Raw genomic sequence first — 72,089 nt, forward strand, 5'->3', positions numbered from 1 at the left:
TAGGAATGACTCGTGAGATTTTTCCTTCCATGGCTGAGTCTAGCTTTGTTAGGGTGTTGGTCCAGAAATTCTCTGTTCTAGGAATCTGACTGATAGTGCAGCTCCAGAATCTTTCTATTAGTTTTCTTACCTTGGCCAAGGAAGCCAATTTAGCCTCGTATTCGGTGGAGATATGATTTAGCACCAACTGAGAAGCACATTGCACTTAGAGAGACTGGACCCCCAGACTGGCCGCCAGTTTGAGTCTAGCCAACAGAGCCTCATATTCCGCCTCATTGTTAGAGGCCTTGAAGCCAAGTCTTATCGTATACTGGATGGGTGTAGAATTGGGCATGACCAGGACGATTCCCGCCCCGGCATGCTTGGTATTGGATGACCCGTCAACATACAAAACCCACCCTGATTCTGATATCGTCTTTTGGTCAGGCAAAGGAGTCATCTCGACTTCGTCACTGATCCCTTCTTCGTTTGGGGTGGTGAATTTCGCAATGAAGTCGACCACAGCTTGGCCCTTAATTGCTGTCCTTGGTTGGAACTGGATATCAAACTCCCTGAGTTCAATGGCCCACTTGGTTAACCAACCCGACACTTCGGGCCTCTAGAGGATTTGCTTGAGGAGAGATTCGGTCAAGACAGCAATGGAATGGGCCTGTAAATATGGACGCAACCTCTAAGCTGAGACAACGAGACAAAGCACTAACTTTTCCATGACAGGATATCTTGTCTCGGTGGGCACCATGGTCTTGCTCACATAATAAATGGGATGCTGCTTGTCTCCTACCTCTCTAATCAGTGTTGAGCTGACCGCTGAGGCTGAGACTGCGATATAAAAGAATAAGGGTTTGCCTTCTTCGGGTTTAGACAATAGGGGTGGCGAACCCAAATACTGTTTTAGCTGTTGAAAAGCTTGTTCACATTTCGATGTCCATTATGCCTTCTTATAACCCTTTAACTGCTGAAGGAAGGGGAGGCACTTGTCTGTGGCTCTGGATATGAATCGTCTGAGCGCTGCTACTCGTCCGGTGAGGAATTGTATCTCCTTGATAGTCCGAGGTAAACTCATATCGAAGAGTGTTTTGATCTTGTCGGGGTTCTCTTCAATGTCCCTCTGGCTAACTTGAAACCTGAGAAATTTACTGAAGCCAACTCTGAAGGTGCACTTCGTGGGATTCAGCTTCATCTGCTATTCTCGGAGGATGGTGAAAGTTTCTTCGAGATCTATCAAGTGGTTGGACGCTTTGATGCTCTTCACAAGCATGTTATTGACGTAAACTTCCATAGTGTGTCCAATATGCTTAGCGAATATCTGATTCACTAGCCTTTGATATGTGGTCCCAGCATTTTTCAGGCTAAACGGCATGACCCAATAACAGTAGAGTCCCTTGTCAGTGATGAATGTAGTCTTCTACCTGTCTGAGGAATGCATCGCAATCTGGTTATACCCGGAGTAAGCGTCCAGGAAGAATAGTAGTTCATGCCTTGCTGTGTAATCCACTAGTTGATTAATCTGAGGCAATAGGAAGCTATCCTTCGGACACGCCTTATTAAGATCCGAGTAATTTACGCAGACCCATCATTTTCTATTGGCTTTCTTGACGAGGACCACGTTTGCGATCCAGTCGGGATAAAGTGCCTCCTTTATGAAGCCGACATTCAGTAGAATGGAGACCTCATCGGCTATGGCTTCATACCGCTTGGCATCTAACGGTCTCCTCTTCTGTTTCATGGGTTTGTGATCCGGGTTCACATTCAGCCTGTGGACCATGACATTCAGGGAGATCCCGGGCATGTCTCCATGCGACCATGTAAAGACATCTCTATGTCGTCATAGGAAAGTCAGCATTTCAAACCGCTGCTTAGAACTTAATGACGTTCTGAGCTGAACTGTCTTGCTCAGGTCTGCCTCATCGAGCGGTACTTTCTCCAGGTCTTCCACAGATGAGTCCTTTGAGGGTCCTCTAAGATCTAGGACGTTGACAGTGAGTGCTTGCTTTACGAAGCCTTTCTTTACTGCTATTGCGTAACATCTCTGAGCCTCGCGCTGATCACCTTGGAGGTAACTTGTTCCACCCTCGGCGAGAACTTCATCATCAGGTGGTAGGTGGAGACGACTGCCCTCATTACATTGAGAGAAGGTTTGCCCAGAATGACATTATGCACTGATGATATATTAACAACGAGGAAGTCCATCATGAGGGTGGCTTGATGTTGTCCTTCTCCCGCAGTCACAGGGAGGGAGATGGCTCCCTCGGAGATCATCCTTTCTCCGGCAAAGCCGTGGAGGGGGGTCTTCACAGGTCTGAGGCGTGACCTTGGAATCTCCATTCTTTCAAAAGCCTCATAGTAGATTACATCTGCTTAGCTTCCGGTGTCGATCAGGATGCGGTACACCTTGTGGTTAGTTATGGTCATTGTAACCACTAGGGTGTCATCGTGCAGATGTTGGATTCCTCATGTGTCGTCTTCCGAGAAGGTCACACTGCATGAGTTAACCCAGAGTTCTTTGCTTGGCCGCTCGGCCAAGTGGATGTAGTGTTTCGGATCAGACTTTCGAAAATGGGCTTTTCAAGCCCTGTTTGAATCTCCTCCACTAGATGAGCCCCCGAAGATGGTGTGGATTTCGGCTGGCTCCTCCGTGGTGTTATTCGTCTGTTCTCGCTCTTCTTTCCGAACGATTCTCTCTTCCTTAGTATACCGGCGTAAATGACCCTTGCGAATGAGGGTTTCAATCTCATCTTTGAGATTCATGCAGTTAGCCGTGTTGTGGCCATGATCTCGATGAAAACGGCAATACTTGCGTTTGTCTCGATGATCCGGGTCGGCCTTCATGTAAACAGGCCAGTTTAGAAACTTGTGCCTTTTGATGTCCAACAGAATTTGCTTGGCAGATTGTTGAGGGGGGTATAGGAATGGAATTTTTCCTCTGGTTTTATGTTCAGACGACGATCGCGAGGAGCACGGTCATCTGGTCCTTTGTTGGATGGCTGGGGTTCTTCGTTCCTTGGCCTATTCCCCTTGCCAGTCGGTTTTGTCACCTTAACATTCTTGCAGGCGTTGGAGAATTCCTCGGCATTAGTATACTTCTGAGCTCTGACGACGAGGTTAGCTAACATCTTTGGTGGATTCTTCCCAATTGAGAAGGTGAACCTTCCCTCTTTCAGGCCACCAAACAAGGCAGAGAGTGTCATCTTGTCATTGTAGTCCTCCACTTGTAACGCTTCCTCATTGAAGCGAGTGATGTAGTCCTTTAATGACTCATTAGGCTCTTGCTTGATGGTGAACAGATGATATTCAACTTCCGACTCTTCTTACCACTTATGAATTAGGTAAGGAATAATCGGCTAAGTTCTACGAATGAACCAATGGAATTGGATTTGAGTTGACGGTACCAACTCTGAGGGGATCTTGTGAACTTGATCGAGAACCCCCTACACATCATCGTGTCCATTGCTGTCTAGATTTGTATCTACGAACGATAAGCCTCCACATGCTCGGATGGATCACCAGACCCAGAGTATTAGATGACGGGAGGTATCCGGAACCTTTATGGCATCACCTCTCTCATGATCGCCGAGGTAAAGGGAGGATCGGTCCCTTCCATCATTACCTGAAAAGCGGCAGGAACTGACGATGGCTGCTATTTCTTTTCTAGTGTTAGAATCTTGTTGTTGAGCTCTGCAAATTGTGTCTCCCATGGGTCTTTGTTTTCTGCCACCATCTCTTGGGTGTTTTCTACTTTGGGAGTTTTCCTTCCCCTCCTCCTTTCTAACTCATGTTGGAGATCTGTTGGTGGCAGGGCCGAGGTGACCGAGGCATTCGTCGGAGCTCGAGTCACTGCGCTCCGAGTCAGAACTCGAATTCGGGTCAGGGGAGGATTCTGAACTGAAGCTGGCACCTGAGTGGGTTGATATTGAGATCCTTTGGGTCTCATACTCCTTGGTGTGGAGTGGGCCTACACAACCGGACTGACCGGCTCTGGAATACGGTTTTCCTGAGTAAGATGTGGCTGAGGCTCCTATTTCTGCTTTCATCTGGTTAATTTCATCGCGTAGAGCTTGTATCTCACCTGCATAGCTCAATACTTACTAGCTCGATTGCGAGAATGCTGAGAAGGCCCTGGGGCCGATTCGGTGTGAAGTAGCGAAGAGGAACGGGTCTGATCAATTTGCTTGGATTCCACAGCTACCACTTTCTTCTTTCCTCTTGTCATTATGCTTAAGAATAGGAACTTGACCTTCAATATCAGATTCCCACAGACGGCGCCAAAAAATGTTGATGTCAAAATCTAGACTCCCCTCCACTCGGTACGACAAACCTCTAGAGAACCCTGGTCCTGCACAGAGAGTAAGCAAAGGAGACCCTGGCTAAGCCAGGGGACCCTCTAATGCCTAAGTCAGGTCAAGCTTTCCTTTTATTTCTGTAGATTTTTCGAGAGGTTCGCCCCTCCTTACTTCGAACTAGAAGAATCGGGTTGCCAAGGCTACAGCACGATCAGGAGACCTCCGCTCCTGGTCAGATTTGATCACGGCTGCCAACCTTCATTGGTCTGGACTTTGCAAGTCTAAGCCCCTCCCCAAGTTCGCCATTGTCGCACTCGACTACTTCACCAAGTGGGCTGAGGCTGAGCTCGTTGCAAAGATCATAGAATATAAGGTGGTTGATTTTGTATGGAAAAATATCATCTGTCAGTTCAGGATCCCACGCACCATTGTATCTAATAACGGAAGACAGTTTGATAACGACAAGTTCCAAAGTATGTGTCAAGGGCTCGGCATCACGAACGTGTATTCTTTGCCTTGGTACTCACAATCCAATAGACAGGTGGAGGCAGTTAACAAGGTCATCAAATACCATCTCAAAATAAAATTAGAGAAAGCAAAAGGTAACTGAGCCGAGGAGCTCACATTCGTCCTCTGGGCTTACAGGACTACGGCTCAATCATCTACTGGGGAAACCCCATTCTCACTTTCCTATAGTTCAGAGGCAATGGTGCTAGTCGAGATTGGACTCCCCACAGCTCAGGTCAGAAATTTTCAGGAGAATCAAAACACTGAGCAAATCGCAACCAACTTGGATCTACTTGAAGAAGCTAGAGACACCTCTAGACTCCAGGTCGCTGCTCGACATCAACAGGTGGTAAGATTCTACAATTCTAAAGTCAAGACCAGGCAGTTCCGTCCAGGGGACTTAGTCATTCATCGAGTCTTCCAGAACACCGTAGAGCCAGGGGCTGGGGCACTCGGGCTTAACTGGGAAGGGCCTTACCATGTGGTCCGATCGACCAAACCAGGCTCTTACTACTTAGAAGATCTCGAGGGTTGTCAGCTCCCCCACCCCTAGAACGCTGAGCACCTAAAAGTTTACTATTCTTGATGAAATGGCCTTTAAGGCCCCCAATAAATGTATGGCTCCGAGCGACCAGCGTATGTGCTAAGGGCTCGGCATCACGAATGTGTATTCTTCGCCTCGGTACCCACAATCCAATGGACAGATGGAGGCAGTTAACAAGGTCATCAAACACCATCTCAAAATAAAATTAGAGAAAGCGAAAGGTAACTAGGCCGAGGAGCTCTTATTCATCCTCTAGGCTTACAGGACTACGCCTCAGTCATCTACTGGGGAAACCCTATTCTCACTTTCCTACGGTTTGGAGGCAATGGTGCCGTTCGATATTTGACTCCCCACAGCTCGGGTCAGAAATTATCAGGAGAATTAAAACACCGATCAAATCGCAGCCAACCTGGATCTACTTGAAGAAGCCAGAAATACCTCTAGACTCCGGGTCGTTACTCGACATCAATAAGTGGCAAGATTCTACAATTCTAAAGTCAAGACGAGGTGGTTCCGTCCAGGGGACTTAGTCTTTCATCGAGTCTTCCAAAACACTGCAGAGCCGGGGGCTGGGCACTCGGGCCTAACTGGGAAGGGCCTTACCGTGTGGTCCAATCGACCAAACCGAGCTCCTACCACTTAGAAAATATCGAGGGTCGTCAACTCCCCCACCCCTAGAACGCCGAGCACATAAAAGTTTACTATTCTTGATGAAATGGCCTTTAAGGCCCCCAATAAATATACGCCTCCGAGCGACCAGCGTATGTGCTAAGGGCTCGGCATCACGAATGTGTATTCTTCGCCTCGGTACCCACAATCCAATGGACAGATGGAGGCAGTTAACAAGGTCATCAAACACCATCTCAAAATAAAATTAGAGAAAGCGAAAGGTAACTAGGCCGAGGAGCTCTTATTCATCCTCTAGGCTTACAGGACTACGCCTCAGTCATCTACTGGGGAAACCCTATTCTCACTTTCCTACGGTTTGGAGGCAATGGTGCCGTTCGATATTTGACTCCCCACAGCTCGGGTCAGAAATTATCAGGAGAATTAAAACACCGAGCAAATCGCAGCCAACCTGGATCTACTTGAAGAAGCCAGAAATACCTCTAGACTCCGGGTCGTTGCTCGACATCAATAAGTGGCAAGATTCTACAATTCTAAAGTCAAGACGAGGTGGTTCCGTCCAGGGGACTTAGTCTTTCATCGAGTCTTCCAAAACACTGCAGAGCCGGGGGCTGGGCACTCGGGCCTAACTGGGAAGGGCCTTACCGTGTGGTCCAATCGACCAAACCGAGCTCCTACCACTTAGAAAATATCGAGGGTCGTCAACTCCCCCACCCCTAGAACGCCGAGCACATAAAAGTTTACTATTCTTGATGAAATGGCCTTTAAGGCCCCCAATAAATATACGCCTCCGAGCGACCAGCCTTTAAGGCTCTTAATGAAATTCACATTTCTTCGTATTTACTTGAGCGGACTATCTACTATAAATAAGTTGCCTCTCGTTAGCAAGGGCCGACTCAACGGACTGATCCCTTAAAGAAGGGGTTAGTACGTTATCCCACGAAAATTCTATGGGCATCCCCTCATGATCAAGGGAAAAGCCAATAAATGACCCGACTCCCTGACGGAGACGTCGGTTCGTTACACGACTAACAAGTTTACCACACGTCGCTCGCCAATCGTGAGAGGAACCGATCCCCTAGGGGTCAGGTCCTAATAATTACAATACTACAAAGTTCAAAGTCCTATGAGACGGTATTAAAATGGGCCGACCCGTCAAGGAGTCGGCTCGGCAATGCCCCGAAATGACTGACCTGTTAAGCAAATCAGTTCGGCAACCAACAATCATCATCCAAGAACCAGCTATGGATTAACATATAAAAAAGCATCATCCATGCCCTCTCCAGAGGGTCAAAAAATATCATCCACCAAACCGTTCATCAAAAAACTTAAGTTCAGAAAAGTTATAAAAAGAGAAATATTGGAAACTATTCAGTCGGAGGAGGAGGAGCTTGGGAGCCAGGGGCTTGATCCGGATGAGCATCTTCTGAGGGCTTCTCTCCCGCGTCTTTGGGCAGTAGAGGCTCAAGGTTAAGGTCCAAATGCAAATCCTGGACCACTTCAATGTAAGCGTCGAAGCCACAGTTGTAAAACCTGGTAGCTTCGGTAGCCCTCTCCTCTGAAGTCTTGAAGGCTTCCACTGCAATAGCCACCGCCAAGGCCAGGGAGGCCTCATCCTCAGTCCGTTGAGCCTCCTTCGTCTGAGAGACAGCTCGACTCTGTTCTTCTGCTGCCTCGCCTCTCCTCCGTTATAGCACTTCCCCCAATCGGGCGTTCTCCTTTGCGAGCGAGTCTGCATGGGCTCTGGCTCAGGTCAGCTCGACTGCAGTAGCACCTCATCGGGCTTCGAGCTCTAGAGCCTCCCGTCATCAAGCTGCCAACGTAGTTCCGCCTGCTCCATCCGGAGGAAGGCGGCCTCATCTCGCAAGGTCCCAACCTCACCCCTGAGGGTTTCCACCTAGGCTTCTTTCTTTGCAAGCTCCCTCAACCTCTCCCAAGTCAGAAGGAGCCTTAGAATGGATTGAATAAAAATAAGAGAATAAGCATTTAAAAGCAGTAAAAACTGAAGGCAAGAAAAGTCAATAGAAGTACCCGGTAAAGGACGGAAGATATGTCATTGACGAAAGACTTGTCCAATTTGGTGAAAAGGCCGACAATCTCCTCCTACGGGGCATGCTTGGAAGCCCAGTGGACCCAAAAAGACATGTGATAGCCCGGATGGAACCTCTCTCCGCTCGTTCCCACCTGAACCAACTCGACCGCATCCCCGGCCCCAGTCCTGCTGCCTGCTGAGGCCTGGGCCTTAGCCGTGAGATCATTCCCGACTTCGAGAGGGGAGAGCATAGCGTCAACTATCCGAACGGTCTCCTCCCATTCGGATGAGGATGGGATAGCTATGCAGGGCTCGGGGGCTGCAGGAGGCACTTCAGCTACCTAAGAGGCGATGGCGGGGGGAAGGATTGGAGCCAGAATAGTGACAGCAGTGACCTCGGCCGCAACAGGCACTGTAGTCGAAGCTGCAGCAATAGAAACTGAAGCTACAGCGACAGAAATTGGGGCCCTCGCCGCGAGGAGCCGCCAGCCTCTTCCGAACAGTTGTCTTTGTTCGGGGTTCGGTTCTCAACATCTCGTCGACAGTCGGGGCGACTTTCCTCCTCCGGGACCTAGAAGCCTCAGCCATGCCTGCGTATAAAGTAATAAATTAACAACCAAGATTAAGGGACCTAGCCCTTTCAAAGTAAGGAACGAAGGAGAAACTTACTGAAAGAAATATGGAGGAGCTTAGACTTACAAAGTCCGGACCAATGAAGGTTGGTAGCCGTGATTAGATCTGACTAGGAGCGGAGGTCTCCTGATTGTGCCTTAGCCTTGGTGACCCAATTCTTCTGGTCCAAAGTAAGGAGGGGCAAACCTCTCGGAAAATCTACAGAAATAAAAGGAAAGCTTCAGTCCAACCATAACTGAAGGGAGAGGGATGTAAAAGGAAATATGTGCGAAATCCGACCTCGTGTAGTAAATCGGGTGGGGACTCGAGTCGTTAAGTCCCCGAATTCTACCGTCGACACTTCTCATTCGCGCGAAGCCCAGAACCATTTGTTCTTCTAATCCTTGTTAGAGGATGAAAGATTCATGACCAGCCCTAACCCTTTGCTGTCGTGAGTTGCGAAGTAGTACCACGGCTCATGGCTATCATGCTTGACTAAATACAAGCTTATTAATTATTCTGGAGTCAGCTCGAGGTTCCCAACTTGGCGCCAGATGATGTAAGAAGAGATCAAAACCCTCCAAGCATTGGGGGTAAATTGACCGGGAGCAAGTCCCAAGTAGGCTGTCAGGGCTCGGACGAAAGGGTGCATAAAGAGTCGGATCCCGCACTGTAGAGCGCAAAGAAAAATTGCGGCTTCCCCATTAACAGGAGAACCGGCGGTGTCGAGGGGCTCTGACGCCCTTATATGCATGGAGTCCGGGATCTCGAACTCCGATCGGATCTATCCCATCTAGGACTCCGCCAACACGGAGCCTCCAGGGATGACCTCTAAGGCTCGCTCAGTTGCGGGCATCTCAGCACCGCCCGTCGCAGAGTGTCGGGGGGCTCGGGTGGCCCTCTTCTTGTCTTTGCGGCACGTCCGAGCCCCACTTCTTTGCCCCTTCTAGGTTGAGAAAAGCGAGGCACACTTCCAAGGGGCCTTCAGATGCCCCTCTCCTATCATCTGAGCTTCCCGACCCGGAATCGTCATAATCTTCTTGGACCATATCCAAATCGGATGACATCTCACAGGGAAGAGAGAGAAAAACACTAGAAGAAGGGCGGACTCACCGGACGGTCACCGAGAATTGCATCCACCGTAAAACCCCTGATCGGTCGAAATCGCCTCTCCGGAAGCCTCAAATCGGCCGGAATCGCCTTCACCGGAAATCGCCTCCTCAGGGAACATAAATTCAAAATGCAGAAGTGAGAAGCGTTTCCAAAAATGCTATGAATTTTATAGCCTGGGAAGGATCTCCGCATTAATAACGAGGCATAATGGCCGCAGCCAAATCGTCACGAGCCGACTCCGGGGCATTCGTGGCTGCAGATCATTGTTTAAGTTCTGCCAGACCACGTGCGTCTGACAATGGGTGGCGAACTCCGAGTAGCGGAAACGGCACCCAGGTAAGGGAAACGTCTCTCAAACGCCTCCCAGGGCATACGTGGCGGTGAGCCATAGGCCAAGCAGTTATTCGAAATCTTAACCGTCACCACGCGTCTGATAGAGGTTAACCCGCGGACGTAAAACACCGAGGACGCGTCTCTTCCACATAGAAATCATAATAACAACTGCATGCGTGGAAGAAATGACAGAGGAAGCGGTTGATCTTCCATATATGTTTACTCTCCGAGTTCAAGTCCGAACTCAAAGAGTAGGGGGCTTCTGTTATGGGAAGATCCGAGCCCCTTCAACTCTGAGGTCTGACGCCACACTAATCGGATCAGATACATAAGAGTAAAACGAGATTGATCTGAAAGATGATGCTCAGCTCAGTCTCAGCGAGCTTTAGCACTAAGGTTGTCAGTTCAGAGTAATCCAATACCGAGGTAGTCGGTACGAAGATCATACCAGAATCTACCTGTGAGATCTTGAACCGCTCCGTGACTACCCGACCAAAGACGAGTCGTTCAACCATTCACATCTGTGTCATCTGTTGCAAGGGAACTCAACTCGACAGGTCAAGTCCACCGCCCACCTCGGAATCCGGAGGGAAGATCTCTGGAACACCTTACAGATATGTAAGGCCGAGCCCGCCATAAGGCCAGGTTGGAGCTCGGCTCGGACTCAGCCGACTCCTCCATAGGGCCGAGCCGAAGCTCGGCTCGGACTCAGGACGTGATCCTCACCTAACAACCTGACACTGAGAGCTCGTGCACACGCTAGCCTATGGCCGAGGCTGAGGGTCAGGGTCTCTTTAGCCAGAAGTTTCGAGCTGAGACCGAGGCGGGACATGGACTCTACATGCACTAAACTAAGAAACTACCTTAAGCAGACACAACCGATTGTTTCGCTTGCAGATACGCATGATACGCTACACAATTCTCAGATTACGGATAATATCTCCACATTCATAGTATCTCACTGATTGAGTGAATCGTGCCGAAATTAATGGACTTAGACCGTCCGATAGTCAGGTATAAATACAATGTGACTCCATCGCTACAGGTACGCAAGATCTCACATCCTCTCTCTACAATAAACTTAGACCCAGATTCCCTTTACCTGACTTAGGCATCGGAGGGTCCCCTGGCTTAGCCAGGGTCTCCTTTGCTTACTCTCTGTGCAGGACCAGGGTTCTCTAGAGGTTCGCCGTACCGAGTGGAGGGGATTTCATATTTTGACATCAGCATAGTCCATTTGATGTCAACCAAACAAATACTTCATATAATCTGATCAATGTGATTTTTGATATGAATTGGACCAACAAAATGCCTATGTTTCAGATAGATTAAATTGGCTTGCACTTGTGTTTCTTGTACCCTGAATAAGCGACCACAAATTGATTGAATTGATTAACTGTGCCAAACTTAGAAAAGTGTGTGTGTGTGTGTATATATATATATATAGAGAGAGAGAGAGAGAGAGAGAGAGAGAGAGAGAGAGAGAGAGAGTATTGAAATGAAAAAGGTACAAATTAGTTAAAGGTAGCTGCCAACTTCCTACTCAGTCGTAGCCTCCACGGCTTTCTTTTTGCTTCCCATGTGTAGGTGAGCCCTTACTGTCTACTCCACGCCAAGCCTTCAACACTAAGCACCCCATCTTCTTGGATATAGAGCATTTAACTGTACTCTTTTTGGACCCCTCAACCAAATCCTCTTTTTCCTTCTCAACGAAAATAATAGTTCATGAATTTATACGTCTCTCTCTCTCTCTCTCTCTCTCTATATATATATATATGTGTGTGTGCGCGCGCGCGCGCGCGTGTTGGGGCTACTTGGTACGCGCATGACATCCACTCATCCAAAAAGATTTACCCATCATAATGTGCACCAAGTTCAAAAACAAGGCGTGCATAATTATCAGGAGGTTTAGAGTATTTTTTTTACAAATTTTCTAACGGTCAGATTAGCCTTATTTTTGGGACATCTTAACTAAAACCACCTGCTAGACTGGATGGGTGTCATATACACAGCCCGCGCGGGAGCGTCACGGTAGCCTGGTACCACCACTAAAAAAGGGTCACCAGTTTTTTTTTTTTAAAAAAAATTAAAAAAAAAAAAAATATATATATATATATATATATACACACACACACACCGCAGCTTAGTGGCACGGTTTGGGTTACATACACACGAAATCGGATTGCCGGCTGGGTATACCAGTAAACTTTATCATACAGGGTAAACCCCATTACGCCCACCATGGGTGTATGTAGCTTTTTTTTTTTTTTTTTACACGCACGTAACACCACCACACACTTACGCCTCAGTGGAATTTCACCACCTATGGGTACTTGAACCCTTGACCAAGGGTTGAAACTCCTGAGTCTACCACCGGAACCAAGAGTACGTAGCTTATCCATGCTGTCGATCCATATTTTTCAACTTATTTTAGGGGCTGATACCAAAATTAAAGCATATACAAAGTTCAAGTGAGCCCCAACACACGAAACAGTGGGGACAGTGATCTCCACCGTGGAAACCTTCCTAGGGTCCACAGTGATTATTTGTCATCCAACTGGTTGATAAGGTCACACGGACATGAATGAAGGGAAAAACACATGAGATATTAGCTTAATCCAAAACCTTTGTGGGCTCGGTTAAGATTTCAAGGATAGGTGTTTAATTCATAGTCTCGGATGGTGTGGTCCACTTGATCTTCAGATATTTTTCGATTTTAGTTCATATTTTAAAATAAGCTCGTAAAACGGATGGACCAGGTGGATAAGACACATAACTGATAGTGGACCCGCAGAGTTTACGCATACTGAATTACATAGTACCCAATTACACACCTTTGGTCTGCCCCCAAAGAAAACCTGAGGCTATTCTACTGTGGGCATCCTTAGCCATTGTTTAACATGGTGCGGCCCACCTAATGCTTACCTCGGTTTTGAGGTCCCTAATAAAATGACTGTTAGTGAAAGCCGTTTTCGACCGTTACACCCTTACTTTACCACGATACCATTTCTCACATCTACCCGATTTCACCGCTCACACAGTGGATGAATTCAAACATGTCACTTGTCCAATATGTTTGTCCAACCACGATGATGGCTTTATGTAAAGATCAGTCCCGTCCACTCCTCAGGTGGCCACACATGGATGGAAGGCTGATTTTGCACTAGATGATCCTTATGGTAGGGCCAACCCACTGGACAGAGTGGATATCACATTGCGTGTAATAGATGAGTTGGGACTTATAAAATGTGTGGACAACGGGCAACTTCTGATCCAACCGTTGGGATGTGAGCATTTACACACACATGTATGTATATACACAAACCCTGCCCGCATGGGCACACAAACACCCATGCTTATACCATAAACCTAGCATCCGTACCATGATCCATAAAAATAATTCAATAGAGACGATCCTAACTAACTAGAAAGTGATATCTAGAAAAATTACAAAATCCAGCCATTGACTTTCTTATGGAATCCTTTATGTGGTTAAGATCATAAGATCATTGTGATTTTTTGAGCAAATTGTTCTAATATATCACAACATGCAACATGGGCCAAAAAATGGGTGGACTAGATATCATCCCATGGATCTTATATCTACATGTATTTGATATACTTATTGAGGAAATAGCTAGAGGAGCAACCACAGCAATTAGATGAAATGGGCAGGATACCAACTTAGGAAAATAACTGGTCTACCAAAAAAATCCCATAAAAAATCATTTCTCAAATAATAAAAGAAAAAGATGAAAAATCTTATAAACAAGAAAATAAAAACGTATTTTTGTATTTCTAAAATTACAAATTTAACTTTCCAATGTAAAATCCAAAGGGTATTTTAATTGGTATTATAAGTAATGCTGATTTTTTTAAATTATTTATTTATTTTTATTTTTTTAAAATGTGTTTCTTGGACGGTCCACAAAAGATCAGACGTGGTAGATAACCAAATTAGAACAAAAGCATTAGAAAAATAAACAGTGCTATCAGATGCATCTAACTTAGTAATCATGCACTCCATTTCCGCACATGTAGCATCCATGTACAGGATCTAGACCGTTCATCTATTTCGCCCTAAAATGGATGGGTTATCTTGCAAGAATCGTGATGATTAAAAACCAAAAATGTTTCCAACAAACGGTTAACACTCGATTGGTTAAATTCGTCCGATCTGCTACTAGGATCATTTGATATTTTGGTGTGGCCCACTTATTATGACCCAAATAGATGGAAAGCGCAGATCATGTACTTGCCAACTAAGCGCTTTGCACCGGATTCTTTCCGAATAGTATTATATATGAGAAGATCACAAGTCCAATTGGTTGGACCATAAGTTACCATCCACCTCGCAGATAAATTCCAACCCTTACTGTGCATGACACATCCAACCTTCCAAACAAGTTATACCATCATGAGGATCGCCTAATGAAAAAATAGCCACATCTTCTGATTGAATTTTTCCAATTTATTTTGTATTTTTATGAATGAATATAAATTATTTACTATTATGTGTCGTACCAAATGAGTGGATGATGGTGATTTTTTCCATAACATGATTCCATCCTGGAAAAAATCTATTGGAAGGGTTGGATTTCTTACAAACATGATTTTTTGTCAGTAACTATGTGGATGCACCTAAACCTTTGGTCCAACCGGTTGGACCTGAAACCTCGTTGTTATCATCATGATGCGAGCACAAAATAGAGGGTATTTTGGTAATAACATGAAAGTTATTAATTTTGGTGACTTTGCTTGATACCCTTAAAGCCTGGCATGTTTATAAGCACATGTAACAGGAGAAAGAAGGCCATCATCCTTCTAACAAACAAAAGAAGAAAAGAAAAAGAAAAAAGCAGAGAGAGAGAGAGAGAGAGAGAGAAGGAAACGAAAATGCAAATGCAGATGCAAATGCAGAAGCAGCAAGCATGGGAACAGCAACAACAGATTGTGAGGGTAAAGGCAACAGGCAACAGCTACAGAGAGAACACTCCTGCTAAGGAAGGAGGGGAGAAAGAAGATGAAGAGATGTCGATGTCAGCTCTTTCTGCTTTTCGGGCAAAAGAAGAGCAGATTGAGAAGAAGAAGATGGAAGTGAGGGAGAAGATGCAGGCCCAGCTCGGCCGGGTTGAGGAAGAAACCAAGCGCCTTTCCGAGATCCGAGACGTAAGTTCCTTTTTGCCCTTCGGCTCACGTTAGCGCCGGCAAGACTGTTTTCTGTTAACGTCCGCCAGGTTTTTCAGTTCTGATTAGTGGGGCCCATGGTTCATCAATCCAGACCATTTGTCGTATGGGACTCACCGTTGATGGACTACTCCTTGAAGATCTTCATCATATGAATTTCCTAACCATTCGATCTGGGCCATTAAAAAATAGACGGTTAGTAGTCCACGTTAAATGATTAAACCCATTAAACAGGTTGTGCTCAGGTTCATCGATCCCAATCCAACCCAACTGGCCCATAGAGTTATTATGGGCATGGCAAGATGATCTGGCCGACCTGACCTAAGTTGACCCGACACGACCCTAACGGCAATGGCTACAACAATTATTGTAGCTTTTAAAACTCAAAATCTTGAAAGATTTACAGGACTTAAGCGTGCTTTGATAAACTGAAAAATAAGCTCTGAAAATTAAATTAAGTGCTGAATTATAATTTTCTAATAATTTTAGGGATACTTTAATCAAACTGATAAATAAATAAATAAATAAAAGACATTTTTAGTGAAAATTAATGTAAGCACTTGATTAATTGGATTTATTAAATGAGTAAGTGAAAATCATTTAAAATATCAAATTTCAATAATAAGTTCCAAAAATATGTAAGTTTTATCAAATGGTTCCTTAGGGTCACAAAAGCCAGGCGGGCCCCTAAACTTGGTGTGAGGGCTGAACCTAGACTTAAAATCCATGTATGTTAATAAAAATAAGCCTGGGCTAATGATGAATGGTCCACTTGGACCCATTGGTCCTAAAGCAAATGCAGTTTTAGTTTTGAAAAGTGGGATTTATGGTTCAATAATCTATTATATAATTCCTCCATTGGTCCCACATGGATGGTCCATGCGCCAAAGTTTCGAGATCACAGGATCAAAAAAATGAAAAAGAAAGAAAAAGAAGGAAAAAGAAAAAAGCAAGCTTGGACTTCTTTTCTTGGTTGGACTACCGACTGCTACTCTCTTTAACCATAGTTTAGGCCATTAGTTTAAAAAAGTAGTTTTAAAGGGACAAGGCAAGGGCCGGGGTCCTTTTCATTCCAAAGAAGTCCAGAACCAAGCAAGGATCAAGGGACTTGGGCTGGGCTTGGGCCCATCCCAATCCGGCCGATTGCATCTTTATATAATATTTAAGGATTATAATTAATAGAGTGTGCTTGGCAAGTTGAGTCCACTTTCAGTTTGTTTTTGTTGTTGTTGTTGTTGTTATTATTATTATTATTATTATTAGCTAAATCGCCTGAGTCAAGTGAGTCTTGAATGAGTTCTTACTGAGTCAGTTGAGTCGAGTTTTTCTTGAGGCTCAACGAAATTGACGTACAAAGGAGTGGCAGAGGAGGATCTTTTAAAGTTGGTAAACAGTGCTATATACAACCCTTTCAACGTCCACTGCAAAAAAATAATTTCTTTTGCACGGATATTTTATTGCGTACAACACAAGTTTTCAACACAGCTGAAACTTCAACGTCAATAGGGTTTTTCGCAAGAAAAAAAAGAGATGATATTTTGTAACTTATACATAACTCCAGCCGTACATTTCACGACCTCTTGTGGTTGAGATTTTGCCTACTTCCCAAGAAATTAAATGATGGCCCAAAGCTCCTAACTCGTTACCTTTTTACAAAGAAAATGGTAGCACGACTTGCCTGGGCATAAAGGGGCGTATTTTCACTAGCTAATTAAGAGGGAATTGCATGATTTTGCTAGGCACGTTTGCTAGTTTTTAAATGGAGATAAATGAGAATGGACTAAATGAATTGTGAGTAAATGGATTATCCAATTGTGTTTGGATGGGAGTAAATGAAATGCATTTAAAATTCAAATATTGTGTTTGGATGGGAGTAAATGGGAGGAATTGGGATGCATTGAATTTTTAAACATATTTAATATCCCAGATCAACTTTAATATCTCAAATTAATGTGTGTGTGTGTGTGTGTGTGTGTGTCTACACACACACATACACACACCCCAATGTGTTTTATCCGTATAATTAAATGTCCAACCTTTGGATAGTATGGATCATTCTATTGGTGTGATTTTTGTGATATATAAGATAATTGAAATGTTTTAAAGTATCATCAATGTGCCATGTATATGGCAAACATGTATATAGTGGCAACTTTGTTTACTCATGTAACTCTCTAAGATAACTCAAAAAGGTATTTCACCTCATTTACTTTCAATTCCTCTATTAAAGAAATGATTTTATTTACAAGCTCATATACTCCCATTTTATTTTATTTTTATTCATGTATTTTCATCTAAACACACCTAAAATGTCATCTACCTTCGTTTACTGATAATCCCTCCAAATCACATTTACACTGGAATCAAGGTGATTTTGAATCCCCAGTTGTGTTTGGCAGTTTGCTTGCAATTAGAATGCACTAGAATCTAAACAGTTTCTTCGAGAGCTTCTATTTGGAGTGTATGTAGATCTTTTTCTATATTTATAGGTCTTGAATTAAATTCAGCAAATCAACTTTAATATCCCAAATTGGACCACATATGTAATATTTGATAGAATGATTGTAATAAGCCCATTAGAATATATACTTTAGCCAAAAACAATGAAATTTTAATGCCTAGGCAAGCTACAAACAAGCAATTCACCAACTTGTTTTAATATTTCATTTAGATGGCCAACGTTTGGACAATTTAAATCATTCTATTAATGTGATCTTATTATTACAACCGATGATTGGGTTATTTTGGGTATCACTGGCATGCCATGTGTATAGTGCATTAGTAGCCTAGTGACACTTTTTGTTATGCAGGTGATTTTTCTGCATTTAAAAATAGAGCCAAAAAAGTATTTCACTCCCAAAACACTTAAATCTTAGTGAAAATTTAGATTTCGAAACACACCAAGAGCATATTCCAAATACCTCGAATTCCATTTATTTCAAAGTACACAGTGCCAAACACACAATTTGAATCCGTTTATATTCAAATTCCCTAAGATACACTCAAATACAAGGTGTCACATGAGCCCTTGAATGCATGAGATCCAACTCATCCATCAAGTTCGTCACCTTGTATTCAGCCCTCATGATCCCAAAATTTAGGCTGGTCCAAAATCAGATAGGTCACACTATTAATTTATAGGTTTTAGGCATGATCTTACATTGATCCCAATGGTGTGGCCCACTTCAGTTTTGCATGGGCTTGAATTTTGGATCAAGAGTGAAAATGAGGCGGCACACCTGATGGGCAAAGTAGATCTCATCCCTATGTGGTGTGGCACCCAATCTGCATGACTTATACATCCTACGCCTATGTGAGTGATTCTAGTGAAAGTAGTTTACACCAATCTCGGTCTTTCCTAATTATGAAATATAAAGAATTCAATAAACTCTCAATCGATATGATGAAACTTATTATAGATCATTCATGCACCAAATTGCCTTAGATTGGAAGATCCTAGCCATATATTATTTAACCCAGTGGATCCTAATAATATCAATGGTTTGGATCATTGAACAATGGCCCCACTGTGACTAAACTTAAAAGCCAAATAGTGTTGTAGAATATTGCTTGGTCCCCTCACTGATAATACCTCACAACTAATCATACTCAATAAACCAACGCCATTTAAAAAATGGTAATCTTCATATATTATTTTGCAGGCCCGCACATGCACCTCCAAACACTGATGCATCTGCTAATCAGACTGGGCACATGTTTAGGACATCCAAGCCATCTATTAAATGGGACCACAATGTAAATCAAGCCTGACCACTACTAGATTATTAACTCCAAAACAATAGATTTCTAGAAAAACTTACATAGTTTTCAGCACTTCATTATTTTGAAACATGTTTTGCCTACCAAATCATCAAATAACTTGATATCTTTAATCAAATTGATTACATGATGGGCCCGACCTGATTCTCTCCCATACTAAAATTTTTACAATAAAAAAATCAAAACTCAAATTGCGCCAACAACACATAAATAAAGGATCAAATCAATGCCATCCATATTGATCAAATCCAATGATTAGGTCCATGCAAAAAGTGAGATATCTATAGATACACGGCTCATATGTCTATACATGTTCCATGTTGGTATGTGCAAGTGTAAAATAGTAATTATGATGATGATGATGATGATAATATTGATATTTTGACCTTAATTTATGTTATAAATCTTAGCAATGACATGTTATTATTTTCTTTCAATGGGAAAAAAATGTAAATCAAAAGGAACTCGAAGGGCTGACCGATCCGATGAGGAAGGAAGTAGCGGCGGTGCGTAAGAAGATCGACACGGTTAACCGGGACTTAAAGCCACTTGGAAACACTTGCCAGAGGAAGGTGAAACTTTTCAAATTATAAATTTTTTTAATCTCAATCTCAATTGTTTCTATTTCCATAATTTGAATTTGGAAAAAAAAAATTCAAAGAAATCTCATAAAATTGCAATTCCTGACTGATCACAGGAGAAGGAATACAGAGAAGCACTTGAAGCATTCAATGAAAAAAACAAAGAGAAAGCTCAGCTAATCGCCAAATTAATGGAGGTGAATTTCAACCATAACAAGAAACAAAAATGCTATAATGGATTTCTATCAAATTCCCACCATAAACATCACTTTTCATGTATGAAACTTTTGTATAGTGATAGGGACCGTTGATTTGGTTGGCCATGAATTGGATGGTCTATAGCCCAAATAGTAAGGTGATTGGGTCGCAGTGACCATCCAATCATTGTTGTGAAAAATAGACAGTTGACCTAAAAAATGAGCAATGGTGTGACAATCAGATAGTTGGATCTGTCCAATCACTATAAATTTTGACCGATGGTTCATCATGGTGGACCATTAAACAACGGTCTTGATGACCATTCAATCGATCACATATATAATGGGGATAGCACTTGAATGAAGCGATGGTTGTAATAGTATCGATGAAAAGAAACAAACATACATAGGAAAAAACTTCTGAAAGAAACCCCCAAAAATCACTTGGGTCACGTGATCCTAGTCACTGGTTGGAAGATATTGGAAAACTCTTGAGGATTAAAAATGAGGTATTAGGAAAAGAAAAGAGGAGGGAGGAAGGAGAACCACATTAGTGTAAGGGAAAAGGTAAAAAGAAAAGAAAACAATAGTGAGATGTTTAATGGGTACAAATCCTCCAATCAATGGTTAGGATCATCTGACTAGTGTTATTTTTTAGTGCATGGTTTGCCCATCACAATAGCATATTCTCCAAGTCTTTTACATGTGTCACATATATGGAGATAAGGTGCTTGATAACTTAAATATTAACATTTAGCATTGGGAGAATGATCGCATGCATTAGAATGGTTAATTACCATATGATTGATTTATGTGGGGCACACCTTAATGTGTGAGTACCATCCAACTCACATATTAGATGCCCCTCATGTTAGGTTTAGATCTCAAATCTCAGCTTAGAATATAGTAGGTATGTGAATAAAATAGGAGATTATCATCTTTTTCTCAAGAATAGACATTAAATCCATAAGGAAGGAAAATTTTCTAAAAATAAGAAATAAAAGTGATATTATTGTTAAACATGCTACTTACAATGTATCAAATGGCCTTATATAAACAAAAAGAAACCATAAACCCTAATTTGATTTGAAATAAGATACTCGAAATAGTAAATGGATGTTTAATCCTACTAAAACTCACGAATAACCCTTAGATGACTAAACAATAACTCCATAGCACAATCAAACTTTTAAAACCTTAAAATTGAAAAATGAAACTTACTAAAAATAGTAAGTTTTAACTTAAAATTTTAATTTGATCCCTAAAATGATTGAATTTTATGAATCCATATAAGGGCCAAAGAACCTTTTGTTGTTAGTTAAACTATAAAGCTCATTGATAGCTTTTGTCACATCCCAAAATTTGAGCATAGAGTGTACACTCTCATACCCGAGTTTTGGTTCGTAACTTATACACTAAGTGTACTTAAGATGGTCATTTTAATCAAAGGCAATAATTATGTTCTTTCTAAGTTCTATCTCGGTCCATCGATTGTCATTCACATATAGCACTTAACATCAATCAACCATACACTTATAAACATTTACAACTATTTCAGTAGCATTAATCTTAAATATCATTCATCTATCATAATGGTCTACCAATGGATTCAATTAAATAAAGTCACTTAATCGCATAAAATCTTACAATCACTACCAATACCCATTGGCAGACCATGGTTCAAGTACATATATCAATTAAAATAGTACAAATATAAAATGTGAAATAACATGAATGCATATGATATATGAATATATCAGATGAGGTGATCATTCATCTGCTTGGGTTGGATAATCGTCAACTCGCATCCACTCGTTAGGTAGGCTTCCACCTTTTGTTAGGCATGAATATATCCCGCATCTAATAATGATTATACTAGGATCAACATTCTTTCAGAAAAGTTCCCCAAGATTGACAATGCAATACATATGTAATGGATGATGTATGGTTTCATCATTTCATAGTTGATCTTAAATAATTGTCTTAATCGAAATGTACGTATGAGAATTCATCATACTAATTACCATAATTATAGCAATTAAATGTGAAAGCATATGTTAGTATGTGACATATATTATCATCAGTTAAATCAACAAACAATATATCATCAAATCGACACATACATCAACCAACACACCAATCAATCAACCACACAACCAATTCTATTTCAATTTCCACAAACATGAGGCATGTTGGGATTACTCACTTGGGTTTAGTAATGCAGAATCCATAAGATGATTTGATTGATATGAATTCAGAAATCCCAACAATCATATAAACAATATTATTATTGATCCAGTTATATCACATAATGAGGCCACACCTTTAATTAATCACCTTAGGTGGCTAATCACTATTCAGTAAACCCTAAATGATCAAATGAATATAGTTTTCATATATAACATGTTCATTAAATTTAAATGTCAAAGTTTAAATTTTAAAATTTTTTGTCAAGTTGTCTATCGATCGATGTTGTCAATCGATCGACTCCAATCAAAGGCACTTTGATCGAATTGATCTTTAATCGATCGAATCGAGAAAACCCAAATTAAGGCAATCAGGTCTCTAGAGCAATTTTAATATTTTTGATTGAATCAATTGATTGATCGACTCTGATCGAAGACTTATCAATCGAATCGATCACCAATCAATTGAAACGAAAAAACTAGAAATACCATGATTTAAGTCTCTGGACAAAATTCAACTCTTTCTATCGAATCGAGGTCTGATCGAGGGTCAATCGAAAGTTATCTGTCTGATTTTTTTTCATCAGTTTAAAATAAAACAATTGAGGATGTCCTTTTGATTAGAGGTCTTAGGTCTATTTAATAATTTGGATAGATCTATACCCATCAATTATCCCTTCTTAATCAATCACCAAAGAAGGCTCACTTATTGGTTGATCCAAGCCACTTATATGCTCATTTACATCTAAATTTCTAAAATGAAAGGTGATGATAGATATAATTATTGCAATCCATCAATCGATCAATTCGATTAGATATTTGGGGATCTTAATGATTGTTTAGACCATCTGATTTGATTAATCTCACATGTTCAAGGTTTTTGACATGACATAAGATTGATAATAGATCTAACATAATTGATGCGACCCACCGAATGATTAGATCATCCAGATTCTCGAGGTGCTAGTATATTTTTCCTTTAGAATTTGGATGAACGGTATGGATCTAACCAAACATATTATAATGACCCATCTCAATCCCCTGTGCCAAGTGAGACCAATAGTTGCGCAGAAATTCGGATGGTTCTAATTACACACTTCAAATCTGATAATGCCGTAAATGTACGACCAATCTAGTTCGTCTATTATATTGCTCAGATAGGTTTAATCCTAATTATAAAAAAATAATATCTTCGTCTACTTTAAAACCATAAATTAAGTTACCAATTATTATAAGGGGATGGTAAATCTCTGCACAAGAAGTCATAGGCTAATTATGCAAGAAATTGATTCTTCTCATTTAAACATGTACAATGGTTATAGGGTAATCCAGACTGTCCATTACATTGTTATGGTTATTAATATAAAAGAAATCAAGAAAACAAGTGATGTATTAACCTTTAGCAAAAATTTCCACGTCCCAAAATTCCTCTCACTCTTTATCTCTCTTTTTCTCTCCTTGTTTAACGTAAAGAGTGTTGATAATAATAGAATATGCTTACATTTGAGGGGGAGTAAAACTCTTGCTACCCTCCTTAAAAGGAATGACTTGTTAAGAAGTTGAGAAATTTAGGGAGAGATGAGAGAGGGATGTTACGATAATAGGTATGAGGGAGAGATACGATCCTCTCTTGAAATTTAAATTTAAAAATTCTACAAGGATTATAGCTTTCCAAAAGTATATTATATGCATGAAATGGACAACCGATTGCAAAGTTATTGTCGTTAAAAGCTATAGTGTATGTAGGCTATATTTTGCTATAATTTGAGCCTTTCGGATTGATTTCTTTCAATCTCAATCCTTCATTGAATTGTCTCTTACTCATCTTACATCAGGTCCCTCTACTTGAAGAGAACTTGTCCTCGAGTTAATTAGTGGCCGCATATAATTTGTTAGTGCACGATAATTGAACAAGGCTACAACAAAAAATGTCAAAGATATCATCATGCCCTTAGGAAGTTCAATAAATACTTATGGTTATTGATCTTCTTGTTGATTTTTGTATCCTATGTAATTTGATTTTCTTGTCCTCTACTTGTTGTGCACTTTTATTGGCAAATGCTCCTTTCTTAGGTACAACTATCATTAGATCGCCTTCTTAGAATATTTTAAAATGCTTGAAACACCTACCCTTATCAAGTAATAATCTATATAGGAGGTTGTCTGGAATAATTTGCTTGAGCTCTCTTTTTAATGGCATTTTTTAAAATTAACTATAAGCTCTATCTCATTTTTTAATAGAAAAGACTATTCCTCCACTTGAGAACTCTTAGGTAGCTTTTCTTCATTTATAAGGATAATGGTAATCTCTTTTTCATCTATGAAAAAGATATAGATATTATATATACCTCTATGGGTAGAGTCAACATCATATTGTCATGGCTGCGTAAGTATTATATACAACATCGTCTTGATAATGATCATCGACCAAAAATGGAACTAATCATTACTGAATTACCTTTGTGATGCTTACCTTCTTAATCTAACTGATTTTATATGAAAAAAGTGGTGATTTTTTTTTATTTCCAACTATAACTTGTCAATCTTTATCTTGGACACCATGTTCTTATTATTACCTTCATCTCTGACCACATCACAAGTATTCTAGTTGATTGTGCATATAGTATAGAAAATATTATATGTCTATAAGTCTTCATCTTACTTCAAAGTGTATCTATCATGAAGAGAAACACTCCTTGATTTTCATAAGTTCTCTCTTCCTTTTCATCATCCCCCCAACACACACACACACACACACACACACACACACACACACACACACAATTTGATTTATTCTCACTTGCCTTCCCTAAGCTAGTAACTAGGTTAACCATCTATCTATGAGGGTGTTAGTTAGATCGATGTCCAAGTTGACTACACCCGTAATACTTGACCGGATGGGTTGGAGCATAGTGGTTCTGGGATGTATTTCTAGTATTGGGTGCTCCTCCGTACTACTTAACTTATTTATTTCTTGAATCTTTGTTCGTAATAGTAGGAGGTCGCAAGAATTTTTCCTCGAATCTACATCATAGCCCATAAGGTTTGTCAATAATGATTTCTCCTACTGCTTAAATTCTTGTAATAGGCTACTCCTGTATCTCCACTTTAATTGCCAATTTTACAACCTTTTTAAGGGTCTAAATGGGATGCATCATCACTTGATCTTGTATTGCCATACGTAGCTGGCATATAAACCTTGCTACTGGTTGTGGGTCAATCTTTGCCAAATTGTTACATGAGTAGAAGTTGTAGAATTCTTCTGTAGAAACATTCACCATATGACTTTTATGGTGAAATTTTTTTGGTTCTATTGGAACAATACTTGATCTTAGTCAGCTAGTACGAATCACACTTGTATCAACTTCATTCATGCCCAAGTTAGTATTGGTGTCTCCAATTGCCACTTTTTTTGTGAAAGTTGGAGCTGCTCCCACCATGTTGACGATCCACCCTTAAGCTTGTATGTTGCAAGAGTTACATTCTTTTCTTTAAGCATCTTTATGTAATCTAAGAATTGCTCTACCTTTGCAACCCAAAAGAGGAAGTTTCAGTGTAAAGCCGACAATTATAGTGAAAATTTACCTTAAGTCAGTAGTCTTGATCTTATCCAGTGACTCCTCATCCTCCCTATTGGAGGATGATCTTGTTTACCTCCACATTGTTAGACTTGTCACCATTATATTAGTGTCTATAATATGGAACGTGTGCTGAACCTTTTAGACTACGAATTGGCCGATCACGAGCCCTTAAATGGTTGTGGGTTGTTCACTACCTTAGCTCTGAAAGTACTCCTTGGACTCAACCAATTAAGCAATCATCGCATGCATTTCCTACTTGCGTTGCTGACTTCTTGTTAGAAAGACTCAAACTTCATCTCAAATAATGATTGATTCCTATAACACAGCCCGAAGTATTGTTGTTACACAATCTGTTATTAGACGTAATGACCCAAGGAAAAACCTCACTTTGATACTAAAAGATGTAGCATGTGCATGGTAAAGCAGATGATATTATTGTCTTCTTCTTAAGAATGGCTCTTAAATCCATACGGAGAGAGAAATCTCCAAAAACAACAAAGAAATATGATATTATTGATAAGTGTGCTCCTCAAAACATATCTAATGGCCTTATATAAGACTTATTTGAGTCAAAAAATGACACCTTTCACAAACAGTAAACGTTATAAAAAATAATAATAAAAAGATGTCTAATTTGACTAAAACTTATAAACAATCCTTGCATCACTAAAACAAAGACTTTGAACCACAATCCAACTCTTCAAATCTTAAAATGAGAGTGGAAAAACAATAGAACTTACTAAAAAGTACAAGTTTCACTCTCTTTTTTAAAGACACTCACACCCACACATGCCATATGGGCACTCGAACCTATGACTGCAATGTTAAAATGCACTATGTCTACTACTAAGCCATGTGTGGGGACCTAAAAAACAAGTTTAACTAAAAACTCTAATTTGACTTGTAACACAATTGAATTTTCCATAGATGATTGGTTGCCAAAGGTCTTTGGTTGTTGGCCAAGGCGTGGAGGTCATCAATAACTTTCCAACGCTGTGAAATAAATAACTGATTGCACGGTTTTGATTCCACATACATGGTGGGCTCCACATTGATCCAAACGTAGGTTCATATGTATATGATCATTCCTCTAGAACTGGTGTACTTATGAATTGATATAGATTTTTTATTTTTATTTTTTAATTGATTTCCTGTTTATATTGATAATGTAAGCAGCTGGTGAGTGAAAGTGAGAAACTGAGGATGAAAAAGCTGGAAGAGCTGAGTAAGAACATTGAGTCTCTACACTAATCACATGTGCTAATGTTGTTGTTACAAAAAGGTTAGGCTGGTGTGGTTTTATCAAAGAAGACCTTTGTATTTTATGGCTGTCTTTGTGTATGTGTGTGTGAGTGTTTGGGTTTTGGGTTGTTGAAATTTGAAAGTCTGTTATTGTATTCGTTACACTGATTTAGCAAGGGGAAGTTTATTTGCTAAACCCTCCCCCGTCTGGAATCCTGCATGCCCATGCAAATGCAGCCACATGTGTCTATATTAAACACATGTGTGAGATCTGAGCTTTTCGTAAGGTGGGCCACACTATTTATATCTTCAGGCCTAAAATCCGGCCTTTAACCCTGTGGTGGACTACTAGAAAAACAAATTTTTAGCTGTCCATTTGTTGCGTATACTAGTGCACCTGAGGAGCGAAATTGAAATTTTTTGAGCCAGGGGATCTACTTGGGGTGGCCCACTTGATGGAGAGTTGAGATCTCACATGTATGTCAACTTGGCATGTGTGGCTGTGTAAGGGTGGCAGGTTCTGCACGCGTGTGGCTCATGAAACTTGTAACTGTACCCATTTCTTTTAACTCTGGAGTTTTGTTCTCCTTTTCTTCCTATGATACAGCATTAATTATAGTGAATGTAGATTCAAGGTGTTTTGATTTTGGAGGAAGGCTGAGGGTACTCCCACGAGGAGATATTCATGGCGCCCACTCGTGTGGGCGATCTGGGCTGTTCATCATGATGGGACCATGAACATGATCTGATCTGACAACATATAAGGCTGTAGGCCATACTAGTTAAGTTTGGGGACCCATATACTGACCCCAGCACTACCATATTTGCCAGGTTTGAACCTGCCCTGCAGTCTGAAACTCAGGTCCGAGCTATGCATGGATTGATGACTTGATGCTACTCATCCAAGTCAACCTAGACTCGGTCGAGTCAGTTCCATTTTGGCACGACGAGTAGTAAAAATAGGTTCGACTGGGACGAGTCACCATGCAACTCGGCTAAGTCACGACGACTTTGGACCGAACTAGTGGTTCAAGTTGCCAAGTCTTAAAACCGTCGAGCCAACGCCATAAGGTCTATAAAGCCATGAGCGTGGACCAGGTATGAAGAGAAAATGCATTCAGATGAAAGCTCTCGCCCATACAATTTACTTTTGGGCTTGAGAATAGAATAGGCCATACTACAGCTTAAAATGAGGCCCACCACAATCCACGGCGGACTAGGCCACGGACCAGAATGTTTGGCTATTTACAGCCCTTTCTCATCAAGATTGTGAAATCACCACACTGATCATGGTCATAATTCCTGCAAGATGGACCGTCCAACATTAATTCTACCATGAACCAATCACATGATGCACCGCCCATGATAAGCACAATATCATTGAGAATTCAGCTTGTACAAGTGGGGCACATGGTTCTGTGATCCCACCAATTTCCTGTTGGACCCCACAGTGGTGATAGGATTCCTATACTGCTCTTTCAAATTGTGACAGTTGAGAAGTGAAATATAAATCTGTCATCGTTCAATTCAGAAAAAGGCCCAAGTTTGAAGTCAATCATCCTAAATCTGTTTTGGGACATAATCAGGTGACTTAAAAAAGAGGTCCAGCAGCGAATGTCCAAATTAAATACATTGGGCTAGACTTGGGTTAAACCCAATAACTAACTAAACTGCTCTTTGGGTTTTGGTCAGGTAGATCCAATATGACAACACAGATGGTCCCCTGGTTATTTAACACAACCTGAATGGTTACTTTGGGCATTGAGCTGGGCTCAGCTGTACCTAGATGTTTATCTCTCGAGCTCAGCCTTAGCTATTTCATTTGGCTGCCTGCCTTTTGCGATACGGATAAAAAAATAAAATAAAAAAAAAAAAAAAAATAATAATAAAAAAATCAACTTTTAAACTAATTTTATAAATGCGTCTACTATTTACATCTTACTCACACGTGCCAACTCTTATTCTCTCGTTGGGGAAGCATTTGGTGCCATATGGCATTCTAGCCCTCATTAATGATGTGGGCCTGTAACCCCTAAAGCTAGGTCGGGCATAGAATGATGTCTGTGAGAAATCCACACCATCCATCTGGACGAACTCAAAAAACAGGTTCAAAAGACGAGCTTAAAAAGTCCTAGAGGAGGGTAAATAGGACTATACCAAATAATCGAATAAAGTGCTAAATAATAAATAAATCAGAGATTTCAATCGCACTAGTATTGAAACGTTGATTCAAACTAATTCGTAAGATAACATTCACCCAAACAAATTTGCTACTGCACTCACCTTGCACACTTGTTTGTCAATCACATGACTCGTTGTGTTAAGTAGTCGGATGAGTCTTTAGAAAATGAAGACCGACGACGCAACTGGAATAGAAGCATCAAGCAACATTCACAAAGTAATTAAAGAGAAGCTACTACGATCTTGATCATGTCTGTAGATGATCCTGACCCAAATAAGAAACCCTACTTAGATCTTCTATCCAAAGCCATTTTAAGTTCGTATTTTCCATCTTACTGGATTTGGATTTAGAAAGTTCAAAGTTGTTGAGAGAATTGCAAGACAAAAACTTAAAACAAGAAAATCTATCTTACCTTCAGTTAGAGTAGGTGCCACCGAGTGGCACCTTCGGTGCGACCGAAAGTGACCAAAATAATACAATAACATTTCGAATTAATTCAGTCCCATTGACATGAATTTTGGTCCCACCGAAGACAACCTTTGGTGCCACCGAAAGTGACCAAAATTATCCAGCAACTTCAGGACTTAAATCGGTGCCACCAAGAGATAATTCGGTCCCATTGACAACAGTTCGGTGCGACTGAAGGTTCCCTCGGTAGGACTGAAAAGCAGCCGTTATATATCCGTTGTAACTTTTTCTCTATAAAAGGAGCACCTAGAACTTTGTGAAAAGTATGGATTAAGACATTCTAGAGTCCATAGTGCATCCCATGCTCAACCCACTCATCCTAAACTCAATCCACATGAGATTCATGTTCTTTTCATTGTGATTCCTCACTTCAATAAGCATTCAAAGCTCCCATTAATGAAGAACATGATCTCAAGCCTTCTCTAGAGTATTGAGACCAAACCTATTAATAAATCTTTAGTCTCTATGATACTCTAGAGCATCCATCAGTTGAATTCCTTTGAAAATCCATTCATCATCTTTTATAGGAGATTCAACCCACTCCCATTACCTTAGTTACCCTAATAGGACCATCATATGCAAGGTATTTGATCGTGAAGCTGAAATAACAGAAAAAAATCACAGCATCGTGATCAGGGGAGCATCGGGGAGCTGATTGAAGCACGAGAAAGCAAAGATCAAACAACCCAAGAAGAGTTACAAAAAGGAACTCAATCTGACAAGTAAGTGTTAGTGTTAAGAGTCCATAAGTTAGTCTCTATCCTTGTGTAGGATTGAGGCTAAGAGTTTGCTATCCACAAACTCGACTAGGTGCCTTGTGTGGGACTTTGGCCGGTGTAGACTAAATGTAGGTGCCTTGTGTGGAACCTTGGCTGGTGTCGTCTAAATGTAGGTGCCTTGTGTGGACCTTAGCCGGTGTGGCCTAAACATAGGTGCTTAGTGTGGGACCTTAGTTGGTGTGGCCTAAACGAACGTTCTTAGTTTATGACATTTTCTCTTTTATAGGGCATAAATTGTAGAGTCATTTGTGTAGGGCTGTAAAGGTTTATGGTGAACCTGATTTAAAATCATTGATAGTGAAATCTAGCACACTCTAGGAGAGAGTGCGTCTGCTGGGAGTGGAGTAGGCACGTAGTCGAACCACTATACATGCTTGTGTTTGAATTTTTCATTTGTGCATCTGTTTAATTATGCTTATGTGTTTTAATGCTTAATTCTATATGCATGATCAGATGAATGCCTTGGACTAATAGGTAGCATATTCCATATACACATGATCACAATGCTATAGGCTAGTTGCTTTATTTGCATATCTTGAGTATCTTATGTGATTGAACCCTCTATTGGCTTGGAAGTCTTTAGAGTTATATTGCCTTAGTTTAATTCTTAATTATTTTAAGTTAGGCAATGAAGTTTTTTTATATTGACATAATCATTGAAAGTCCTATTCACCCCCCTCTAGGACTTTTGAACTATTCCATACTTCTACTATAGCTGTCTAAATCGCAATTTTAATTGGTATCAGAGCGGGTTCCTCTTGGAGGGTTTAACAACCTAGAGGGAGATCCTAACATAAGTAGGAATTATGGATATGAGGAGATAGATGAACATTAGTTCAATGAGAAAGAGGAAGAAGAAGAAGAAAAAGAGAGTATACACGATGCTTATGATCAACTCTATATTCATAGCATTAATATTATTAGAAAAATTGGCATTGCAAAAAAAAAAAATTGCAAAAAGATTTAGATGAAACATCATGAATAAATACTCATTTGATAAATGATCTTCAGCAATATCATATTGACGATGACAAAAAGGACTTAAACATCTCTTAAGTCTGAAATATAGAAACTAAACAAACAGATTGAATTAGAAAATGAAGGACTTAAAACTGAAAATCACAAACTAAGATTAGAAGTAGTAAAGTCAAAACAAATCTGTTGAACTAAGTTACAAGTTTTCCCAAAGTAGTGAAAAAATGGAAAAAAATTTTGGAATGGGAAGAAACCATAAGGATAGAAGAGGCCTGGGCTATGAAATTGGCAACTTAAGCCCCGTTCCTGCACCACCTATGATTAAAAAAAACTGTTGCACCTGGAAGCAACATGAAAAACACTCCAATCTGTCATTCTTGTGGAGACTTGGGACACTACAAATTTGAATGTCTTGCATCTAGTAGGTCTCACTCCACTTCCGGGTTGAACCATATAGGAAAATTCAAGCCAAACAGAAAAATAATGTAGAAAACAAAGATTCCTTCAAAGCATACACCAAATGAAGGAAGAAAATACCCTAATCCGTCCAAAATGACTGAGAGGATGAAGGAATTGATAAATCAAGTAGCTCAACTGAATCGGAAAACCAAAGAATTGATGAAACAAGGAAACCTGCTGAAGTTACCTAAAAAATAAAAAAAGCCCCAAGGTGAAAACAAAACAACATCTCCAAAAAGGCCTGTAACCAAATGAGTTATAAAGAACAAGAACAATTACCTTGTAACCCATACCGTACTTAAAGCAGGCAACAGTTCTAAGCGGTATCTTGATAGTGGGTGCTCCAGACATATGACAGGTGACTAGACCCACTTATGTGATTATTCAGAATTTGATGGTGGATTAGTCACATTTAGTGATGAGAGCTCCACCAAGATTGTTAGAAGAGGGACAATAGTTGGGCCTGGCTTGCTCAGAATTGAGGATGTTCTTTGCGTAGAGGGATTAAAACATAACCTCCTAAGCATTTCCCAAATCTGTGACAAAGAACACTCAGTCACATTCTCCAAAGATATGTGCAAGGTCTCAGATCTCGTAGGTAAACTTATCATGAAAGGTCTTCGCACAAGTGACAACTGCTATGTAATTGAAAGCAATGGAGAAAGTGTCCCATCCACAAAATGCCATATGGCCCTAAACAATGAATCCAAGCTATGACACTAAAGACTTAGGCATGTCCACTACCAGAATTTGGCTAAGCTAAGCTCAAAAAATTTGGTAAGAGGTCTCCTTAAGATCAGGAAGAAAGAAAAGATTGTGTGCGGTGATCGTCTCAAAGGTAAACAGATAAAGGTTAGACAAAAAAAGACAACCACTGTAGCAACTTCCAAACCACTTGACTTATTGCACATGGATCTAGTGGGACCTACCAAAGTTGAGAGCCATGGGAAAAAGTGATATTTTCTGGTAGTAGTGGATGATTATTCTAGATTTACATGGGTCGCCTTTCTTCGGAAAAAATCCGATGAATTTGATGAATTTCAAAAGATGGCAAAACGACTTCAAAATGAAAAACGATACTGCATGTCATGCCCCAAACTCAAAAACTGGGCTCACAAAATTCCCGATTGCTGAATCCGGTGCCGATAGCTTTCATAGTACCCCATTCTTAGCTCCCAGCGCCTATACGCCAGATTCCGATCCTGGGATCCTACAAGGAGGATTTTCCAACGTACATTTAACTCGTAATAAGCATAACCACAAGTATACCTAAATCACAAAGGCAACATCACCATCACATATCCACTAATATAAACACTTGAATACAATGTTGAAAGGAAAATACATATGTCAAAATTAAAGCTCCAGGAGTCCGCTGCACGCTCCAAGCTCAACGCTGCTATGACCTAACGTCACCTGCACGCATCTATCGTGCATAAGCTTATAGAAAGCTCAGACGGTGGTGAAAGTTTGTGCAATGCACGTCCCAAGCATTCAATACAACGCCATAATCATATAATGTCGGAAATACTGGCAAGATCATGAATCATATGATATCAGAGTAAGCGAAAACATACTAGTAAGTCCATAAGTACCATTAGCCTTACCCAGGCTATGCAATGCAAAAACACAATAAGCCAATATCATAAATTGAGGAAGCAACGTAGATCAACCATGCAATGCGGAGACATATCAAGCTAACTATCATCTACTGAGGATGCAATGCATTATACAAATCCTGACGAGTTCACGAATGCCGTCAACCTCATCAGGTTATGCAATACAGAAGTAAAGTAAAACAAATGCTATGTGCTGGAGATGTAATGCAATATGTGATGCGAATGAAATGACCAAACTGAAGTGTGAAGTCGGGATGATAGTACATAGTATCACAGGCTAAGGGGTCCACCACAAGGGACTTCTGTCCAAACCAGTCGCATACTTAAATTTGGATAGTCAGACTCAATGTGGTAAACTCCTGATCATAGATTAGTCGCGTGCCTAACTGAAATCTTAGCCATTGCGAAGGTACACATATCAAATTAGTTACGCACCACAGCTCGAGTGGATATTGAATGAATGAATGAATGAGTAAGATACTGAGTATACAACTCCTGCTCAATAAGTCCACATATCAACATCATACATCTCTAGGATCATCACCGGGGTTTAGTACACTTCAAACCAGATTGCCACCCCATCGCGCACAACCAGGTGAGTGGAAGGGACCTCACTATCTACCTAGCCAGTGGTCAGATAATCCTACCCAGCACGTCGATAATGGACCCATTTATGAGCTGATCAAACTCAGCCTAGTTTTGCCCACTACGAATCGGGCAGATAAGGCCACACTTCCTTCCAACCGACCACCACATAATGAGAGACGCGGTCTACTGGTATTCGACACTTGGGTGCTTATGTAATCCACTCGGTCTAGACGTTGGAGCGTCCTCTGGTACTAAGAGGGTTTAGAGATTTTCACCTAGGGCTATCTATGGCGGTCTGATGCTAGTAACAGATTTTCAGTGTCCCATCTGACCATCCACGACATGACTGTGAAGGCTACGGCCCTGATGTCGCTAGGGCGTATAGTAATTATAACACACAATGCAAGATGCATGAATCATACAATCCAGTCATGCATCAATCCTGCGCATACCGTGTGCTCATGTGAGACAATCTCCACCTATCAGGGAGTCTCATAACAACCTGTCCAATGACAAATGCAATGGTCAACCACATCTCATAACAAACATGCAGATGATGCGTATGGGCATGTATCATAATGATATGCTGTTACATACTCATAATCGATATCAGATGATATACTCGTGATTGGTATCGATAATTGGCCTCGATAATCGGCTTCGACAATCGAAATTGGCCTCGATAATCAAAATTGGCCTCGACAATCAGAATCGGTAATCAGCCTAACAAAGGGCCTAAGGGAAGGTCAGAATGTGAACATTTAACCATCATCGCCCATCAATATAGACATTTAACTATCATTGCTCCCAAGGAGTGGCCCATATAGAGCGAAACGTATCATGGGCCCATGGCCTCACACAAGGACCTAATACACATGTGAGACCTGATCCGAGTTCGCATGTGTGCATGTGTGTGTATGAGTATGCATCTCGTTTATTTTGGTCTCGTGGTCCTACTGGTCAAATTTCGGTGACCCGCAACACTCGAATAATGTTTGTGGTCATCCTTGAGTTCGGTCACGTAGACCCGACTTGGATTGACTTGAGATCTATGCCATTGCGACCGCATTGTCACCGCAGTTCCAACGCCGCATCTCGCGCATAAATTCGATATGTAAATTAAAAGTTTTGTACATTTCATTATATGACCATTGATCATGTGGCCACTTAGGTGGAATGCATGTGGACCACCATCTCCCTTGGCACAAGTTACAAGGTACACTACCCACACACTACACAAAGATCCATAACTAACACCACCGACCACAAACACCACCAAGAGGCCTAGTCTAACCTACAACTTTGTAAACTCTTCCCTTTGGTAATGATGGATTCTCTTACAAACCCATCATGGTCTCTATCTCTCTCTCTCTCTCTCTCTCTCTCTCTCTCTCTCCTTATCTCTCCCTCCTCATTTATAGCTAGCAACCTTCCTTCAAAAACTTTTAAATTCTCTAGCCCCTTCCAAGCTAGATCTCTCCCAATCTAACCCTCAAAAACCCATCCCAACCATTAAAACTTCACCAAGAACCCAAGTGTGGAGGAAGGAGGATAAGCTTTGAGGTGGGTGCTTCATCAACATTCTTCATCTCTTCTTCTTCTTCTTCCCTTTCTTCTCTTCTTTCTTCTATATGCATGGAAGCATGTAGGGCCCAACAATCCATGGTGGAGTGTAACGACCTTGGAAATTTTGTGCTAATCTTTCCTTAAGTAGTTATTTTTGGGATAATTAGCGCTATACTCGATTGCTTGTGAAATTCGCATTAATCACTTTAAATTGTATCTGCATGGCTCAAAACTTGTAGATTAGTTAGCGCTACGTTACTCTGAAATCTGGGATTCATCGCTAAATCCAGTTGTTCTGGGGAATTTTTAGAAGATCTGGATCGGACCTGGACTGCACGTCGAAAGTCCGATAGCGATGATCTTAGGCTGTTGCGGTCACCGAGTTGGACTTGACCATCACCTCGAAAATCAAGTCCAGATGATGTTCTAGGTCGATTTGATTGAGTTCGGAGTGAAGAGTGTGAGAACGGTTGGAATTTAATAAGTTTTTATGAAATCTGAGTCGTGTCGCTTGTGCGACGATTTTAAGCTATCTGACCGTTGGATTCTGACATAATTTCACCCTTTGATCAGGGAAGGTGGCCCAGGCATATCCTTGTGCTTGTGGACCTGATCGAGATTCTGTGACCGTTGAATTGAGTGTGGTCTGCCACGGCTGATCTGAAGAGCCGGTCGGTACGAAAACTCAGCCTGACCTAGATCCATGGTCAATGAACTTAAGTCCGACCTTTCGTGGTTATAGGCCCACCAGAAGTGCTTCGTTGGATCGTAAGAGGCAGGTTTTGGTTATACTTTAAGTATACCTTGACCCTGGGGTTATTTTCATCAATTTGAGGCCTATTTATAGTCCTTAAACCCTAGCTCTCTTTTCCATACGAATTTCTCTAACCCTAGCTTGGAAAGAGAGTGGAAAAGAGAGAGATAGTGAGAGAGAAGTTGGTGAATCATCTTGGATTCTTCCTTGTTCTTCTACATCTTTGAACCTTCACTTTGAATCGTTATTCTGACGATTCTGAGTTCATGTTGGGGTAAGTTAACCTAACTCTAATCTGTGTTAGAGCTTAGATTAGTCTTGGTGTTGTTGTATCTCATTTCTATTCTTGCTTTAGGGTATTCTTTCGCCGTTGACGAAGACAACTCGTCTAAATCAGTTTGGTGTATCTTTCCTTGCTTAAGGTGCGGACTTTAAGTGTATAGGTTATGGTTTTCAAGGCTTTCAATGCCAGTTAATGATTTATTCTTGTTATGAATGAGATTTCACATGCCAAATGTTGTGTCTATGTTGCGTTCCTGATATGCATGTGTTATATTGAGATTTGTGTATTCTATGTGTATGTATAAAGTACCGTATATGTATAAAATATGCACTTGTGTTTGCCATGGTTATTTGTCATGTATGTATGCTAGATGTATGTGTGACAACTCCTTAGTAAAAGGAATTGTCCAAATGCTTGTGTTTCAACATACGTCATGTATGTTATACCATGTATTCTAAGTGTTTGTAGAAATGCATGAATGATCTAAAGTGTTACTTATTACACTAATTGCGGGCGTTGAGAAGTGATTCTCAACACTCCTATTGATGTGCATGATTTCCTTTATGCAAGTTACATTCCATGTTATTTAATTTCAAGCATTTCTTATGCTTACATTTATGTTAAGTTGATATTCTTCAGATGCTTATGTACCATGATTTAAGTTGTTGTTCCATTACTGTTCTGCATTCCATATGAATATCTGTTGTAGTGTAATGTGTTTGGGACTATGCATTAGTCCAGGAAATCGGTAATCTGCTTCATGGTCGTGGCTGAGATTGCTTTCGCCACGTAGGACATATTAGACGAACCCGAGCCATATTAGAGTTGTCGGCAGTGGTTTGGCCACGCGGAGTGTTTGCGCATTCTATGTCGTTCAACCCAACGTGTGCTCATGCTAGTCGAGTTCGTCAAGTAACCCAATTGTCCGATGTATGTTCACCATGTATGGACGCTACTGCTTGAATCTAGGGTACCGAACTTACCAGTGAAATCCTATTAACCATGGTACCTTGATCCGCTAAGACTCATGAGCCGGACATGGTGGTATGGGACACTGTGGTCGAGCTGTCGGCCTACGCTGGGATGACGAGCCTCCCCGTAGTGACCAGTGAGCAACTAAACTCGTGAGCCAATTATGGTGGTATGGGACACTATATTCGTGCTGTCGGCCTACATTGATTGGTGACGAGCCCTTTGTAGTGACCTCGAGCATACCTGGATACCGCGATGAGGTGATGAGTCGAATTGTGGTAGTAAAGGCATGAAAGGCGTGCATTAATTGGTGACGAGCCCTTTGCTACGACCTACAACAATATGATCGTATGAGAAGTCTAGGACTGACGACCCTAGAATGGATCACTGTTTGGATGGTGACATGAGGAAGGTATCTTAGCTTCCCAATCCTGCTGTATAAAATGGACTAATAACAACTTGGTAATCATATCCATGCACCGCATTTGCATGTGCTTTGTAGATGTGGCGCACTTTGAGGTGGTGTCATGCGTAACGTAAGATGAAGACGCTGAGGGTGTACGCGTGAGGGCATGCATCATTTTGCATACATCCTTGCATTAACAAGAGTACTTAGGATTTATTTAATTGTTCTGCCTTATCATTACTGATTGATTGAACTGATAACATGTTAACTAGTGCCTTATTGTTCCATTGAGTTGATCACTTACTCCCACGTTCTGGGGCGGTGTTAAACACCCACCAGACTCTGTCTTAGGTTCTGATGTTGCAGATGTTGATGTGACTTCTGAGGCAGAGCGGGAGATGGATGATGATGAGGCTGCCTTCTCTTATATGCAGTTTTTAGACGGGTTCTAGCGAGCCTTGGTCTGATGCGCGGGATGCTGGAATTATTTTTGGGAATTTAAATGATGTAACTTGATACTTATAATTTTGTTAAGTAACACTCTCATACGACGTGGTTTGTATATGTACTTCAGGGATTTACACTCGTACACATATTTTTCTATAAGTCTTCCGCTTGCTTTATTTACTTATCCCTGAATCATATCTGTGTTTTGGGCTTAATTTATTCCATGTTTTATGCACTAATACAGTCAACATACATCCATCATTAAATATGTTGCATAAGTGATGTTTTGAAACTCGGGAGCTGAGGTATGCTCGACTCCCGAATTTCAGGGCATTACATGGAGGCCCTACATGGCTCCAAGGATGAAGGCTAAGGGCCTAGATCCTTCACAATCCATTCTATGGTGGGCCATTTTCCATGGACCCACTATGATGATTTCCTCTTAATTCTTGCATCACATGGGCCACCTAGGCATTTGCATGCATGTAGGGAAGGGATATCTACCATCCAACAACTTATTTTGATGTATCTTGGCTTGCATGTAAGTGTATGATATAGTGATGGTGTGGATTTGTGTGTGGATGGCCCATTAGTGGCGTGACTTCCCACCTATGGCCGATCTTGTTCCTTCTCTCCCTCCTTTCCTTATCTTCTTCTATACATTCTCTGATGATGCGTGGCCCACCAAAGTAGGTCAGCAACATCCCAGGCCCCCAGCAAGATGGGACGTCCAAGCCCACCTTGATTGGACATCCAGGCCCAATCATGCATGCATGGTTTGGATGGCCTCTAAATGGATTTTTATGAAGGCTCGAGAGCTTTGATTGGTCTAAAATTTTATGAACCTATCAAGGTGGACCGCACATGAGGAATTAGGGCTATGGACTCTTTGATTTATTTACATGGGCTGAAATATGGATAGCCTATGTTGTTGTCTAGATTTCATGCCTAGAGTATGTGTTTTGAGTTACTGTTAGACCTATTTGCAGGCCTTTTATCCCAAATTTATTTAGAAGTTTTGTAGTGTGTGGATCCCACTTTGATGTGCTATGGGGCTCATACCCTACCTCCCATGTTTGAGGCCCATGGGTTAGGCCAAAGATGGCTAATTGTCTAGAAATTTCTGGACACTTCAGTAATACAGTATGGAGAAAAACACTATATTCACTTGACTTTTTGGAAGAAGTGACCACTCTAGTGGACCCCAATTATTTTTCAGATGTAGGGCCACCTTTTCCCCCAATTTTCCAAGGGTTTGGGTGGGTCTAGGCCCACTCCATGTGGTCCCAAACATAGGGACAGATGCAATTCCAGCAATAATCCACCCTAGACAGGTTGGAATTCTGAAATTTATTAAAATACTTTTGGGAGTCTAAAAATTATAAATATTTACAGAGAGGTGGGCCACTCATGCTAGGACCTACCTACAAAATTTTGGGGCCAATGGACTCTGTACACACCATTGTGGTGGCTGGACTGGCCCATTATAATATGGTATTTAGATCAGTCCGATTTTCAGGACAATTTGATTTCTTTAAATGAATTAAAATATTTATAGATGTCCAAAAATTTTGAAATTTTTTAAAAGTGTGGTTCACTCATGGTAGGACTTACCTACCAAATTTTAGGGCCAATGGACCCCTGTCCACACCGTGGTAAGGGCCGGACTGGCCCACCATGTTGGGACGTCTAGGTCAGTTTGATTTTCTGGATAGACTGTTTTCTAAAAATAAATTAAAATACTTCTAGTTATCAAAAAATTGTAAAATTTTGTGGAGGTGTGACCCACCCATGGAAAGACCACCTTACAAATTTTTAAGGCCATCAAGCCCCTGTACCGACCGTGGTGTGGCCTACAATTAGGATCATTTTTGGGCCAAATACCCAAGCTCGTAGGATTTCCCACCATGGGATGCCCCTACCTTGGGCTGTTGGGCCTGCATTCCGATGGCATGGCCTACTTGAAGTAAGTGTTGTATATCCCCCTTCTTATCTGGTGGGACCCACAGTGATGTGTGTGTGCCATTAGAGATTAAATATACTGTAAAATAATTTTATTATTGGATTCCAACCAACCCAAGAAAATGGGTGGGCTGGAATTTGGTAATGGGCCTAATATTGCTACGCATAAGAGTTTATTCTCGAGTAGCATGGCCCACCAGATTTGAAGATGGATTATTCTGTTATCTTACCATTTTAATTTTATTTTTAGGCTTAATTAGTACATGATTAAAGGCCCATTCCAATTGGATTCTTCTCGGACTAGTCTTCTAGTTAATGGGCCTTATAGCCTTGGTTAGGCTGGAACTTTTGATAGGACCGTTGGACCCTTGGGTCACCACGCCATTGTGATGGGTCTTACAGGCCAAAAAAACTCAAGTAGTTGGGCCCTTGCTTCCCCACTATAATAAATCCATACTTAGGCCGAGATGTGAGGCCCAATTTGTGTTAAATATAAGGATTTCCCATATGTTAGGATAATGGGCTGCCCATTAGGTCCACCACAATGAGTGAACCCATGATCCTTATGGTTGGGCCCAAACCTCACTTGATGGCCCACTTCATGGCCTATGATTTGGGCTTGGGGTATGGCTTATTAGACTATACATTGCTTAGACTTTAGATCTCTTATCATTTACGTAGTGGGCTACCTTTTTGGGACCCAGTTGAGGTTGGATGTCCTCCTTGGTGGCCCTAAGGTAGGCCCATAGAGGCCTTTATAGGTGGTTAAAGGCCCACCTTAGGTTGGCTAGGATTGTCCCTCTTTAGGGCCATGGCTCTCTCTTAGCTTGTGGGCCATCCCAAACTACTGGGCCCTCACTAGAGGACTTCTTTTCTTCTTAGAATACTTGTCCATGTGCCTAGACCTTGACCCTCTTTAGGATGGAGGATTCCATATTCCACAGGTAGCACACTTACATTTTTATGACCCATATGCATCATCTGTATGAATTGATTACATTGTATAGTGGTTTTTGAGGGATGAAGTTTCTCCCCTTGTGCACGTTGAGTGCCTGAAGCTTGCACATGATCTGTATGTGTGACTTATGCATTGGTATTATATTTCATGATAATATCGCCCTTGCTTTATCATGGCCTTGCCTCCATAGGGACTTTCATGGATAGCCGTATGTGTGGACACCAGAAATATTACTTGAGCATATCGGGTGCATAGGATGCCTATGGGTGAAATTTTCAAAACTTCCATCGTACCAAGGATCTGCTCCAACGGCGTGACAGAGTGGAAACTATGAGCACACGAGGGCCTCATACCATTAGGCTGCGACTCTCACTGTCATGTAGTCGGTTAGATAGGGGTATGACTTTACCTGCCTGGTGTGAGGAGGCGTTGCTTTGCGAATTTTGACCAGCTTGTAAATGGGTCCGCTACCTTCAGGCCTTGTTGGTTATTGGCTGTCCACACGCGGGTAGTGAGGTCTCTTATGCTCGTTTGACTGTGTGGGGTCTGTAGAGCGGCAGTCATTCAGCAGTGTATTGGACCCCAGTGATTTCCTTATGATTGAAAACATACTTGATATGTGGTTTGGATATGAGCACTGACATTACTTGCATTGCATTAGCATTGGCTGTGTAAGCCCCTTCATGCATTGCCTTAGTTTGGCGTCTAGTACTTATTGTATCGTATTCATGATAAGCCTTGGTAAGGCTAGTGATATTCTCTTGAGCATGTTTCTTTCCTTGTACCTCCTGCTATTCTTCTGTACACCATTATCACGCACTTACACCACCCTCTAAGCTTCTATAAGCTTATGCATGATTGATGCGTGTAGGAGACTCTAGGAAGGCATCGTAGCAGCAGAGTGTAGAGTAAAGTTGGGCTTGAGGACCCTAGTGTTACTGATTTCTCTCTCTTTTCCTATTACCTTATGTGTGTTCTTTTGAACCTGATGTAGACTTGTAAAAGTTCAAATTCTTAGTGGATTTTGTGATGTGTATCCTTTGTTATTTCCAGATGTACTTACTGTGATCTTGGGTATGCTCGCATTGAAAATGATTATACTGTTATAGAAATCCTCCTTGTAGGATCCTAGGATCGGAACCTGTCTCAAGAGCCGAGAATGGGGTACTACGGAGGCTGTTGCGGCCAGAATCGGCCATTCGGGTTCCTTGTGAGTCCAGTTACCAAGTCTGGGGCATGACAACACATCACTATGGGCCTCACTCATGGGCCGCATATGCATCACATTAGGCCTCGCTCATGGACCTCATGTACATCACAATGGGCCACAATACATGGGCCTCATATATGTCAGTTGGGCCATAATATATGGGTCGAAAAATACATCTCATTGGGCCTTACCAAATGGGCTGAAAATACATCACAATGGGCCTCATCATATGAGTTGAAAATACATCACAATGATTCTTAACACATGGCACGAAAATATATCACAATGGGCCACTTATACGGGCCTAATATACATCACCATAGGCCACAAACCATGGGCCTCAAATACATCACAATGGGCCTTATATACATCAAGTGGGCTGCACTAATGGGCCTCAATATACAACAAGTGGGCCGCATCAATGGGCCGCAAGAGAGCTTGGTTTACACCAAAAATCATTTTAATAGATGCAGGTGCAACATGTGTATCACTGCACACTATCATTCTATGGGGCACATGGCTCATTGATGATGATTAGCACTGCCAAACATTGCCTATGTAAATCAGCATTGTCTAAACATTGGACAACATCGTCCAAACATTGTCCATGTAAATCTGCACCGTCCAAACATTGGACAGCACTGTCCAAACATTGTCCATGCAAATAAGCACCATCCAAACATTAGACAGCACCGTCCAAACATTGGATAGCACCGTCCAGCACAATCTGGATGGTGTGGATGAAATAAATACATTTAGGTGTGGTTCACCGTCCATATATGTTGGACGGTGTGCATACACCACATACATCAAGGTGTGGCCCACAGAACTGCTGATGTGCAGGGCAGCAGCAGCTGCTTGCTACACGGGACCCAGTTGGTGAATGACTTGGATAAAAAACACATGCATCAGCGTGTGGCCCACCGTCCTTCAGATGGACGGTGCGGATGCATCACGTACAACGTGAGAGGGCCCCACGTACAGCACATTCCAGTCCTTAGGACCTGCTGACGCCGTAGTGTACACACCAGCTAATCCCTCTTACATAAAGGTGGGTCCCACGTGGGGCCCACCATATTATTATTATTATTATTATTATATTATATTTATATAAAAAAAGCTCCAGCGTCCAACACCATCCAAACATTTGGACGGTGAGGATGATACACATACATCATGGTATCCCTCACAGCACCATCCAGATGGACGGTGCAAATAACACAAACATCACAATGGCCTGCACACACAGCACTGTCTAGATGGATGGTGCAGATCACATACATCATGGTGGCTACCCACTGTCCAAAGAGAGATGGATGGGGTGGATAGAAACACATACCTCGTGATGGACCAGCGAAACTTGCTGATATCAATAGTAGCTCCATCTGCTGGCCGTCCAGCAGATGGACGGTCCAGATGGATCACATGCATGGGGGGTCCACCCGTGTGGGGCCCACTAGGTCATCATTAAGCTGACATTTGTATTTTCCTTTCTCCCAACGTCAAAGATCGGACAGACAACGTGGGTTTCATCCACGCATCAGGTGGGTCCTGTCTAGATGGACGGATGGTGTGGATGAAATCCACACGCAGGTGGGTTCCATGTAGCTCGACAACATGGATCATCATAGGTGGGCCATCATAATATATATATATATATATATATATATATATATATAGAGAGAGAGAGAGAGAGAGAGAGAGAGAGAGAGAGAGAGAGAGAGAGAGAGAGAGACTTGAGAAGGGGAGGGTCCCCACCACTATGGGCCCTCCCTATACAATGCATACGTCAAGTGGGTCCCAAATCATGTGGACCCTCAAATAAAAATCAAGGGTAAAAACCCTAAAATCACCCACCGTTCTTGCTTCTTCTTGGCTCCATGAGATCCTTAGCTCCTTGGTTACCATTATGATGGAAGATGATGGAGATTGGATGGTGGAGATGGGAGATGAGAGGGTAGGAAGATGGGCCACACCAAGCTATTCTCATGGAGAGTTTGGACGGTTGCTTGCTTGGGAGATGGGTTTGAGAGAGAGAGAGAGAGAGAGAGGGTTGGGTGAGTGATGGAGTGATGGGTGAAGTGAGTGATGGGTGTACTTGATAGGTGGAGAGAGAGAGAGAGTTCACTTTAGGGGTTGCTTGGGGATAGGGCATGTACTTGACATGTGAGGTGATGTGTACTTGATTGATGGGATTGATGGGATTGATGTGATGTTCTCTTAGGTTTTGTAAATGTGTGGCATTTTTCTCAAACTGAACGCCGGCCTACATCACCTAGCCTGGGTATCGCCTTAGCGCGCGAGGCACGATATCGGAACCGCGGCAATGGCGCGGTCACTAGAGTACAAGTCTTGCGTTGAGCTGAATCTGGAATGCATGATATGACTTAGGATCGTGTGTAACTACTATCTACATGTCGCGGGTTGTCAGAATTCGGCCGAGAGGACCACGGAAGCCTATGGAATGGTATGGGCTAGGATACGGGTCTCACAAAACATAAGTCGTATTAGGAGTGATCATGGTGGGGAGTTTGAGAATGATTGATTCCAAGAGTGTTGTGATAAAAATGGAATTTGTCATGAATTCGTAGCACCAAAAACACCACAACAGAACGTAGTGGTTGAAAAAAAGAATCTGGTATTACAGGAAATGGGTTCAGTTATGCTAAATAGCAAAAACATGGTTAAAAGCTTCTAAGCCGAAGCCGTAAATACTGCTTGCTACATAATCAAAAGGGTATACCTTAGAGCAAGATTGAATAAGACTCCATATGAACTATGGTGTGAAAAACAACCCAGTGTAAAATATTTATGTGTCTTTGGTAGTAAATGCTATATTCTTAAAGGTAGAGAACAACTAGGGAAATTCGACTTTAAAAGCGACGAAGGTATTTTTCTTGGATATTCTACAAATAGTCACACTTATAGAGTGTACAATTTAAGGACACTAACTATTCAAGAATCTGTCAATGTAGTTGTTGATGACCAACCACATGATGAAAATAGTCCTGAAATTGATATAGAGGATGATGTTGACTCTTGCATAATAGGTAAATCTGATAACAAATCCACCTCAGCTCATGAACCTCAATCGTCGAATAACTTGCCATTCATTATGGATCATCCCATCAATCAAATCATTGGAGATCCTAATGATGGTGTAAAAACTCGACGTCAGCTTGAAGGTATTTCTAGTCATTTGTGCTTCACTTCAAAAATTAAGCCCAAGAATGTATTAGAAGCACTCCAAGATGAATTTTTTATTGTGGCTATGCAAGATGAGATCCAATAGTTTGAAAGGAATGAAGTGTGGCAGGTAGTTCCCAAGCCACTTGAAACAAATATCATCGGTACCAAATGGGTCTTCAAGAATAAATCTGATGAATCTGGGAATGTAGTAAGGAATAAGGCAAGACTCATGACACAAGGTTACTCACAAATTAAGGGCATTGATTTTGATGAGACATTTGCCTCGTAGCTCACCTCGAGTCCATAAGAATTCTCATGTTTATTGCATGTGCTTTAAAATTTAAATTATTCCAAGTGGATGTAAAAAGCATCTTTCTCATTGGTGTACTTGAGGAAGAAGTATACGTAAAACAACCAAAAGGATTTTTGGATCCGAAGTATCCTCAACACGTATACGAATTGAGCAAAGCACTTTATGGTCTAAAGCAAGCACCCTGAGCATGGTATGAGCTCTTGTCGCAATTTTTGTTTGACCACCATTTTTGTAGGGGGAGTGTTGATAAAACACTCTTTACGCAAAAGATGGGGAATATCTTGCTCATTCGCCAAATTTACATGGATGATATAGTCTTTGGATCCACTTGTGAAGATGCTGCTAATGAATTCCCGGAATTGATGAAATCTAAGTTCGAGATGAGCATGGTTGGTAAGCTAAATTTCTTTCTGGGACTACAAGTGAAGTCTAACGCCCCATATTTTTCAATAGTTGGGTGTTACCATTTAAATCCAATTTAGCATGAACGTATGTGGGAACACACGTAGCATATATTACACATCATCATTTGGCAATTCATGACCTTCCATCTTAACCATTTGATGCGGATCGTGGCGATGATGGACCCGTAAGAGTTTAGTTCAATCCACCCTAGACCCTAATGGCTTTTAACCTTTTGGATTTGAGATAGGACAATCCATAATACATCTGTAGGGTCTAAAGTCAATCCACCTGGGATTGGGCCTTGATCATTGATGGTAAGGTTGGGACTCCAACCCATAATCTAAGCGGGCAGTTGAGGCTTGTGGTATTAATCTTATGATAAGGATAGATCAAGTCAGATGTTGTCTTAAGCTAAGATGTATAACCTAATCCGACTGTCCAACATGAATCTCGAAACTTGAATTATCCATCTGGTCTTCGAAACTCCATCGGGTGATACATCACTTAATGGTTACAACTATTCCCTATGATCACTAGGTTTATCGATGATTCTCACCTAAATTAGGCTAGAAACCTTAGAGGTCACCCATGAGTAAGTTTAGAATCACCATTAGGGTCGCAATGGTCATAAAATAACCTATGTATTTAGGAAGTAATGCTCACCTAGGCTTTGGATATGCTTGATCTCTAGCTGGAGGTCTCATTTAGACGGGGACTGAATGGATAAGAATGGATTGAAATCAGAGGAGATCCAACTGTTGGTTCATTGCAAACAATCCTCGCTCGTATACCAAACTATCCACCTGTTGCCGTTCATGATGGGACATCATGTCGTTAGAGAGACTTATTTTTAGAATTCAAACTTTGATGATGGACAAACTTAGCTGACTTAAGCAAAGCAACCCTAATGTTAGGGTACGTAGCCAAATAACGCACATCGAGTAGTCCCACAACCTACATACATATATAATAAATAATTAAAGACAAATAAATAAATAAATGGCAATGTATATGTAATAATAATAATAATAATAATGATAATGATGATAAATAAAATAATGATAATAATAGTAGTAGTAGTAGTAGTAATAATAATAATAATAATAATAATAATAATAATAATAATGGTAATAATAGTAATAATAATATACTAAAAGGTAAATGAATAACAATGTACAGGTAATGATAATAATATCATTATTACTAAAATATTTAAATAGTCTAAAAATCATAGGATGAACGACCCTAATCACTTTCAGGAAGTAGGCCCTATAACTTAATTCAGTATGATGATGATGATGATGATGATGATAATAATAATAATAATAATAATAATATTATTATTATTATTATTAAAATTAATAACAATAACAATAACAATAACAATAACAATAATAATAATAATAATAATAATAATAATAATAATAATAATAATAATAATCATGCAAAACCATGAGACAGATAGTACTAGGGCTAGTGATAGATGAGGAAAGCCTTACAAATGGCCCATTGGGATCTTTTAGCCATTGACGTTCAATTGCGGACTGATCCGACCAACAGATTAACGAAAAATCCATAAATAGGACCTAAATCAAGTTGTGGGTCCCACCTAGACCTTAGATCAGCCTGATCAACAGCCAAGATCCTTTGGTGGAACTCCTTAGAAGAATGGACGGAGTAGATTTGTCACAATTATCATGGTGGACGCCACCTTGAGGTGCGAGTGCACAGGAGGGACCTGGGAGACCGGTCAGCATGGGCAGACCCATGTTTTTCCAAAAATAGAGAGGTTCTCTCTCTCTCTCTCTCTCTCTATTTTTCAACAGCCAACGGACAACGTCCGTTTGAGGCTTGTTATGGGCCACCATCTCAGATCAAATGGACGATCTGAACCGTCCATCCTGTGCGCAGCTGGGGCTTGACCAAAACCTGGTGCGGCCGTACGTGCACATAAACACCAGCGCAAAAGGGCCTTACAAACACAACCTTTCCAGAAATGGCATTTTGCTGCATTGCCAGCTTGGCAACCCACGTGAGGCCGGATTTGTCTATCTCAACCCTCCGTTCTTAGGCAATCCCAGCCGTTGTCATTAGGGCTTTGCAAGGAAAGTATAAGATCCAAAAACCTACAACCGAAAGCAGCTCTCCCTCAGTTGTTTCTTCTCTATTTGAAACTCACCACTCAAACCTCCTTCTACCCTCAAAACCTTCATTCCACAACACCCTTGCATCTATCCAAGTAGTCCACATCAACCGGATCGAAGCAAAGCCGCACGGACAAGATTCCGCCATTACTGGCTGAGGCTTTTTCCTCGAGCCACACTCCACTAATTCATGCCGATTCAGGGTGATTCCAGGTCAGATTCAGAGTTCCCTCTGACTAGAGATGGAAGAAGAAAAGAAAGGAAGAAAAGAGAAAGAAATGAAGAAGAAAGAAGGAGGGTGGTGCGGCTGTTGCACCGCACCACCATGGCTGGCTCATCCGGGTCAAGTATTGGGCTGTGTTAGGCAGGGCCCATTGCCGTTGCTAGATATGTATCAGATAAAAGAGAAGAAAGAATAAGAAGCGAGGAAGGAGAGAGAGAAAATCAGAGAGATTGAGTGGTGCAGTTGCCACTACACTCCCATCTGAGGCTCGAATCGGGCCGAGTTGCTGCCCAACGAACCGGATCGAGCTGCGTCTGAGTCCAGGAGCTATTGGGTCTGTTTAAACAGGAAGGAGGAGGAAAGGAAGAGAAGAAATAGAAAGGAAAGAGAGCGAGAGAGAGAGAGAGAGAGAGAGCATCCGCCATTAGTGGCAGCTACCCAAATCGAGCCGAGTTAGCTAGGTTGGGTGGTGAGTATTGGCCCTTGCTCAGTCCAATTTTTTGCTGGAGTTTTCCAGTTAAATCAGAAAGAGAAGTAGGGGGAGAGATAGGAAGAAACGAGAAAGAAAAGAGGGAGAGGAAGAGAAATGGAGAGAGAGTTGGGGTGGTGCATGTGCACCACGTTCCTGTTCAGCTGACCGAGTTGTTGACTCGGTTCGAGCTTGGGACAAACCAGGTTGGGTCCTATCATTTCCAACAAGTTGCTGGATGTTGTAGGTTTGAAAGGAAGTAGAGAAATAGAAAAAAAGAGAAGAAGGAAGGAGGATCGACTCGATTGGCTCTAACCGAGTTGACCCACTGAGTCAAATCGCTGAGTCAAGCTACGTGTCGACTGTTGTGAGTCAACTCTCTCTTCCCATGTTAGATTTTCTTGCATTACCCTTAGTTTATTACTATGGATATGACAATTATTAAGCAAGAATAGCTAACATTACACTGTTTACGTTAATATTAGCTATTAAAGATGAAACTACTATTAATGATGCTAGTATGACATCCATCACTTGGAAAATATTATCACAAATAATAGATTTTACTATTTAGTTACCATCGTAATACTTATTATTACCATGGTCGCTAATGGTAGTTATATCATTTAATGATAAATGGTAACTAACCATATTATTATATTTTGTTTAGACTACACATACATTATAGTTTAACTCCTAGAACTAAACCCTAAAAATCTAGCCTAGACCTAGACTTTAAGATAAAATTCTAGACCTAAGTAACTTAAACCCTAGGCCTATACTTAAGATATAAATGGTAAGTTAAAGTATGAATCTAATTGTAGAAATTCAGAACTCATGGTAGGTCATAACACCTATTATCATGGAGAGATTCATTATTGAAAGTTATGGCTATTATCATTAGAAAATATTATCATTTTCCTTATGGGTTAGTATAATTCTTGTTAATATAATTATTAGTATTGGTCCTTATCATTGTTAGTGAAAAATTTAGTATAATTACTTGTATTACGTAGTAGGTTATTAGTAATTACAGAAAATATTAGACAATATTGGAATATTTAAATATGAATTTGAGAATCATCATTATCAATATTGATTGATAAATACACCATTATGAATATTATTTGATCCATCGTACAATAATAAAAAAATAATAATTTAGGATTTAAATCCTAGCATTTAAGCATTTAACCAAACCCTAGAACGAAAATCCTAATTTTACACCAAAACCCTAAAAATAAGTAATTCAAACCCTAGGTTATAATCTCAAACATAAATAGTACGTAGAACATAAATCTAACTATATAACTTACAATTCGTGATAGGATCCAAGTCTAAAGGTGTGCGCTCTTCCTAATAACATCGGAAGGCGAGTCGATAAATAAGGTGATGATTCTTTCACTTGAGCTTTCCATCTTTCCCATTAGTTTTATTTTAACTTTGAATTGTTAATTGATATCTTGCCTTGTGAGTATATGTACTAATTGTTGGAATTGATATGCTAGATAACATTCTTTAATAATTATCCTGCATATTTTCTCATACTTATGGATTACTTGTGGTTTGCTTATGGAACTTAAAATGGTACATCAGTGGGAAACTTCCACTTATAAATGTACACCCATACTTGGGATGTAACCTAATTGATTGTGATTATAATGGGCCTTCGACATAGTGGTTGTTGAATGGTGGTTTGAATTGGATATTGATGTGGGCCTACCATCCATGAGTTGTTGTGTTAAGTGGTTTTCAAGGATGGTCTTTATCATATGGTTTTAATAATCGCCCTATGTGGCTTAGTTTTGACATTTACCCTGTATGGCTCAGTTTTGACATTTGCCCTATATGGCTCAGTTTTGGTATTTGCCCTATGTGGCTTGATGTACCATTTCTATACAACCATGCAATGGTAAGCCCCAAATACTTAATATGATTGGCCACTAGTCGACGTGTTTCCATTAAACATCCTAAGGTGGTAGCCTCATGAGTCAGGGATGGTGGTATAGGACCTATGCTCGAGCTGTCGGCCTACGCTGGTGACGAACCCCTGTAGTGACCTTTGAGCTTATTTAACATAGCTAGTTGTAATTGGACTAATAACATGCTGGCACAAACCAACATCTATTGCTATCGTACTTGATGTGCGTATTTGTCTAGCTGGATGCTTTTCCCAGGTCGATGATTGCATGGGTGACGAGCCCACTGTCCACACGAATGAGCATCCCCAGGGTGATGATTGCATTCACGCATCCATGCACATAATAAGACCTGCATCATGTATTATTTTGTATGCTTTGTTTATAACTACGCTTACCTAATGCGGCGGTGTGTAATCTTGAGGGAAATTCACACTGTGTTGGCCACTCATCCATCAAATATATAACTGTAGAGGTAGCACAAGTGATTTAAGTGATTTTCAGGTTCAGGTTGATGAGGAGCTGGGTACAAGTGCCAGAGTCGTATGGCTGTATCTACCTCGAGAAGCAGCGGGGTCTTGCGGCTCAAAATTACTTACATTCTACTATTTCTCATGCATTGAATCATATAATTCCTGTATTTGCTAATTTTTGAGACATTGGTTTGTATAAGTTATTATGGGCAACCTCTTGTATACTTCAAATGTAAATGCAAACTTTTCTTTACATTGATTTGTCCATCCTATGCTCATTTGCTTACTCTGAATGCTATCAAAAAATATATATATGGAATTTGACCATCCTTTAAGGTTAAGACTCGGGTTTTTGGGATACAGGTCATATACTCGGTTCCTGAAAAGTCGGGGTGTTACATGAAGCCAATGGTAAATGAAATATTTATATGTCAGTTTAAATACGCAAAATATTTGATAAAAAGATTTGGACTTGAATCTAGCGCACTCATTATACTCCCATGAGCACCACTCTTAAACTTTTTAAAGAAGTCAATGGGAAGAGTGTGGATCAACAGTTGTAGCATAGTTTGATAGGCAACTTACTCTACTTAACCACGAGTCGGCCGGACATTGCATTTAGCATTGGTGCATGTGCTAGATTTCAGGCCGATCCTAAAGAATCGCACCTATCCATAGTAAAGAGAATTATACGATTCATGGCTGGGACTACTGACTTCGGTTTATGGTACCCATTTGACACATCTACCATCTTTGCTGGGTATTCAGATGCTGATTGGGCTGGGAACATTGATGATCACAAGTCCACTAGTGAAGGTTATTTCTATATTGGAAATTGTCTTGTATCATGGAATAACAAAAAGTAAAACTCAATTTCATTATCTACTGCTGAAGCCGAATACATTGCAGCTAGTAGTTGTTGCGAATAGCTTCTGTGGATGAGGCAAATGTTGCTGGATTATGGCATTAAGCAATCTAGAATGACATTATTTTATGATAATACAAGTGCCATTAATATTTCAAAAAATCTAGTCCAACATTTTAGAACAAAGCACATTGACATCCAACATCACTTCATACGTGAACTTGTCGAAGAAAACATCATCATGCTAGAACATGTGCCTACCGAGCAACATGTGAGGCCCATATCTTGGTAATATACCGTTCCACCAACTCCCGCGATCATTCTGTCGAATTCTGGCGACCCAAGACCTGTATACAGTGAATGCACACAACCTTATGTCGCATCCCATAGATCTGAGTCTACTCGACCCGAGGCTTGTACCCTAGCAACCGCACCATTGCCACGGTTCCAACGCTGTCTTGCGCACCAATGCGATACCCAGGCTAGGAGTTGTGGGCCCACATATATTTCGAGAAAACTCCGCGCATTGTGAATCCCGATAGAATCTGTACCCAATCTATTACATCAATCAATCAAGTACAAGTCAAGTACAACCCATACCTAGCCCATCCCTCTCTTACCAACAATGTAAGGCAACCCATACTCCATGCCACCTGATGCCCCCAAAAGTCAGCACAACTCATGCCTCTCATGTCACTTCTCTTACACCACCCATCCCTCTCATCCCATCCTTCTTACATTACACCATCCCTCTCTCCCATCCTTCACTCCATCCCATCCCATTTCGCTACCCAAATCCCAAGCAACTAAGAGAGAAAATTCTAAGGAGAGAAAGAATCCAAGATCAAGGCCCACTTTCCTACCACCAAATCTCACCATCCAACCCTTAGATCTTCATCATCCTCCATCAAAGAGTCAGCTTAGGAGCCAAGGATTCCAAGGAGCTAAAGAAGAGGACCATAGGTGGGTGATTGATAGGGTAGATCTTTGTTTTGATTAATGGGACAAGTGGGGCCTATCGGTCAATGGTAGGGATCTCATTTTGGACCCAAGGTGTGGCAATGGCCCACCATGATTCATATGTTTATTCTATGAGGGGTCCATTCTCCATGGACCCCACCATGATGTTTATTTGTTATCCATCTTGTAATGGCCATCTAGGCCTTGATCTTTGTGGTGGGGATAAGGTTTTCCACCTGATTTTTTGATTTGAGGCCCACTTATTTTGGGACACCGATTTGATGTATGTATTGTAATCCTAGGAGGGCTCATAGTGGCGGAGCCATACATCACATTCTCTCTCTCTCTCCCTCTCTCTTCCCTGGTTATGGCCCACTATGATACAAGTATTTTATTCACGCCATCCATGAGTTGGGCCCACCTTGCTGCTTGTCTGTCTGGACATGCGTGGATGAAGGTAAACATTAATATCAGTTTGATTCAAACTGGTGGGCCATACCTACGTGGACCCCACCCAGATATATGTGTTGTATTCCACACCGTCCAACATTCTGGATGGTCGGACCCACCTGATGGATGTGTTGGATCTTCACCGTCCAACCTGCTAGTAGGCCTGGATGGAAGGGAAAATACAAATATCAGCTAGATCAAAACTCTAGTGGGCCACCACGTGGACCCACTAGATGTCAGTGTTTCATCCATGTTGTCCAGTCCCTGGATGAGGACTGGACCCCACTAGATGAAAATGTTCTGTACACGCCGTCTAGAACTAGGATGTGGACCCTAGCATGATGTATGTAGTTTATATCCACACCGTCTAAACCTGGACAGAGGGACCCATTGTGATGTATGTGTTGCACCCTCGCCGTCCAGCGGTTGTGGGGCCCACGTGATGTATGTGTTTCATCTCCACCGTCTAGCTGGGACGGTGGGGTCTGTCATGATGTATGTGCTGTCCACACCGTCCAGCATAGGAAGGTGTGATACACCTGATGTATGTGCTTCATCTCCACAGTCCAGCTGGGACGGTGGGGCCTACCATAACATGTGTTGTATTTGCCGTCCACCAGCAATGGGACCCACTGTGATATGTTTCATCCACGCCACCCAGAAGTAGTGGGCCCACCAGGATGTGTTTAATCCATGCCGTCCAGTGGCAGTAGATCCACCATGATGTATGCGTTATTTATCCCTACTGTCCAGCTGGTGGGAGTCCATTTTATGATGGATAAGGCCCAACCTGATGTGTGTGTTATAAGCACACTGTCCATCTGGTTTTCTGGACCATAGGGTTGACCTGTGAGGCCCACCTTAATGTATATGTTACACATGTTGACTATCTATTTTGCTAGATCATGGGCTGCCCCATAAAGCCCACTATGATGTATGTGAGGCCTTTGTGTGAGGCCTAATGTGATGTATGTAAGGCCCAATGTAATGTATATGAGGCCCTTGTGTGAGGCCCATTGTGATGTATATGAGGCCCTTATGTAAGGCCCAATGTGATGTACATGAGGCTTGTGTGATGAGGCCCAATTGTGAAGTGTGATTCCACCATAATGTATGTGATAATGTTTATGATGCTCATCCATCTCCTACCTAGAATAAGGACTATGGGCCCCCATTATAGGATATGTTCTAAATGGGCTATGCCTTGGGAGCAATGATGGTTAAATGTCCATATTATAAACTTCCCTAGGGCCCGTTGTTAAGCCCATTATCTTGGGAGCGATGATGGTTAAATGTCCACGTTGTAAACTCCCAATGGCCCATATCTAGGCCCATTCTCATCTATTTATATTGGGCTAACCCAAATCATTGGGCCCCCATTGGTAATAGTATGACCCATCTATTTATATTGGGCCCCCATTGATGCTAGCCCACCTTGTGCTTGTTGGGCCCCATTGGAAGCCCAACTAGCTATATGACAGGGTGGGTTGTGATTCACCCCTTGCCATAGATTGAAGAATATGTGGTATCAGATTTGGTATATCCACTATTGAACCTTACCTTGATATATGGACTAGATCCGCCGTCCTTCTATGGACCCCACCAGGTGTTTAGGCCGATTATTACCTCCTATGTTTGAAACATGCTAGCATATTTAGTCTAGTAGGACACACTGAGAACATGCTTAGTATTACATCATGATACATGCCCAAATGCATCATTTGTATGCCTATTGTAAGGAATGGTTGATCATAGCATTTTCCGTTAGACTGAGTTATTTAGGGACTCCTTGAGAGATGGATTGCCCCACATGATCACGCGGTACGCACAGGCTTGATGCATGACTAGATGGTATGACTCGTTCATCTCGCATCTTGTGTGACATGATCATTATATGCCCTAGCGACATTAGGATAGTGGCCTCCACAGGCATATCGTGGATGGTCAGATTGGATACTGGAAATATTGGTTCTAGCACTGTAGGCACATAGGATGTAAGACCCGTATCCTAGTCCGTACCATTTCGTAGGCTTCCGCGGCCCCCCCCGGTCGAATTCCAGCAACTCTCGACCTATATCCGACGTTTACGCGCAATCCTAAACTAAGTCCCGCATACCGAAGTCAGCTCAATCCGAAACTTGTATCTTAGCGACCGTACCGTCGCAGCGATTCTAACGCCGCAACTTGCGTACCGAACCGATACCCAGGCCAGGAGATGTGGGTCTATGTTCATTCCGAAGAAACGCCGCACGTTGCAAATTTTGAGGGAATCTCTACAACATGTCCCATCAAATCAAGTCAAGTACACCACCTTACCTCAATGTCACCTCACCCAACAACAAGTACACATGATCTCTCTCTCTCTCTCTCTCTCTCTCTCTCTCTCTCTCTTTTCCCACAAGTCAACACTTCCCTCTCCTAACCATCCCTCTTTCACACCATTTTCAACTAAGGCCATACCTCCCATCACCTTTCCTTACACCCACCACTCCAACCATCCCTTTTATTACTCTCTCTCTCTCTCATTCCATCTCTTCACTCCCAAGCAACAAGCTTTATACGTCCAATCCTCTCTAAGCTTTCTCAAACAACAAGTGTGGCCCACCCTCTCATCTCTCATCCCCACCATCAAAACTCCATCATCCACCGTTAAAAGTTGAGCATAGGAGCATAGGAGTCCAAGGGATCAAGGAGGAGTGCAATAGGTGGGTGATCCACTATTATTTCTTATTTTAGGGCTCACTTGTTGGTGGGACCCATTTTGATGTATGTGATGTATCCATGAGGGGCCCATAGTGGCGGGGTCCCTCTCTCTCTCTCTGTATGGTGATGATGATGAAGGGGTGTGTGGCCCATCTAGTGCTTCGTATGATGATGATGAAAGGGTGTGTGACCCATCTGGTGTGTGTGTGTCCCACCATGAAGCATATATTTTATCCATACCATTCACTTTCATGTGGGACCCACCTGATGGATCTACACCATTCAACCCATTATCAGGCTTGGACGGAAGGAAAAAAAACACAAATATCAGGTGATCCAAAGAGGTGGTCCACGTCCATGTGGGACTCACCATGATGCTTGTGTTATACCCATGTTGTCCAGCGTCCCTGGATGCTGGACAGGTGTGGCTAACATGGAGTGCGTGTACTGACATGGGTGTGTATTAACAAGCTAATAAAAAAATAATATATATATATATATATATACATATATGTTATATTTGGGCTCTTGGGGTGGGCTGCTCATGCAGGTCCCACCTTAATGCAATGATCAAATCCACGCCATCCATTCCATTCCCCAGCTCATTTTAGGCATTGAGCCAATAAAATGAAGTCAATCCGATCATCTGGCGGGCCACAGCATAGAAGACAGTGGCCTTATCGTTGAAATCTACTCTGATATTTCTACACGCCAAAACACATCGAATATTTGGCTTAATGGGTATGTCTTGAGCTGTAAAGTACAATGGCTGGGCTGAATTTCCCTGATGAGGGCCCCACCTAGGAAATTCTTCAAAAAAAATATAATTAAAAAAAAAACAACACCGTCAGCAGCAGACGCTGCTGCCGCTGACAACCAAGGATGCCAGCAGCGTCTTGCTGCATAGGCGCTGGAGGCAGGGGCCCCAACCGTGGGCCCCACCATGATGTGGGTCGAACATCAACACCGTGCATTTAATGGGGCCCCTTCTTAAGCAGTGGGCACCCCAAAATCAGCCGTATACGGACTGCTCAGGTGGCCCACATGGCTGAAAATAGTGAGGATTAACGTCTACCATTGAAACCCTTTCATAGGTTGCAGAAGTTCTAGATCATATATGAAATTTGTTTTTACTCTTCACCCAGGTCTTTATGACCTTGTCAACAGATTGGGTGGAAAATAAACATTTTGGTGGGCCCCAGGTTTGTATGACCTTGTCAATAGGATGGGTGGAAAAATAAACATTATGATGGGCACCAGACCTGTGTGACCTTATCCATAGGTTGGGTGGAAAATAAACATTATGGTGGGCCCTACTTGGGACCCACTTATGTATGTATTGTATCCACACCTTTCATCAATGTTGACCTCCACCATGAAGTATGTGATTTATCTATGCCGTCCATCCCTTTGGGACCTACCATGATGCATGTGTTGCATCCAAACTGTCCAACCATTTTGCAAGCTCATTCTAAGGTTTGAGACTAAAAATGAGATAGATCTGTAGTTCAAGTAGACCCCACCATTTAGAAATAGTGGGGACAGTGACATTCACCGTTCAAAACTTCTTAAGGGCCACGGTAGTTCTAATCAAGCCAATGTTTTGCTTTCACTTCATTTATCTCCATGTTAACGTATGAATAGGTCGGATCCCAAAAGAAAAATATGTAATGGTAGGCCCTATAGGAATTTTAACGGTGGAGATCATTGTCCCACTGTTATTTGGAGTGTGGTCCAGTTGATCTTTTAATATGATTCATATATACATGTGGCCCATGTGATTAGAGGCCCATCTTGATGTATTTGTGGCCTAATGTTGAGGCCCACCTGGATATATATGAGGCCCATGTGATGCAGCCCATTTGATGTATTGGAGTCCTTGGGTCGAGGCCCAAAGGGATGTACATAAGGCCCATTGTGAGATCAATGATGGTTTATGTGATGATGTTTTAGCAGCCATGCCTTGGGAGCAATGATGGTTTGATGTCCACATTGTGAGATCAATGATGGTTAAATGTCTTCATTGTAACTCTCCCTAGGGCACGTTGTTAGGCCCATACTTGTAGTTTGTATGCCATCTAGGCCCATCTTTGTTATGAACGGAGCCCATCACTATATAACATGTTTAGTATAGATCCATGATTCATGATCATACGCATCATATGTATGCTTGATATGAGGAGTGACTGATCATAACATATGCCCTCAGGTAGATTGTTTATGGGCTCCTTAATAGGATGTTGCATGTCTGATAGGGTGATTCATGCACTTGCATTTGTGTGATTATGATTATGATTATTGTATGCCCTTGTGACATCAGGGCCATAGCCTCTATAGACACATCATGGATGGCTGGATTGGATACCGAAAATACTGTTTCTAGCATTGGGGCGCCATAGATGTCCTTGGATGAAAATCTCTAAACCCGATGGTACCAGAGGATGACTCCAACATCGAGACTAAGTGGTTATATGAGTGCACAATGGCCGAATACTAAGAGGCCGTGTCTCCCATTGTGTCATGATCGGTTAGAAAGGGGTGTGGCCTTACTCGCCCAGGGGTAGGGGGCATTACTAGGCTAAGTTTGACTAGCTCGTAAATGGGTCCGCTATCGACGTGCCAGATAGGTATTGACAGACTATTGGCTAGGTGGATAGTGAGGTTTCTTACGCTCACTTGGACTGTGCGGTTGGGAGAGGGGTAGTGCCATTTGGAGTGTGCTAAACCTCGGTGATTATCCAGAATGAGATCTGTACTGATATTTGATGAGCTGTATGTGGATTTGGATGAGGATTGGTATGCTTGAGTTGCATTATGTAGCGCATGGTCTTGATGTGGCCAATAACATTCATATCTTGCACTGTATAGTCTTGGTACGGCTGCTTGCATTCCTGTACTCATTAACATGATTTCGCATTACTCTGACCTTGCATTCTGAGCATGCTCATATTGCGCACACACTTACACCACCCTCTAAGCTTTTTATAAGCTTATGCATGATTGATGCGTGCAGGTAACGCCAAGACACAGCCATAGCCTCATCGGAATTTGAGTGTGCAGCCGAACTTCTGGAGTTTCTGTTACTTTATTATACTGTATTTCCCTTTCATATGCATTGTACTCAAAGTTTTTGTTCATAGTGAATTTTATGATGGTGTTCTTGTGGTTATTGTTCGTGGGTTATGCTTATGGTTATGCTTGTACAGAATCAAAATCATCTTTGAAATCCTCATCGTAGGATCCCAGGATCGGAACTGGTGTATGGGTGGCGGAACCGAGAATGGGGTACTATGGAGGCTGTTAGCGACGGATTCAACGATCAGGAATTTTATGAGCCCGGTTTCTGAGTTTAGGGTGTGACAGAAGTTGGTATCAGATCATAACTTGGGAACAACTCAGAACAACATCACATGTCTAGTATGACTTTAGGTTAATAGGTTCTGAGTGCGTAGCCTTCCGATTTAGTCCCCTAATGTGCCTTCAGGAGTTTTCAAGGATTGATAGGCGCCTTTGTTCTTTTCTATAGGACATGACGTGCAGGAGAGTGACCTGATCGACTCCCGCTCCACCACCTGAGGCTCTCGATTTATCACCTGCGGCTCCCGATCCACCCCTAGAGATCCCTACTCCCCAGCCTGAGGATGTTGTTCCTCCACTTAAGACTGGTGCGGATCCGACCGTGCCTGTTAGTGCCTCCCAGTTACAGCAGATGTTGCAGGTTGTGACGACTGCACTTGTGGGACAGGGCAGGCGCCCAGTTGTTTCACCAACCCAGGCAGAGCAGGAGCATGCGAGCGCCCTTCCTCGAGAGTTCAGATAGCTCGATCCTCCGTGTTTCTAGGGCGAGACAGATCTGACTACAGCTGAGAGGTGGGGCTTCGATGTGGAGAGGATTTTTGATACTATGGCGTGTACGACTGAGCAGTGAGTCCGGTTGCCAGTGTTTCTTCTCCAGGGTGAGGTAGAGCACTGGTGGACCTCCATTACCCGTGTTGCAAGGCCTGATTATTTCTGGACATGGGATGATTTTATAGACTGATTCGAGCATCAGTACTTCCCTAACCATATTCGTCATCAGAGAGCACTGGAGTTCGAGACTCTGGTGCAGGGGGACATGTCCATGGCAAGTACGCGGTCCATTTTGTGGCGTTATCAAGGTTTGCGCCGTATTTGGTTGATGATGAGGGGTGAAAGGCCTGCCGTTTCGAGAACGGTTTGCGTTGCAGTCTTCGAGGCCGTGTTCTTGGGCATGAGCTCCCGACCTTTTAGGCGGTAGTACGGAGGCCCCAGATTTATGAGATTAAGTGGGCTGGCTCACAAACCGATCGAGGTCAAAGGAGAGGCTGGAAGAGGCAGGCCCCCTGCAGTAGCTCTCAATAGCATTGATGGCCACAGAGTTACAGGAGCAACTCATCTGCTAGAGCACTAGTAACACCATCGTCACTTCCAGCCGCACCACCTCAGCGACAGCTTTCTGATACCTGCTATGGATGCGGTGGGATAGGACATCATAGGTGGGAGTGTCCCCGACCTCAACAGCAGCAGTTGAGAGCACCATAGCAGCCTCCAGCATAACAACAACCACAACAGTAGCCTCTAACGTAGCAGCGACCCCATCAATAGCGACTGCAGCCACCTCAGCTACCGAGGCCCTAGTAGCAGCAGAGACAGCAGTGTAGGCCACCACAGAGGCAGCAGCAGCACCAAGGACCTCAGAGGGGATAGGCACCTCCCTAACTAGCTCAGGCTAGGTTCTATGTGGCTCAACAGGACCCGCAGTCCTCCAGAGGAGTCGTCGAGGGTATACTTCCAGTCTCTGCATGCATCGCCCGAGTACTATTTGATTCTGGTGCTTCACACTCATTCATGTCTGAGGATTTTTACCGATCGACTGGATTATCGATAGAGTCTACTAATGAGGGATTAATTGTATCGACAACCTTGGGGAAGACTACAGTATTAGGCCACTTCTGTTCGTCTTGCCGAGTGTTAGTAGGAGAGATTTTCTTACCCACCGACTTGTACGTGTTGCCGATGTCAAACTTCGATATTATCTTAGGCATGGATTAACTTACCATGCACCACGCCATCTTAGACTGTTCCGCGAGGACAGTCACATTCTGCATACCAGGCTTGCCACAGTTTCAGTTCGTTGCAGAACCCCGAGGAGAGCCATTGTCTTGTTTGATGTCCTGCGCTATTGAGGAGCCTGTTGCAACATGTATTGATCAGTTGCCGATTGTCTGTGATTTTCCCAATGTGTTCTAGGAGATTTCGGGATTGCTGTCGCACCGTCATATTAAGTTCTAGATAGATCTTGTGCCCGGTACAGCGCCTATCTCGAAGGGCCCAGACCGTATGACACCAATAGAGTTGTGAGAGTTACAACGATAGTTAGAAAAGTTATAAGAGTTGGGATTCATCCGTCCAAGCAGTTCTCTATGGAGAGCATCGGTACTCTTCGTCAGGAAGAAGGATGGCTTGTTGAGGCTCTGCATCGACTACTGTGAGCTCAACCGGGTCACGATTAAGAACAAGTACCCGCTCACGAGGATAGATGATTTGTTTGATCAGCTGCAGGGTGCACGGTTCTTTTCGAAGATTGACCTGTGTTCCAGTTATCATCAGATTCAGGTCCGAGAGGAGGACATCCCGAAGACAGCTTTCAGGATGTGTTATGGTCATTTTGAGTTTCAGGTCATGTCCTTCAGACTGACCAATGCACCCGTGGTCTTCATGCAGTTGATGAATGAGGTCTTCCGTCCATATCTCGATCAGTTTATTGTGATCTTCATCGACAACATTTTGATATATTCGAGGACCCGTGAGAATCATATACAATATCTAGAGATCGCATTGTAAACCCTCCATGCCTACCAGCTATATGCGAAGCTGAAGAAGTGTGAGTTCTAGTAGGAGGAGGTGAGGTTCCTCGGTCACGTGGTGATGAGGGAGGGTGTCGCAGTGGACCCCTCAAAGGTTGAGGCAGTGCATTAGTAGGGCAGCCCACTACTGCATCCGAGATCCACAGTTTCCTTGGTTTAGCGGGATACTATCGGCGTTTCATTGAGGGCTTCTCCTGTATTGCAGCCCCATTGACCAGGTTGACTCGGAAGGGCATAGATTTTGTTTAGACCAACATATGTGAGCAGGCATTCATGGAGTTGAAGGACCGTCTGACGTTCGCTCCTGTCCTCACTCTTCCCTCTTGGAGTGATGGATTTATTGTATTTTCCGATGCCTCACATATTAGTTTAAGTGCTGTCTTGATGCAGCATGACAGACCTGTAGCCTTCGTGTCTCGTCAACTCAAGGTCCATGAGCTGAACTACCCTACGCGTGATTTGGAGCTGATAGCAGTGATCTTCTCACTAAAGGTGTGGAGACACTATCTCTATGAGGTCAGGTTCGAGCTCTTCTCCGACTACAAGAGCTTGAAGTATCTATTCTCTCAGTCCAAGCTGAACATGAGGTAGAGACGCTGGATAGAGTTTCTGAAGGACTATGATTTTGATCTCCAGTACCACCTAGGTAAGGCGAATGTGGTGGTGTATGCCCTCAGCTGTCAGCCATGAGGCCTAGTGGCACATATGATGATTTAGGAGTGGAGGATGCTTGAGGATATAGTAGAGTACGACTTCAAGTTTGGTCTGCAGTCTTCTATCGTTCAGCTATTGAGCCTATCGATTCAACCCTCTCTTGTCGCAAGGGTGATCAAGGCTCAACAGACAGACGAGTCATTAGAGGATTACTGAGCAGAGGCAACATCTAAGAGTTTAACAAATTGGCAGATTAGTTCTGATGGTGGACTTCGCTTTAGAGGTCGATTATGTGTCCCGAATTTCCTTAGTTACGCAGAGATCTTATGACTGAGGCACATCAATCGCGGTTTTCTATCCACCTTGGCTCGACGAAGATGTATCACGATATGAGGCGACAGTATTTTTGGACAGGGATGAAGTGCCAGTTGCCAGTTTTATGGCCGAGTGTGACACTTTCCAGCATGTCAAGGCTGATCATCAGAGACCCCCTGGTCTATTATAGCTGTTGAGCATCCCGACGTGGAAGTGGGAGCATGTGTCGACAGAGTTCATCATGGGCTTGCCGAGGACTTAGCGCGGTCACGACATCATCTAGGTCGTCGTTGATCGTCTGACGAAGTCGGCACATTTTCTTGCGATTCGTGTAACTTGGCCTTTGCACCGGCTTGCGAGGTTATTCATTGAGGAGATTGTGAGACTAAATGAAATTCCAGTCTCGATAGTTTCTGACCGAGACCCGAGGTTCACGTCTCAGTTCTGGAGGAGCTTTCAGAGAGCGATGGGCACTGATTTGCAGCTTAGCACCGCATATCATCCGCAGACCAATGGCCAGACCAAGAGGGTCAATTAGATCCTTGAGGACATACTTCGGGCCTGCGTGATTGACTTCGGGGGTAGTTGGGATGACCATTTACGATTGGCTAAGTTCGCATATAACAACAGCTATCAGCGACCATTGGCATAGCTCCTTTTGAGGCATTATATGGCAGACCATGCAGATCTCTGAGTTGCTGGACCGAGGTCGGAGAGCGGCATCTCCTAGGTCCCGAGCTTGTGCAGAAGACATCAGAAGTTATCAATATCAGGCAGAGGATGCACACAGCTCAGAGCCGACAGAAGAGTTTTGCTGATTGCTGGTGTCGTCCCTTAGAGTTAGATGTAGGGGACCATGTATATCTCAAGGTATCGCCGATGAAGGGCATAGTTCGGTTTGGAGCGAAGGGCAAGCTTGCATCGAGATTTATAGGACCTTTCGAGATCACTGGGTGCGTTGGCGCCGTGCCTATCGGCTTGCCTTGCCATCTAAGTTGTCTGCGTCAACAATATTTTTCATGTCTCCATGCTAAGGAAATGTAGGTCAGACATCATTCCTGTTATTGATTGACAGCCATTGGAGGTTCGTAAGGACGCTTCTTACATTGAGCAGCCAATTCGTATCCTTGATCGGAAGGAGCAGGTCCTCTGGACCAAGGTCATTCCCTTGGGGAAGGTTCAGTGGGGTCACCATTCTGTTGATGAGGTGTCTTGGGAGCGTGAGGCAAAGATTCGAGAGCGCTATCCCCATCTCTTTAATGATTGATTTAATGCTGTATCCTGTATGCTGTCTCTAATTTTATATGACGATGCCTTGTTTCCTCCTCTATTATGAGTTATGTTTACTTGCAATGATTGTGTAAATTTTGAGGATGAAATTTTTATTTGGAGGGGAGAGTTGTAAGACCCGTATCCTAGTCCGTATCGTTTCGTAGGCTTCCGCGACCCCCTGGTCGAATTCTAGCAACCCTCGACTTGTATCCGATGTTTGTGCGTGATCATAAATCGAGTCCCGCATACCGAAGTCGGCTCGATCTGAAACTTGTATCTTAGCGACCACATCGTTGCGCAATTCCAACGCCACGACTCACGCGCCGAACCGATACCCAGGCCAGGAGATGTGGGTCTATGTTCATTCCGAAGAAACGCCGCATGTTGCAAATTTTGAGGGAATCTCTATAACATGTCCCATCAAATCAAGTCAAGTACACCACCTTACCTCAATGCCACCTCACCCAACAACAAGTACACATGACCTCTCTCTCTTTTTCCACAAGTCAACACTTCCCTCCCCTAACCATCCCTCTTTCACACCATTTTCAACTAAGGCCATACCTCCCATCACCTTTCCTTACACCCACCACTCCAACCATCTCTTTTATTATTCTCTCTCTCTCTCTCTCATTCCATCTCTTCACTCCCAAGCAACAAGCTTCATACTTCTAAGCATCTCCAAGCTTTCCCAAATAACAAGTGTGGCCCACCCTCTCATCTCTCATCCCCACCATCAAAACTCCATCAACCACCGTTAAAAGTTGAGCATAGGAGCATAGGAGTCCAAGGGATCAAGGAGGAGTGCAATAGGTGGGTGATCCACTATTAATTCTTATTTTAGGGCTCACTTGTTGGTGGGACCCATTTTAATATATGTGATGTATCCATGAGGGGCCCATAGTGGCAGGGTCCCTCTATCACCATCTCTCTCTCTCTCCTCTCTCTCTTCCTTTGTATGATGATGATGAAGGGGTGTGTGACCCATCTGGTGTGTGTGTGTGTCCCACCATGAAGCATATATTTTATCCATACCATTCACTTTCATGTGGGACCTGCTTGATGGATCTACACTATTCAACCGATTATCAGGCCTGGACGGAAGGCAAAAAAACACAAATATCAAGTGATCCAAAGAGGTGGTCCACGTCCATGTGGGACCACCATGATCCTTGGGTTGAGGCCCAACGAGATGTACATAAGGCCTATTGCAATGTGCGATTCCACCATGGTTTATGTGGTGATGTTTTAGCGGTCATGCCTTGGGAGCAATGATGGTTTGATGTCCACATTGTAAGAGTAATGATGGTTAAATGTCCGCATTGTAACTCTCCCTAGGGCACATCGATATGCCCGTACTTGTAGGGTGTAGGCTGTCTAGGCCCGTCTTCGTTATGAACAGAGCCCATCACTATATAACATGTTTAGTATAGATCCATGATTCATGATCATACGCATCATATGTATGCTTGATATGAGGAGTGACTGATCATAGCATATGCCCTCGGGCAGATTGTTTATGGGCTCCTTGATAGGCGGAGTTTCCCCATATGAGCGCGGTATGCGCAGGATTGTTGTATGTTTGGTAGGGTGATTCATGCACTTACATTTGTGTGATTATGATTATTGTATGCCCTTGTGACATCAGGGCCATAGTCTCTACAGACACATCATGGATAGCTGGACTGGATACTGAAAATATTGTTTCTAGCATTGGGGTCCTATAGATGTCTCTGGGTGAAAATTCCTAAACCAGATCGTACCAGAGGATGACTCCAACGTCGAGACCGAGTGGATATATGAGTGCATGAGGGCCGAGTACTAGGAGGCCATGTCTCCCACTATGTCGTGGTCGGTTGGAAAGGGGTGTGGCTTTACTCGCCTAAGAGTAGGGGGCATTAGTAGGCTGAGTTTGACTAGGTCGTAAATGGGTCTGCTATCAACATGCCGAATAGGTATTGACAGACTATTGGCTAGGCGGATAGTGAGGTTTCTTATGCTCACTTGGACTGTGTGGCTGAGAGAGGGGCAATGCCATTTGGAGTGTATTAAACCCCGATGATTATCTAGAATGAGAACTGTACTGATATTTGATGAGCTGTATGTGGATTTGGATGAGGATTCGTATACTTGAGTTGCATCATACATCACATGGTCTTGATGTGGCTGATATCATTCATATCTTGCACCGCATAGCCTTGGTACGACTGCTTGCATTCATATACTCATCAGCATGATTCCACATTACTCTGACCTTGCATTCTGAGCACGCTCATATTGCGCACACACTTACACCACCCTCTAAGCTTTCTATAAGCTTATGCACAATTGATGCGTGTAGGTGACGCCAGGACGCAGCCATAGCCTCATCGTAGTTGGAGTGTGCAGCCGAGCTTCTGGGGTTTCTGTTACTTTCATTATATTGTATTCCCTTTTATACACAAGTTTTTTATCATAGTGGATTTTGTGATGGTGTTCTTGTGGTTATTGTTTGTGGGTTATGCTTATAGTTATGCTTGTACAGAATCAAAATCATGTTTGAAATCCTCCTCGTAGGATCCCAAGATCGAAACCTGGTGTATAGGTGCCGAGAGACGAGAATGGGGTATTATGGAGGCTGTCAGTGCCGGATTCGGCGATGGGGAATTTTGTGAGCCCGGTTTCTAAGTTTGGTGTGTGACATAGGATATCCTTGGGTGAGAGTCTCAGAACCTTTTTGGTACAAGGAGATGCTCCAACGTCTAAACCGAGTGGATACATGATTGCACGAGTGCCGAATACCAGTAGGCTGCGTCTCCCATTGTGTCATGGTTGGTTGGAAGGGGGTGTAGCATTATCCGCTCGAGTGAGGGGGTTGTAAGTTAGGCTGAGTATGACCAGCTCATAAATGGGTCTGCTATCGATGAGCCAGGTAGGTATTAGCAGACTATTAGTCAGGCAGGTAGTGAGGTATCTTCCACTCATGCTGTGTGGCTACAGAGGTAGCAGTCAGCATGGAGTGTACTAGACCCCGATAATATCCCAGAGAGGAACTGTATAACATATGTACTTGATGAGGACTGGCATGCTTGCATTGCATCTTGCATATGACATTTGGCTATGTATGCCTTACATCGCATAGCCTTGGTATGGTTGATAACATTCATGGACTTACCAGTATTTCCACTTACACTGATATTATATGCTTGGTACATGCATTGCGCACACACGCACACACCCTCTAAGCTTTTCGTAAGCTTATGCACGACCGTTGCATGCAAGTGATGTTGGATCGCAGCAACGCTGAGGCATGAGCGTGTGATAGATCATCTTGAAGCTTTGACTATCTTTGTATTTCCCTTTCCGCATTGTACTCAATGTTTTATTATGGTGGATATGTGGTGATGTTGTTTTGTTACTTGGTTATGCTCCTTTAAAAAAAAAATTTAGGCTGAAAATCTTCCTTGTATGATCCCAGGATCGGAACCTAGCATATGGGTGTCGGGAGCCGAGAATGGGGTACTACAGAGGCTGTCTGTGTCAGATTCGAAGATCGGGAATTCTGTGAGTCTGGTTTTTGAGTTTGGGGCATGACAGAAGTTGGTATCAGAGCATAACTTGGGAATACCTGAGGATAACATCACATATTTGTTATGAACTTAGAATGAATAGGTCTCGAGTATGAATAACTTAGTGATTTCTGATATAGACCCTTAACGTGTGTGCCTTCGAGAGTTCTCAAGGCTGATAGGCCCCTTGTTCCTTCCTGTAAGACATGCCGCCTAAGAGAGCGACCCGAGTGATCCCGCTCCCCTGTCTGAGTCTAGCGCAGCCTCGACAGTGTCCGTGAGTGCATTTCAGCTTTAGCAGATGCTGCGGGCTATGATCACTATCCTTCCGGGGTAGGGCAGGTTGCCCGCTGTTACGTTAGCCTAGGTAGAGTAGGAGCATGTGAACGCCCTTATTCGAGACTTTCGACAGCTCAATCCCCCGCGCTTTCAGGGCGAGCCAGACCCGACTGTGACAGAGAGATGACGCTCTGAGGTGGAGAAGATTTTTGATATGATGAGATGTATGACCCAACAATGGGTCCTGTTAGCTGTATTTCTTCTCCAGGGCGAGACTGAGCACTGGAGGGCATTAGTGGCCCAAGTAGCATGAGTCGATTTTGAGTAGACCTGGGAGGACTTTGTAGACTGGTTTGACCGAAAGTTATTTCTTGAGCATGTTCGACAGCAGCATTAGAGTTTGAGACTCTGGTCCAGGAAGACATGATAGTGTCCCAGTATGAGGCAAGTTTCATCCTGTTATCAAGATTCACGATGTACCTTGTTGATGATGAGGGGCGAATGGCACGCTGTTTTGAGAACGGCTTGCACTCTAGCCTCATGAGTCATGTGGTCGAACACATGCTTCTGACATTTGAGTAGGTAGTGTAGAGGGCCCAGGTTTATGAGGTGAATTGGGCTGATTCGCAGAGGGTCTGTGACCGTAGAGGAGACCAGAAGAGGAAGGCCTCCTCCGGTAGTTCCCATCAGCCGCCGCATCCACCCCAGTAGAGGCACACGAACCACCCAGCATTTCGAGCACCAGTAGCACCTCTAGCACCACCTCCGGGACCGTTCCTAGGTGCTTGTTTTGGATGCGGTAAGATAGGATATCATAGGCATAAGTGTCCTCATCCGCAACAACAGTAGCTGAGGGCACTGCAGTAGCCTTCACAATAGTAGCAGCGACTGCAGCACCAGCCTCTGAGACCTCCCCTGCAGTAGTTGAGATAATAGGTCAGGCTGCCATAGTAGCAGCAGCAGCAGTAGCAGAGACCTCAGAGGGGACACGCACCTCCCCATTAAGCCCATGACAGATTCTATGCCGCGCAGCAGGACCCTCAGTCATCCAAAGGGGTCGTTAAGGGTACTCTCCTTATTTCTATGTGCATAACACTTGTATTGTTTGACTCTGATGCATCACATTCCTTCGTGGCTGAGGATTTCTGTCGATCGATTGGTTTTCTGTTAGAGTCTTCTTGTGAGGGTTTATCAGTATCGACACCCTTGGGGAAGATGGCAGTGCTAGGCCAATTTTACTCGCCTTGCCCCATTCTGGTTGGGGAGACCTTCTTTCCTATTGATTTGTTAGCCTTGCTGATGTTTAAGTTTGATGTCATCTTGGGCATGGATTGACTTGCTGAGTATCACGCCATATTGGATTGCTCCGCAAGGACATTCACATTTTGTATATCCGGCGTACCGTAGTTCAAGTTTGTATCCGAGCACAGAGGAGAGCAACTTTTCTGCCTGTTGTCGTGTGCCGTTGAGGAGTCAGTTGCCTTGAGTATCGACCAGTTGCCAGTCATTTGTGGTTTTTCCGAAGTTACCACCTCATCGGCACACCGAGTTCTAGATTGACCTCGTGCCTGGTACCGCATTTATCTTAAAGGCCCCGTATCGTATGACATCGTTGGAGTTGCGGGAACTGCAGAAGCAGTTGGACGAGTTGCGCGAGTTGGGCTTTATCTGTTCGAGCAGTTCACCATGAGGAGCATCGGTACTTTTCGTGAAGAAGAAGGATGGCTCGTTGAGGCTTTGTGTGGGTTATCGCGAGCTCAACAAGGTCATGATTAAGAACATGTTCCCACTCCCGAGGATTGATGATTTGTTTAATCAGCTGAAGGAGGTGCAGTTCTTTTTGAAGATAGACCTGTGGTCTGGTAATCATTAGGTTCAGGTTCGAGAGTAGGATATCCCGAAGACAGCATTCTGTACGCGCTATGGTCATTTTGAGTTCCTGATCATATCCTTCTAACTGACCAATGCACCCGCTGTATTCATGCAGTTGATGAATGAGGTCTTTCGTCTGTATCTCGATCAGTTTATTATGATATTCATCGATGACATCCTGATTTATTCGAGGACCCGTGAGGAGCATGAGCAGCATTTGGAGATCATGTAAATGCTATTCTATCTAGCTCCTATGGTTGTCAAATTTTGTAGTTCCAAAACTTCTTGGAATCTGTATCAACTTCTCAATACTTGTATGTTTGAGGTTGTTATTCATTTCTGCTTTGTGGGATTGTTTAGTACTATCTTTTTTTTCTGTCAAATTCTGTATTTAATTTTTAATTTGGCATAGTCCTATTCACCCCCCTCTAGGACTCTTGCTCGGCCTTTTCAAGTGGTATCAGAGCCTAATAATTCGCTTTATTTTTTGGATTAATTTTCTTAGCTAATCGATCAGAGCTTTTTAAGATGTCAAATTTTGATAGCCTTTCAGTCACTAGGTCTCCACCTTTTGATGGCTCCAATTATGCCTATTGGAAAGCCAGAATGAGGATTTTTTTTTGAAATCTATGGATGAGAGCATGTGGCAAGCCACAGTGACCAATTGGATCCCTCCTACCACTGAAGTAACTAGTACTAATTGATCTAAAACTGTAAAAGTCACACCTTACTTTTTTTGGACTGCTGTTCAGAAAAGTGAGAGTAGTACCAATGCAAAGGCTTTAAATGCAATTACTTGTGTACTATCACCGGATGAATTCAAGAGAATTATATCCTATGATACTGTAAAGCAAGCCTAGGATATCTTGGAAATGACACATGAGGGTACAACAATTGTCAAGAAATTTAAAGTTCAAATCCTCACAACTAAATTTGAGGAAATACGTATGGAAGAAAGTGAAACGATCATGGACTTCTATACAAGAATGAATGATGTCGTCAACTTTATGTGGGGTCTTGGTGATAGGATCCCAGAAAGTAAAGTCTGTGCAAAGATAGTGCGCTCATTGCCTGAACGGTTCAATTCAAAAGTAACTGCGATTTAGGAACTTCGTGATATAGATAATATGAGGGTAGAAGAACTGGTTGGTTCTTTACAAACCTACAAGTTAAACTTTAAAGCTCCTAAAGGTAAATCCATTGCCCTTAAGTCTTCTAAAATCATTTCTTAAGAAAATAGTAATAATTCTGATTTAGAAACCTCTGAAGATGATATGACTCTTTTAGCTAAAAAGTTTTACAAGATTTTCAAAAGTAAAAAAGAGGGTTGATTTGCAAAAACCTATTGAAAAGAAAAGATCTAGATCTAAAAATTGGAAATCGCTAAAAGATAGTCGATGCTACAATTGCCATGAATATGGGCATCTAGCAGATAAATGTCCTAAAAGGACAAGTCTAAAAAGAAAGGTATGTTGGCTACATGGGATGAATCTTCCTGCTTTGAAGTATCTTCTGAGTCAAAGGATTCTGAAACCGAGTCGGCTAATGATGTTAAAGCCCTAATGGCTCTAGCTAAGTTCACTTTTTTAGATAATGATGATTCAACTAGTGAAGAAAATTTGAATAGTGACCATGAAAATGAAGAAGATCTTCAAGATGCTTATGATGCCCTATACAAGGAAAGTTGCAAAATTGTTGTAAAGCTAAAACTTTAGAAGGAA

At 42.4% G+C, this 72,089-nt stretch overlaps 1 protein-coding gene across 1 annotated transcript; it reads left to right on the forward strand.

The window, feature by feature from the left end:
- The first annotated feature begins 14,847 nt into the window (after positions 1-14,847).
- On the forward strand, positions 14,848-27,389 carry LOC131251317 (uncharacterized). Its single transcript, XM_058251970.1, has 4 exons — positions 14,848-15,217; positions 19,477-19,587; positions 19,713-19,793; positions 26,737-27,389. Exons 1-4 carry the CDS (start codon positions 14,945-14,947, stop codon positions 26,809-26,811), a joined length of 540 nt encoding a protein of 179 aa, XP_058107953.1. The 5' UTR covers positions 14,848-14,944; the 3' UTR covers positions 26,812-27,389.
- Positions 27,390-72,089: the final 44,700 nt, after the last annotated feature.

This window comes from Magnolia sinica, chromosome 1 (genome assembly GCF_029962835.1).
Source record: "Magnolia sinica isolate HGM2019 chromosome 1, MsV1, whole genome shotgun sequence".
Taxonomy (NCBI): Eukaryota; Viridiplantae; Streptophyta; class Magnoliopsida; order Magnoliales; family Magnoliaceae; genus Magnolia; species Magnolia sinica.

Bases quoted from the DNA above. Each gene is read 5' to 3' on its own strand.
- LOC131251317 (XM_058251970.1), top strand. From the start codon at position 14,945: ATGCAAATGCAGATGCAAATGCAGAAGCAGCAAGCATGGGAACAGCAA. The intron at 19,588-19,712 runs GTGAAACTTTTC...GACTGATCACAG, and splicing joins GAAACACTTGCCAGAGGAAG to GAGAAGGAATACAGAGAAGC. The intron at 19,794-26,736 runs GTGAATTTCAAC...TAATGTAAGCAG, and splicing joins TAATCGCCAAATTAATGGAG to CTGGTGAGTGAAAGTGAGAA.